Source organism: Mercenaria mercenaria, unplaced genomic scaffold, assembly GCF_021730395.1.
Source record: "Mercenaria mercenaria strain notata unplaced genomic scaffold, MADL_Memer_1 contig_5030, whole genome shotgun sequence".
In the NCBI taxonomy this organism is placed as follows: Eukaryota; Metazoa; Mollusca; class Bivalvia; order Venerida; family Veneridae; genus Mercenaria; species Mercenaria mercenaria.
Window position 1 is genome coordinate 1 of NW_026463311.1, and position 65,510 is coordinate 65,510.

General features: G+C 37.4%; 1 protein-coding gene across 1 annotated transcript; it reads left to right on the forward strand.

The window, feature by feature from the left end:
- The first annotated feature begins 24,656 nt into the window (after positions 1-24,656).
- LOC128554418 (uncharacterized) lies at positions 24,657-51,032 on the forward strand. Its single transcript, XM_053535702.1, has 2 exons — positions 24,657-24,885; positions 50,456-51,032. Exons 1-2 carry the CDS (start codon positions 24,853-24,855, stop codon positions 50,765-50,767), a joined length of 345 nt encoding a protein of 114 aa, XP_053391677.1. The 5' UTR covers positions 24,657-24,852; the 3' UTR covers positions 50,768-51,032.
- The last annotated feature ends 14,478 nt before the right edge of the window (positions 51,033-65,510 follow it).

Consider the following 65,510-nt stretch of genomic DNA (forward strand, 5'->3'; position numbering starts at 1 on the left):
TGCATGAAAATTGGTCAGAATGTTCATCTTGATGATATCTAGGTCAAGTTCGAAACTGGGTCACGTGCGGTCTAAAACTAGGTCAGTAGCTCAAATAATAGAAAAACTTTGTGACCTCTGTAGAGGCCATATTTTTCATGGGATCTGCATGAAAATTGGTCAGAATTTTTATCTTGATGATATCTAGGTCAAGTTTGAAACTGGGTCACATGCGGTCAAAAACTAGGTCAGTAGGTCAAATAATAGAAAAACCTTGTGACCTCTCTAGAGGCTATTTTTTTATGGGATCTGTATGAAAGTTGGTCTGCATGTTCATCTTGATAATATCTAGGTCAAATTTGAAACTGGGTCAACTGTGGTCAAAAACTAGGTCACTATTTCTAAACATAGAAAAACCTATTGACCTCTCTAGAGGCCATATTTTTCAATGGATCTTCATGAAAATTGGTGAGAATGTTCAACTTGATGATATCTAGGTCAAGTTCGAAACTGGATCACGTGCGGTCAAAAACTAGGTCAGTAGATCTAAAAATAGAAAAACCTTGTGACCTCTCTGTAGGCCATATTTTTCATGAGATCTTCATGAAAATTGGTCAGAATGTTCACCTTGATGATATCTAGTCAAGTACAAAACTGAGTCACATGCCTTCAAAAACTAGGTCATTATGTCAAATAATAGAATAACATTGTGACCTCTCTAGAGGCCATATTTTTCAATGGATCTTCATGAAAATTGGTCAGAATTTTTATCTTGATGATATCTAGGTCAAGTTTAGAACTACGTCACACGAGCTCAAAAACAAGGTCACTATGTCAAATAATAGAAAAAACGACGTCATACTCGGTTCATGTGGAGACAGGTGAGCGATTCAGGACCATCATGGTCCTCCTGTTCAATGAATCTTCATGAATTTTGGTCAGAATGATAACCTTGATGAAATCTAGGCCGAGTTCGGAAGTGGGTCATCTAGGATCAAAAACTAGGTCACTAGGTCAAATCAAAGAAAAACCTTGTGTATGCGATAGAGGCTGTACTTTCAGTTAATCTTCATGAATTTGGGTCAGAATGATTACCTTGATGAAATCTAGGTCAAGTTTGAATATGGGTCATCTCGGTTCAAAAACTAGGTCACTAGGTCAAATCAAAGAGAAACCTTGTGTATGCAATAGAGGTTGTAATTTTCAATTGATCTTCATGCATTTTGGTCAGAATGATTGCCTTGATAAAATCTAGGTCAGATTAGAATATGGGTTATCTGGGGTCAAAACCAAGGTCACTAGGTCAAATCAAAGGAAAAGCTTGTATATGCGATAAAGGCTGTATTTTTCAATTGATTTTCCTGAAATTAAGTCAAAATGATAAACTTAATGAAATATAGGCTGAATTTGAAAATGGGTCATCTTGGGTCAAAAAGTTGGTCACTAGGTCAAATCAAAGAAAAACCTTGTGTTTGCGATAGAGGCTGTATTGCTGTATTTTTCAATTGATCTTCGTGAAATTTTGTCAGAATGATTGCATTGATGGAATCTAGGTCAAGTTTGAATATGGGTCATCTGGGAACAAAATTTAGGTCACTAGGTCAAATCAAAGAAAAACTTTGTGTATGCTATAGAGGTTATATTTTTCAGTTGATCTTCTGAAATTAAGTCAGAATGGTTGCCTTGATGAAATCTAGGTCGAGTTTGAATATGGGTCATCTTGGGTCAAAAAGTAGGTCACTAGGTCAAATCAAGGAAAACCCTTGTGTATGCGGTAACGGCTGTATTTTTCAATTGGTCTTCATGAAATTTGGTCAGAATGATAGCCTTGATAAAATCTAGGTCAAGTTCGAATATGGATCATCTGGGGTCAAAAACTAGGTCACTAGGTCAAATCAAAGAAAATACTTACTTATTCTCAAGATTTTTGCTCCAATTTTAATGATTATTGATCTGGATATTTTTTTTTCCATGAAATCACTAGGTCAAACATGTTTACACTGTTTAATATGTTGTGTTATGGTGTGTATCTCAGGTGAGCGACCTAGGGCCATCTTGGCCCTCTTGTTTGACCCTAGATGACTCGTATTCAAACTTAACCTTAATTTCATCAAAACAAATACTCTGATCAAATATCATGAAGATCCGGTGTAAAATGCAGCCCCTACTACATACACAATGTTTTTCTTTGATTTGACCTAGTGACCTAGTTTTTGACCCAAGATGACCCACATTTGAAGTTGACCTAGATTTCATCAAGGAACTCATTCTGACCAAAATTCATGAAGTTCAATTGAAAAATACAGCCTTTATGGCATACACAAGGGTTTTCTTTGATTTGACCTAGTGACCTAGCTTTTGATCGCAAATGACCCATATGGATAATCCTCCTGGATTTCATCAAGGCAATCATTCTGACTAAATTTTATAAATATCCAGTGTAATATGCAGCCTCTATTGCCTATATAAGGTTTTTCTTCAATTTGACTGGGTTACCTAGTTTTTGACCCAGATGACCCATATTCAAACTTGACCTAGATTTCATTAAGACAAATATTCTGATCAAATTTCATGAAGATTCGGTGTAAAATTCAGTCTCTATTGCATACACAACCTTTTTCTTTGACATGACCTAGTGACCTAGTTTTTGACCCAATATGCCCCATATTCATTCTTGACCTAAATTTTATCAAGGCAATTATTCTGACCAAAATTCATGAAGATCAATAGAAAAATACAGCCTTTATCGCATACACAAGGTTTTCCTTTAAATTTGACCTAGTGACCTAGTTTTTGACCACAGATGACCCATTTTGAAACTTGGCCTAGATTTCATCAAGGTTATCATTCTGACAAAATTGTGACAGAACTGTAGGGACCGTCGTTTATATGACTGAAAAATTGTTGAAAAAGACGTTAAACCCGAACACACACACATATTTGTTGGAATATTCGAATTTTTACAGTTTTTTCTCATGAACTTTTTTATAAAGCCTTACAACTCTTTATTTTGTAAACATGTATAAATATAGAACGAGATGCGATAGTACTTTTAGATGCTTTCATCACATGGGCAGCGAACCAAAAGTGCGCATGTAGTTTGTTGGGTCAATTGATATATCGTCTGCCGATTAGGAAGTCAGCTTTATTTACTTTGCCTTATTTAGGGAAGAACCACTGACTCATACCGAATAACACTACCTAAATAATTGATCGTTTCATTATTAAAAGTGCACAAACATCGCTCACCGCAAAACCAATTTATAGGTAGCACACAGTATTATGGCGTTTAAGTAGAACCAATACAATTACATAATACAAGTTAAGGCATAGCAAAAATTCCTTCAAGGGCACATCTATATAAATATATAATGATCATCTTGTAAAATTTTGGTTTTATACTGCCAAAAATGTCAAGTAAGTATTTACGCTAGTTATTTAACATGAATTGTTAAATACATCAACAAATTAAATCTGTTACCACTTTGAGTTGAGTAAATACGGCAATAAGACATGGACCCGGTCAATCTATTACGATTCGATGCGTGAATTTGTTGCACATAATTAGATGGGCATTGTGGTTTGTTTTCACGTATTAACCATGCATTTGAAGGTAACAATAATATTTAGCTGTTTACATGTAATATGTAATCCACGGAACGCGTTCAGTCAGATAGTCGCCTCAATTAGGAAAGAATAGTTCAACGTCAGAGGTTATTTCTAAGGTCACAGAGTTTGATTGGCCAGCTTGTATTGACAATAGCTTTCGATATCAGTAGCTCAGTGTGACTTACCGAATTAAAATGTTCCTTCTGACGAGAAGGAACAATGGATGGATCCGATCTGTCAATCAAACCAATGATATTGGCCAATAAGATAAGGCGTTATCCGTCGATCCGTAGACTTTGTTGCTAAGGCGCCATTGTGTCTCACAAGCTCACCGTAACTAAGTATCTACAGACTGCAAAGTTCTAAATAAAAAGAGTACTCTTTTACGTTCTCTTCACGGTCATGTGTGGAAAAACAGATGCTTTACATATAAAATGTAAATATGACATCTAGAAATAAGAAAAGAAGTGACCACATGTAATAAAAACCAATGTAGAATGTTCATTTATCAAGTGTATCATTTTAGGAAATTACAGCTATTTTTGAATTGGTTTTCAGACAGATGTCACAGGATTTTCATTCAATGCTGCACTCGAGAAAAACGCAATTCTCTAAGGCAACTAAAACATATACATGTGAACGGCGATCTCCAAATTTCGGCCACACTAAGAATTTTGATGCTAAATATTGGTGAACTGTTTTTTTTCTTTTCTCCTAAAAATGTCAGAAGTAATGTCGGATGCAAATTATAATTTTTAGTTTCAGACACACCCAACAGACTTTGTGTAAGAATTTAAATGCTAGATATTCCGTGAATTGATTTTTTTCTCATTACGGATATCAGAAGTAATTTTGGATGCGCGCCTCGCGTTATACATGTTTCTTGCCTTATTTAATGTTGCAGATGGTGCGTGAACCAACTGAAACAAAGACAGATTGTTATGAAAATGATTTTGGTTTGGTTACCACATTTAGAAAAAAAACAATTGTAGCCAGTAAGAAGAGGAGCCATAGAACAATAACGTCTGATTAACATAAGTTGCGGTTCTGGTTCTGATACATAAATTAATTATTGTTATTGATATAAATATGTATTTTTTTCATCGGAATCAGCGTGCATTCGGAAGAGGGTGTTTCTGCATCTTTTTTCCAACTTGTTACGTATATATTTCGGAATAATGTCTGTGAGTGCGTGTGTGCGAGTGCATGAGTGTTTTAATATAGCTATTAGCAGAAAATTCCGTAACAATGTAGGCATATATTTCTTAACTTTCTTGTTTTCAAAATTCAAATCTCATTGAATATAGAATTAATATGCGTTAATGATCGTATGGCTTCTATATCTAATAACCACTTAGATGTCTATAAACATCATTGTGTACATCTTGAAGAATTACTTCAATTTGTAGCATTGACTGATCAAATAATAAGATTTAATTAATGACATAAATAAATGTGTCGCATATTGAAAAACGTTAACACCTGCAGATTTGTTACTCTTTCTTTTCAATAAAAACATGTATTATCAATTACAACTTATAATAGGCACCCTCTACTTGTGATTAACAACGATGTGACAATCGGTCTGTTTCCTTTTGCCGTTCGCAGCGGGCGATAACCGTGGTACTTACTGCCAAAATTTAACTTTTTCAAACCGCGGGACATTCCTTCTGAAGGTATACATAAATATTGCAGAATTTCCACACCTAACGATGTTGTAGCTACCAGTATCGGTCGAGTCTCCAGAAGAATACAACATATTAAATAAAATACAATGAATTTAATTCACATTTAAATATAATGCTGGAACTTATTCGCAAATATAGAAATGAATGAAATTTTGAATCAATATATATCGGTTGCGTAAAAGCAAACATAATCATGCACGAACATATAGACTTTACAACGTGCAGGTGTTATTCAGTGAAATCAACAGATTAAACTTTAATTCCTTCATAGACATCTTCCTTGTATCGCGATTTCTCTTTATTATATGTATCATACTTTATACAAATAGTCTGTGAACATTTTGTGCGGTCCCAAAATAAACAAATTTATCAAATTCTACGACTATCATATTTATGAAGACCTTATTAGCACCGACATTTGACGGCTACATTTTATCACTTTTCTTCATGGAGTTGATATAACCTTAAGTATAATTCTTAAATGATTCATTTAGCGCGTGATCCGACAGGTTTTTGATAATTTTACAGTAATGAGTAGAAGATTTAGATACTTTATAAAAGAGAATCCGTCATAGCGGTATAATGTATATCCGCCATTTTGGAGAATGCTTGTGAGACATAGCAACAATATCCAAGGGGGGCGTTCCTTATCAGAAAAATCGGATCTATGCATTAAGTCAATGCACTAAGTTTACGATTTAGTCAGTGATTCCTCGATGGCCGAGCAGTTACGGTATTTGTACTATACCTTTTCGTTGGGAGTTCAATCCCCATTTTTACTTTGTGTAAGTTTGTTTTTCTCTGGTTTCTAATTTATTGTTTAGTTTCTTATTTTCATATAAAATGGTAGTATCTGTAAATCGGTCAATCCTAAAATTATGGCCGTGCAATGCTTTTTATGAAAGTGAAGTGTAAGAATGTTATAAAACCTATAAAACTAACCATACAGGTTTAAAATATCACAGGAAAGCTTAAAATCATTAGATCATATTAAAGATGGAGTGTATTTAGACGTAATTACGTGTCAATTGTGACATATATTTTTCGTGAACATGTTAGAACTAGATTTACTGACTTGTTTTGTCTTCATTGAATTGTTGTGAAGAAAAACTTAAAGCCAAATTTTACAGATCTGGTAATCAAACTCACGCCAAAAAGTAAAATACTTATACTGTAACTGCACTAGGCCAACGAGAAATCACTGACTGCATCATAAACATACGAAAGACCCGTGATACATTTCTTTTTCAACTTTATTATTTCACGCTTTCTGCGTTTTGGTTTCACGATTTCCACTTCATGAATTCGCGAACTCGCAATTTCTGCTTCCTGATCTCATGATTTCCACATCACGAATTCACGATATCACAATTAAACTTCCCCGCCCGCTTAGCTCAGTAGGGAGAGCGTTGGTCTACGGATCGCGGTGTCGCGAGTTCGATCCTCGGGCGTGGCGTATGTTCTCCACGATGATTTGATAAAAGACATTGTGTCTGAAATCATTCGTCCTCCACCTCTGATAATTCATGTGGGGATGTTGGCAGTTACTTGCGGAGAACAGGTTTGTACTGGTACAGAATTCAGGAACACTGGTTAGGTTCACTGCCCGCCGTTACATGACTGAAATACTGTTGAAAAACGGCGTTAAACCCAAAACAAACTAACAAACAATTAAACTTCACGATGTCTTGATTTCACGATTTCCACTTAACGAATTCACAATTTCTTGATTTCACGATTTCCACTTCACGAATTCAAGATTAAACTTCATGATTTCACGATTTCCACTTAACACAAATTCACTATTTCAAATTGCAGAAAGGAGGGACATTTTCCGATGGGTGTCAGGCAGGGTGCAGAACATGTTCAGATGTGGAAAAGAAGCAGAATTATAATCAGTGTGGCTTAATACTAGAGCTACCTTGATTTTTAGCTCACCTGTCACAAAGTGACAAAGCCACCTTTTGTGATCGCGCTGCGTCCGTCGTCCGTCCGTGCGTGCGTGCGTCCGTAAACTTTTGCTTGTGACCACTCTAGAAGTCACATTTTTAATGGGATCTTTATGAAAGTTGGTTCACCTTGATGATATCTAGGTCAAATTCGAAACTGGGTCACGTGCCATCAAAAACTATGTCAGTAGGTCTAAAAATAGAAAAACATTGTGACCTCTCTAGAGGCCATATTTTTCACAAGATCTTCATGAATGTTGGTCTGAATGTTCACCTTGATGATATCTACGTCAAGTTCGAAACTGGGTCACGTGCCGTCAAAAACTAGGTCAGTAGGTCAAATAATAGAAAATCCTTGTGACCTCTCTGGAGGTCATATTTTTCATGGGATCTGCACGAAAATTGGTCAGAATGTTCATCTTGATGATATCTAGGTCAAGTTCGAAACTGGGTCATGTCCGGTCCAAAACTAGGTCAGAAGGTCAAATAATAGAAAAACCTTGTGACCTCTGTAGAGGCCGTATTTTTCATTGGATCTGCATGAAAATTGACCAGATTGTTCATCTTGATGATATCTAGGCCAATTTTGAAACCGGGTCAACTGCAGTCAAAAACTAGGTCAGTAGGTCAAATAATAGAAAATCCTTGCGACCTCTGTAGAGGCCATATGTTTCATGGGATCTGCATGAAAATTGGTCAGAATGCTCACCTTGATGATATCTAAGTCAAGTTTGAAACTGGGTCACGTGCGGTCCAAAACTAGGTCATTAGGTCAAATAATTGAAAAACCTTGTGACCTCTGTAGAGGCCATATTTTTCATGGGATCTGCATAAAAATTGGTCAGAATGTTCACCTTGATGATATCTAAGTCAAGTTCGAAACTGGGTCACGTGCCTCAAAAACTAGGTCAGTAGGTCAAATAATAGAAAATCCTTATGACCTCTCTGGAGGTCATATTTTTCATGGGATCTGCATGAAAATTGGTCAGAATGTTCACCTTGATGATATCTAGATCAAGTTCGAAACTGGGTCATGTCCTGTCCAAAACTAGGTCAGTAGGTCAAATAATAGAAAAACCTTGTGACCTCTGTAGAGTCCGTATTTTTCATGGGATCTGCATGAAAATTGACCAGATTGTTCATCTTGATGATATCTAGGCCAAGTTTGAAACCGGGTCAACTGCAGTCAAAAATTAGGTCAGTAGGTCAAATAATAGAAAATCCTTGTGACCTCTCTAGAGGTCATATTTTTTCATGGGATCTGCATGAAAATTGGTCAGAATGTTCACATTGGTGATATTTAGGTCAAGTTCGAAACTGGGTCACGTCCGATCCAAAGCTAGGTCAGTAGGTCAAATAATAGAAAAACCTTGTGACCTCTGTAGAGGCTATATTTTTCATGGGATCTGCATGAAAATTGGTCAGAATGCTCACCTTGATGATATCTAAGTCAAGTTTGAAACTGGGTCACGTGCGGTCCAAAACTAGGTCATTAGGTCAGATAATAGAAAAACCTTGTGACCTCTGTAGAGGCCATATTTTTCATGGGATGTGCATGAAAATTGGTCAGAATGTTCACCTTGATGATATCTAAGTCAAGTTTAAAACTGGGTCACGTGCAGTCCAAAACTAGGTCAATAGGTCAAATAATAGAAAATGCTTGTGACCTCTAGAGGCCATATTTTTCAACGGATCTTCATGAAAATTGGTCAGAATTTTTATCTTGATGATATCTAGGTCCAGTTCAAAACTGGGTCAAATGAGCTCAAAACTAGGTCACTGTCAAATAATAGAAAAAAACGACATCATACTCAAAACTGTGTCATGTGGGAACAGGTGAGCGATTCAGGACCATCATGGTCCTCTTGTTTAGTCTTTTGTGATTGCCCTTCGTCCGTCGTCCGTTCACAATTTCTTGTAAACACGATGGATTCCACAGTTTGCAATCAATTTTAATTAAACTTGCACACAACTTGTATTGGCATAATATCTCGGTTCCCTTCAAAAAACTGGCCAGATCCCTTCATGAGTTCCAGAGTTAAGGCCCCTTAAAGGGCAAACATTTACTATTTTTGGCTTGTGAACACGATAGAGACCACATTTTGCAATCAGCCTTAAACTTGCACACAAGTTGTATTGGCATAATATCTCGGTATCTTTAGAAAAATGGCTAGATCTCGTCACGGGTTCCGGAGTTATGGCCCCTTAAATGGCCAAAATCGGCCTTTTTATGCCCCAGGCACCTACTGATGTGGGAGGCATATAGTGATTGTCCTGTCCGTTCGTCCGTTTATTCGTTCGTCCGTACGAGGTTAACCAAATGGGACCGTTTTGTCTAGCATCAATACCCATTACTAGAATGACTTGATACTAATGCAGATGTAACCTGTGACCATTCCTCAACTTCAGACATCACCTGACCTCAGTTTAACCTTGATCTTGACCTCATTTTGGACTTAGGTTGCTTTATATGGGCCATCTCTTGGTTAACCAAATGGGACCGTTTCGTCTAGCATCAATACCGCTTACAAGAATGAATTGATACCAATGCAGATGTAACCTGTGACCATTCCTCATCTTCAAACATCACCTGACCTCAGTTTGATCTTGACCTTGACCTTGACCTCGTTTTGGACTTAGGTTGCATTGTATCGACAAGGATGCCACCGGGGGCATCAAGTGTTTATTGAACGCAGCTCCTTGTTTGGCTTGTGATCATGATAGAGACCACATGTTGCAATCAACGTTAATAAAACTTGCACACAACTTGTATTGGCATAATATCTTGGTTCCTTTCAAACACTGGCCAGATCCCATCATGGGTTCAAGAGTTATGGCCCCTTAAAAGGCCAAAATTTGCTATTTTTGGCTTGTGAACACGATACAGACAACATTTTGCAATCAACCTTAATCAAACTTGCACACAAGTTGTATTAGCATATATATCTCGTTTTTTTTTTCGGAAACTGGCCAGATCCCACAATCGTTTCCAGAGTTATGACCCCTTAAAGGTCCAAAATTTGCTATTTTGGCTTTTGCAGCCATATAGAGACTTAACATTTATGGTTTGATTTGATACAAACTTGCAAAATATCTTCAACAATAATAAATCTTGGATTCCATGAATAATCTGTCAGATTCAGTTATAGGTTCTGGAGTTATTTTATATCTGATTACCCCCCCCCCCCCCCTCTGATTTTGAGCAAAATGGATTTATATCAGTAAGTACTTATAGGACTCATTTGAAATTTCAATATTGTCATAATTTGGACTGAGACAATCAGGGTAGATAACTATGGACTGATTTTATGTCAAATTACCTCCCTTTATTTCAAATTAAAATGGGTATATCTCCGTAAGTAATGAAGATACTGATCTGAAATTTCATTTATGTCATCAGATGGACTTGGACAGTCAGTGAAGATACATATTGACTGAATGTATGACAAATTACCTCTCCTTTTTTTGTTATATAAATGAATATACCTAGCTTCTAATGAGATCGGTTTGAAACGTTATATATGTCTTCCATGGTAAGAAATGTCTACTTTACATACTTTCCTAATATATTGTAGTAAAGGCTTGTACTCTGTATGTTCTACACGCATATAACAATGCAAGATTACCTCCCTTGATTTTAATAAAAATGGATTTATCTCAGTAAGTACTTATAGGACTCATTTGAAATTTCATTATTGTCATTAGTTTGACTGAGACAATCGGGGTAGATAACTGTGGAGTGATTTTATGTCAAATTACCTCAATTTATTTCAAATCAAAATTGGTATATCTCTGTAACTAATGAAGATACTGATCTGAAATTTCATTTATGCCATCACATGGATTTAGACAATCAGTTAGATACATATTGACTGAATTTATGACAAATAACCTTCCTTTATTTTTGATGTAAATGAATATACGTTAGCAGCTTCTAATGAGATCGGTTTTAAAACAGGGCTCGACACTAACAGTGTCCCGGGATCAATCCCAAGGATCCCAAATTCTATCATTGGACACCCATTGTTTAAAGTTGGGCTGGGTGTTCCTTCAGGATACCTATTTTCAACAACGACAGTGTAACAGCCACATTTTATTACCGAGTTACATTCTAAGATTTCTTAATTCTAACAGAATATTCAACCAAAAAAATATTCAGCCAATGTTGTTTTCATCTCACAATAACTACTAAATCTTAAATTGTAGTAATTTTTTTCATGCTTCAATTAAAATTCAGCAACATCCTATATCAGTTGATACAAAATAAAACATATAGGTCAAAAGGGACTGTTACAAGAAAATATTTATCCTGATGATATTTAATGTGTATGCCTATGTGATCTATGTCAAAACTTGATCTTATCATTAAGAGCAATGGTACTCCGGTGAGAGATATAGGGCCATCATGGCCCTCTTGTTGTAAATTTTGAAGTTGTTAGGTTATGAATATTATTAAAGTCGGCCGGGAAGTAAAGCTTTAAACATTTTCACACCATCTTTCGTTTTGTTATTAAACTCTCAAGCATGGCACGCTGGTGCAGTAGGAATGCCTTGGACTAGCAGTCTGGTGACTAATCACGCCCGTGCCAGATATTTCTGGGATGCTTTTCAGAGTAGCCTTGATCCCCAAGGATCCGATGAACTCACAAATATATAATTAAGATGTTGACACTTTGAAAAAAATCAAGTCTTTTAATGTCTACAAACAAGGCCTTATTGTTAAAGTTTTCTAGATCAGCTATATGTAATTAGGGCTAAAACGAGTACAGACTTTGTACACGGGCTATGGTACCCGGGCTAATACTGAAAATACGACATGTGCCTTTTAATCATTGATTGTCATCCTTATTTATATGCGGATATTTGAAGCAGACAACCATGTTTGGGAGAAGTTTATATTTTGTACAAATAAACAACATAAAAATGTCAATTTAGATGGCATAAAATTATCCTGTACAGGAGGCAGCAGGATGCAGACCTCGTCCATGTAAATTAATCAGCCATAACAACGAACATATTTTCATGTTTGCTATTCAGTTGCATTATTTTGTATACAATAATAACAAATGTATACATCGGGTAACGGGTGATGAATATGTACCCGTGTACTGACAATTTTCTACCCTACCCACGGGTACTCGTTTCAGCCCAACATGTAATAACAAAAACTGTGAAATCATGAAGTTTAATGGTGAAATCCTGAATTCGTGAAATCGTGAATAGGTGAAGTGGAAGTCATGAAATCGTGAAGTAGAAATCGCGAAATCAATAAATCGTGAAGTTTAATCGTGAATTCGTGAAGTGGAAATCATGAAATCAGGAAGCAGAATTCGTGACTTAATGAAGTGGAAATCGTGAAATCATAAGGCAGAAAGCGTGAAATAATGAAGTTGAAATGTCACCACGGGTCTCTCGTATAAACGCACTAAGTGTACTGACTTTTATTGTATTATTTTGTATTTGGTTTTATTTCAAAATGTCATAATAGTGTGCAATACCTATACGTGTGCGCTGTATTGATAATCACGTGATGTTTGCTCCCGGGAATTCCGATTTTTAGCTCACCTGAGCAATGCTGCTCATTCGTCTGTCTGTCAACATTTAGCTTGTGTATGCGATAGAGGCTGTATTTTTCAACTGATCTTCATGAATATTGGTCAGAATGATTATCTTAATGAAATCTAGGGTGGGTTCGAAAATGGGTCATCTCGGATGAAAAACTAGGTCACTAGGTCAAATCAAAGAAAAACCTTATGTATGCGATAGAGGCTGTATTTTTCAATTAATCTTCATGAATATTGGTCAGAAAGATAGCCTTGAGGAAATCTAGGCCGAGTTCGAAAATGGGTCATCTCGGGTCAAAAACTAGGTCAAATCAAAGAAAAACCTTGAGTATTCGATAGAGGCTGTATTTCTCAATTAATCTTCATGAATATTGGTCAGATTGATAACCTTGATGAAATCAATGCCGAGTTCGAAAATGGGTCATCTCGGGTCAAAAACTAGGTCACTAGGTCAAATCAAAGAAAAACCTTGTGTATGCGATAGAGGCCGTATTTTTCAATTAATCTTCATGACATTTGGTCAGGATGGTTGCCGTGATGAAATATAGGTCAAGTTTGAATATGGGTCATCTGGGGTCAAAAAGTAGGTCACTAGATCAAATCAAAGAAAAACCTTGTGTATGCGATAGAGGCTGTATTTTTCAATTGGTCTTCATGAATATCGGTCAGAATGATTGCCTTGATGAAATATAGGCCGAGTTCGAAAATGGGTCATCTCGGGTCAAAAAGTAGGTCACTAGGCCAAATCAAAGAAAAACCTTGTGTATGCGATAGAGGGTGTATTTTTCCATTGATCCTCATGACATTTGGTCAGAATGATTGCATTGATGAAATATAGGTCAAGTTTGATTGTGGGTCATCTCGGGTCAAAAAGTAGGTCACTAGGTCAAGTCTAAGAAAAAAATTGTGTATACGATAGAGGCTATATTTTTCAATTGATCTTACTGAAATTAAGTGAGAATGATTGCCTTGATGAAATCTAGGTCGAGTTTGAATATGGGTCATCTGAGGTCAAAAACTAGGTCACTAGGTCAAATTAAAGAAAAACATTATGTATGCGATAGAGGCTGTATTTTTCAATTGATATTCATGAAATTTCATCAGAATGATTGCCTTGATAAAATCTACGTTGAGTTCGATTATGGGTCATTGGACTCAAAAAGTAGGTCACTAGGTCAAATCAAAGAAAACCCTTCTGTATGCGATAGAGGCAGTATTTTTCAATTAATCTTCATGAAATTTGGTCAGAATGATTGCCTTGATGTAGTCTAGGTCAAATATGAAAATGGGTCATCTCGGGTCAAAAAGTAGGTCACTTGGTTAAATCAAAGAGAAACCTTGTGTATGCGATAGAGGCTGTATTTTTCAACTCAACTTCATGAAATTTTGTCAGAATGATAGCCTTGATGAAATCTAGGTCAAGTTCGAATATGGGTCATCTGGGTTAAAAACAACTAGGTCATTAAGTCAAATCAAGGAAAAACCTTATGTATGCAATAGGGACTGCAATTTACACTGGATTTCATAAAATTTGGTCAGAATGGTTGCCTTGATGAAATCTAGGTCAGGGTTGAATATGGGAAGTCTGGGGTCAAAAAGTAGGTCACTAGGTCAAATCAAAGAAAATACTTATTTATACTCAAGATTTTTTGCTCCAATTTTAATGATAATTGGTTAGAATATTTTTTTCCATGAAATCATTAGGTCAAACATGTTTACACTGTTATGGTGTGTTATGGTGTGTTTCTCAGGTGAGCGACCTAGGGCCATCTTGGTCCTCTTGTTTTATAAAACGGGAAACCCTGATCAGAAATTGTAGACGAATATTTTTATCTGAAATTGACCAAGAAAACAACAATTTTCAACAGAATTTGATGAAAAATACATCGAAAGAACATCGAATATGCAGCATATAATATATTATGTGAATATAGCAAAAGTTGGATTTTTTATGCCCCCGAAGGGAAGCATATAGTTTTTGAACCGTCTGTCTGTCTGTCAGTCTGTCGGTCTGTTGGTCTGTCCGCAATTTTCGTGTCCGGTCCATATCTTTGTCATCGATGGATGGATTTTCAAATAACTTGGCATGAATGTGTACCACAGTAAGACGACGTGTCGCGCGCAAGACCCAGGTCCGTAGCTCAAAGGTCAAGGTCACACTTAGACATTAAAGGATAGTGCATTGATGGGCGTGTCCGGTCCATATCTTTGTCATCGATGGATGGATTTTCAAATAACTTGGCATAAATGTGTACCACAGTTAGACGACGTGTCGCGCGCAAGACCCAGGTCCGTAGCTCAAAGGTCAAGGTCACACTTAGACGTTAAAGGATAGTGCATTGATGGGCGTGTCCGGCCCATATCTTTGTCATCGATGGATGGATTGTCAAATAACTTGGCATGAATGTGTACCACAGTAAGATGGCGTGTCGCGCGCAAGACCCAAATTCGTAGCTCAAAGGTCAAGGTCACACTTAGACGTTAAAGGATAGTGCATTGATGGGCGTGTCCGGTCCATATCTTTGTCATCGATGGATGGATTTTCAAATAACTTGGCATGAATGTGTACCACAGTAAGACGACATTTCACACGCAAGACCCAGGTCCGTAGCTCAAAGGTCAAGGTCACACTTAGACGTTAAAGGTCATTTTTCATGATAGTGCATTGATGGGCATGTCCGGTCCATATCTTTGTTATTCATGCATGGATTTTTAAATAACTATGCATGAATGTGTGACACAGTAAGACGACGTGTCGCGCGCAAGACCCAACTTCGTAGGTCAAAGGTCCTTAACTCTAACATCGGCCATAACTATTCATTCAAAGTGCCATCGGGGGCATGTGTCATCCTATGGAGACAGGTCTTGTTTTAAGTCTGACACCGTGATGTGTGGGTTATCGCTTTAACTCTTGATAACCGCCTCGGTAGCCTAGTGGTAGAGCATCCGCTTCGAATGCGGGAGGTCGTGGGTTCGATCCCCGGCCGCGTCATACCAAAGACGTAAAAAATGGTACTGGTAGCTTCCTCGTTTGGCGCTCAGCATTAAGGGGATAGTGCTAGGACTGGTCAGCCCGGTGTCAGTATAATGTGACTGGGTGGGGTATCATACCACGTGTCTACGGGTGATATTCCAGTTTGGCAGCACTATAAAGTTGGGCATTGTGCTCACCATTAATATGGTAGATTCCATCAATTGTGTGGTGACTTCTTTACTAGTATTCTAATGAGCAAATCTGAATTTCAGTGAATTGTACAGTTGTGAATTTTTAAAACCTGAACTCAAAGGACATTGGCCTTGTAAATAAGTTACTATTCAAATTATCCTATCATTTGATCATTTAAAAAAATGAACATGGGTGACTATAATTATGTCTCCCCCCTTCCCCCCCCCCCCCCCCCCCTCTGGGGGAGACATACTGTTTTTGCCCTGTCCGTCCGTCCGTACGTCACACTTCATTGCCGAGCAATAGCTGGAGAACCATTTGACTTAGAACCTTCAAACTTCATAGGGTTGTAGGGCTGCTGGAGAAGACGACCCCTATTGTTTTTGGGGGTCACTCCGTCAAAGGTCAAAGTCACAGGGGCCTGAACATTGAAAAACATTTCCGATCAATAACTAGTGAACAACTTGACCCAGAAAATTGAAACTTCATAGGATGATTGGTCATGAAAAGTAGATGACCCCTATTGATTTTGGGGTCACTTCGTCAAAGGTCAAGGTCACAGGGGCCTGAACATTGAAAACCATTTCCGATCAATAAATAGAGAACCACTTGACCCAGAATGTTGAAACTTCATAGGATGATTGTACATGCAAAGTAGATGACCCCTATTCATTTTGGGGTCATTCCGATAAAGGTCAAGGTCACAGGGGCCTGAAAATTGAAAACCATTTCCGATCAATAACTTGAGTACCACTTGACCTAGAATGTTGAAACTTCATAGGATGATTGTTCATGCAAGGTAGATGACCCCTATCGATTTTGGTGTCACTCCGTTAAAGGTCAGGGTCACAGGGGCCTAAACATTGAAAACCATTTCCGGTCAATAACTTTGAGTACCACTTGACCTAGAATGTTGAAACTGCATAGGATAATTGTACATGCAAGGTAGATGCCCCCTATAGATTTTGGGGTCACTCCGTTCAAGGTCAAGGTCATAGGGGCCTGAACATTGAAAACCATTTCCGGTCAGTAACTTAAGAACCATTTGACCCAGAATGTTGAAACTTAATAGGATGATTGGTCATGCAAAGTAGGTGTCACTCTGTTAAAGGTCAAGGTCACAGGGGCCTGAACATGGAAAACCGTTTCCAATCAATAACTTGAGAAGCCCTCGACCCAGAATGTTGAAACTTCATAGGATGATTGCTCATGCAAAGTAAATGACCCCTATAGTTTTTGGGGTCACTCCGTTAAAGGTCAATGTGACAGGGGCCTGAACATTGATAACCATTTCCGATCAATAACTGGAGAACGTCTTGATCCAGTATGTTGAAACTTCATAGGATGATTGTACATGCAGAGTAGATGACCCCTATCCATTTTGGGGTCACTCTGTTAAAGGTTAGGGTCTCAGGAGTCTGAACATGGAAAACAATTCCCGATCAATAACTTGAGAACCACTTGACCCAAAATGTTGAAACTTCATAGGATGATTGAACATGCAGAGTAGATGACCCCTATTGATTTTGGGGTCAGTCTATTAAAGGTCAAGGTCACAGGGGCCTGGTCATGTAAAATCATTTCTGGAAAATAACTTGAGAAAAACTTGACCTAGAATGTTGAAACTTAATAGGATGATTGGACATGTAGAGTAGATGACCCATATTTATTTTGAGGTCATTTGATCAAAGGTCAGGGTCACATGAGCCTGAACAGTGACTTGAAAACCACTAGGCCAAGAGTGTTGAAGTTTAACGGGATGACTGGACATGCCAAGTAGATTATCCCTATTGCAGCCAACCATCAGTGTCTCTTTGACTTTCGCTCCTGACCCCTATTGACTTCTTGCCTATAGGACTTTGCATTGGGGGAGACATACGCTTTTTTACAAACGCAATTTCTAGTTGTATATTGCTTAATGTGCTACAAAATTTAAACTAAGATATTACTATTTTTTAAGGATGGAAAATATTGGATGTCATTTACATTTTATGTAATGCTTTGTTTCCTTCTTAAAGCGCTGTAAATAGTCATGCATTCCATAGCAGGAAAGACCCTGATTGGTCTTCAAGTGTTTTTTTACAGTTTGTTTTTCTCTTAATTTATAATGGTCTTACACTAGTTGTTTCCCCTCTCAGGCCCTATGATATCGGTTTGGTAGGTATGTAGGTACATGTTGGGAAATATTTTTTCACCAACTTTCTGTCTGTTTTATCCAATTTTTATTAACAAAATGTTCAAAATGTGCCAGGTGTATTATAATTTTTGCTTCAAGTCTTTATTTCCAGCATATCAATATCAACTGCACTTTTACAGGACAGGAAAATACTTGGGAAATATAATTGAGACCAAAACTCTATGCTTAAGATAAAGTTATAGCCCAAAATCAATTTGTATAATCCCTTCGTATCAATCCATTAGTGTTAATAAGGCGAGAATTCAATGACAGTACAGTCATTTGCTGGTAGGGATTAGTGACGGTATCGTATACACATCGCATCTTTGTTCATTATGTATAAATACAGTATGAAACTATGTATTGAAAATAAAAGTAGAAAGTTTAAAGTAAAATGAAACAGTATATCAGTTAGGATTTGACAAATGACATTCAGCCCTAACATTTACTCAGGCATGCTTTATACATGTAGTGAAATTCAAATACAGTTTTAGTTCTTAAACCATTTCATCGTTTGATAGTGAGCATGCAACCTAAATGTATTGCATAAATGATATTTTATATTAAGACTGAGATGATAGTTGAACGGACTATGTGAAATTTAGTCTATTCCTCAATAGTGAACTAATATATGCTAAGCATGCTAAGTATGTGTACAGTATGTCCCATAAACATGACATTGTGTGCATTCAAATATTAATTATTTCTCAGTTAATGTTTGACGTTTCCTCATATTAAACAGTGATATCTTTTTGCTTGGTGGCATTTCAACAGTTTTTCTATTTTCCTTTTTAGCTCACCTGTCACGAAGTGACAAGGTCAGCTATTGTGACCGCTTGATGTCTGTCGTACATCGTCAGTCTTGCGTTGTCCGTCAACAATTACTAAAAAAAATATTTTTCTTGAAAACAACTTGACAGAATTACACCAAACTTCACAGGACTGATCCTTGGGTGGCCCCATTTTAAAATTGTTCAAAGAATTGAATTCCATGCAGAACTCTGGTTGCCATGGCAACCAAAAGGAAAAACTTTAAAAAATCTTCTTGTCCAAAACTACCAGAATTGTTCAAGTTATCCCTCGAGGGTGAAATATGGCCACGCCCCCGGGGGTCACATGGTTTATATAGACTTATATAGGGAAAACTGAAAATCTTCTTGTACAAAACCACATGGTCTAGGGCTTTGATATTTGGTATGTAGTATCATCTAGTGGTCCTCTACCAGGTTTTACATAGACTTATATAGGAAAAAAGGGTTAAAAATCTTCTTGTCTGAATCTTGTGCATTTTGAGTAAATAATGCCCCCTTTAGGACTTAGAAAATCCTGGTTAAAGTTTAACATGCAAGTTACTATCTCCAAAACTAATCCAGATCTTGAATTGAAGCTTCACGTGTGTCTTCAGGGTTATAAAACTAGTTGATAGCATCAAGTCCCATAACTCTGACCTGCATTTTAGCCAAATTATGCCCCCTTTTGAACTTTGGAAATCCTGGTTAAAGATATGGTGCTAGTACATACAGCTATTACTAAAAGACATATAGATTTGAAACTTATTTTTTCTTTTTCTAGATCAATTACTAACCTCACTGGGTCAAGTCCCATAACTCTGACATGTATTTTGGGCAAATTAGGCCCCCTTTTGGACTTAAAAAAATTCTGGTTAAAATTTTGCATGCAAGTTACTATCTCCAAAACTAATGCAAATATTGAATTGAAACTTCCCATGTGTCTCCGGAATTATAAAATTAGTTGATAGCATCAAGTTCCATAACTCTGACCTGCATTTTGGTCAAATTATGCCCCCTTTGGACTTGGAAAATCCTGGTTTAAGTTTTGCATGCAAGTACATACAGCTTTTGCCTAAAGGCATATAGATTTGAAACTATTTTTTCATTTTCTAGATCAGTTACCAACCTCAATGGGTCAAGTCCCATAACTCTGACATGTATTTTGGGCAAATTAGGCCCCTTTTGGATTTAGAAAATTCTGGTTAAAGTTTTACATGCAGGTTACTATCTCCAAAACTAATGCAGATATTAAATTGAAACTTCCAATGTGTCTCCGGAGTTATAATATCAGTAGATAGCACCAAGTCCTATAACTCTGACCTGCATTTTGGCTACATTATGCCCCCTTTGGACTTGGAAAATCCTGGTTAAAATCCTGGCTACTTAAAGGCATATAGATTTGAAACTTATTTTTTCATTTTTAGCTCATCGGATTTTTTGAGAGAAAAAATGAGTTATTGTCATCACTTGAGCGGTGTCGGGGTCGGCGTCTGCGTCGGCGTTGCCTGGTTAAGTTTTATGTTTAGGTCAGCTTTTCTCCTAAACTATCAAAGCTATTGCTCTGAAACTTGGAACACTTGTTCACAATCATAAGTTGACCCGGTATAGCAAGAACTATAACTCCATCCTGCTTTTTACAAGATTTATGGCCCCTTTTGTACTTAGAAAATATCAGATTTCTTGGTTAAGTTTTATGTTTAGGTCAACTTTTCTCCTAAACTATCACAGCTATTGCTTTGAAACTTGCATCACTTGTTTACCATCATAAGCTGACCCTGTACATCAAGAAACATAACTCTGTCCTGCTTTTTGCAAGAATTATTGCCCCTTTTTGACTTAGAAAATCAGTTTTCTTGGTAAAGTTTTATGTTTAAGTCAACTTTTTCTCTTAAACTGTTAAAGCTATTGCTTTGAAACTTGCAACACTTGTTCACCATCATAAGCTGACCCTGTACAGCAAGCAACATAGCTCTATCCTGCTTTGTGCAATAATTATTGCCCCTTTTGGATCATTTTCTTGGTTGGTATCATGTTTAAGTCAACTTTTCTCATAAACTGGCAACGCTATTGCTTTAAAACTTGCAACAGTTTTTCACCATCATAAGCTGACGCTGTACATCAAGAAACATAACTTTATCCTGCTTTTTGCAAGAATGATGGTCCTTTTTAGACTTAGAAAATCATGGGTAGGACAATATTTCTATTATACAAAAATATCAGATGAGCGTCAGCACCCGCAAGGCAATGCTCTTGTCTAGATCAGTTACCAACCTCACTGGGTCAGATCCCATAACTCTGACATGTAATTTGGGCAAATTATGTCCCCTTTTGAACTTAAAACTCTTTTGATATTTTAACATTTTGGGTAATATTTCCCTGCCTCTGGGACAATATTTTGAATAGTCGAGCTTGGCTGTCTTACGGACAGTTTTTGTTTGACATATAATTTGTCTGTTTTCTCAAATATTCAACTTGTCCATATTTATGGTTATATTTTAAAATGTGGTGAACTTCTGTTTGTCCCTATTGGCTCTGGGTAAAGCTGCGCAAGTCAAGACATTTGATTTTGCCACACCTGCTCTGGCTAATACCGGCCAACTCTGAAAAGAAATTAGATTCTTATACATCCTGAAAAAATCACATTGCTCACTGTTAACAAAGTATTTGATAACAATGGGGCAGTTTTTAGCTCACCTGTCACAAAGTGACAAGGTGAGCTTTTGTGATCGCGCAGCGTCCGTCGTCCGTCCGTGCGTCCGTCCGTCCGTCCGTGCGTGCGTAAACTTTTGCTTGTGACCACTCTTGAGGTCACATTTTTCATGGGATCTTTATGAAAATTGGTAGGAATGTTCACCTTGATGATATCTAGGTCAAGCACGAAACTGGGTCACGTGAGGTTAAAAACTAGGTCAGTAGGTCTTAAAATAGAAAAACCTTGTGACCTCCCTAGAGGCCATATATTTCACAAGATCTTCATGAAAATTGGTCAGAATGTTCACCTTGATGATATCTAGGTCAAGTTCGAAACTGGGTCACGTGCCATCAAAAACTAGGTCAGTAGGTCAAATAAAAAACCTTGTGACCTCTCTAGAGGTCATATTTTTCATGGGATCTGCATGAAAATTGGTCACAAAGTGACAAGGTGAGCTTTTGTGATCGCGCAGCGTACGTCGTCCGTCCGTGCGTGCGTGCGTCCGTCCGTGCGTGCATAAACTTTGGCTTGTGACCACTCTAGAGGTCACATTTTTCAAGGGATCTTTATGAAAATTGGTAGGAATGTTCACCTTGATGATATCTAGGTCAGGTTCGAAACTGGGTCACGTCCGGTTCAAAACTAGGTCAGTAGGTCAAATAATAGAAAAACCTTGTGACCTCTGTAGAGGCGATATTTTTCATGGGATCTGCATGAAGATTGGTCAGAATGTTTATCTTGATGATATCTAGGTCAAGTTCGAAATTGGTTCATGTGCGGTCTAAAACTAGGTCAGTAGGTATAAAAATAGAAAATCCTTGTGACCTCTCTAGAGGTCATATTTTTCATGGGATGTGCATGAAAATTGGTGAGAATGTTCATCTTGATGATATCTAGATCAAATATGAAATTGAGTCACGTGCGGTCCAAAACTAGGTCAGTAGGTCAAATAATAGAAAAAACCTTGTGACCGCTGTAGAGCCATATTTTTCATGGGATCTGCATGAAAATTGGTCGGAATGTTCATCTTGATGATATCTAGGTCAAGATTGAAACTGGGTCACATGCGGTCAAAAACTAGGTCAGAAGGTCAAATAATAGAAAAACCTTGTGACCTCTCTAGAGGCCATCTGTTTCATGGGATATGTATGATAGTTGGTCTGAATGTTCATCTTGATGATATCTAGGTCAGGTTTAAAACCGGGTCAATTGCGGTTAAAATCTAGGTCATTAGGCATAAACATAGAAAAACCTTTTGACCTCTCTAGAGGCCATATTTTTCAATGGATCTTCATGAAAAACGGTGAGAATGTTTACCTTGATGAATTCTAGGTCAAGTTCGAAACTAGGTCACGTGCAGTCAAAAACTAGGTCAGTGGGTCTAAAAATAGAAAAACCTTGTGACCTCTCTGGAGGCCATATTTTTCATGAGATCTTCACGAAAATTGGTGAGTATGTTCACCTTGATGATATCTAGGTCAAGTACAAAACTGGGGCACATGCCTTCAAAAACTAGGTCATTATGTCAGATAATAGAAAAACGTTGTGACCTCTCTAGAGGCCATATTTTTCAATGGCTCTCCATGAAAGTTGGTCAGAATTTTTATCTTGATGATATTAAGGTCAAGTTCAGAACTACGTCACATGAGCTCAAAAACTAGGTCACTATGTCAAATAATAGGAAAAAACGACGTCATCCTAAGTTCATGTGGGGACAGGTGAGCGATTCAGGACCATCATGGTCCTTTTGTTGTATTCAGGTTATGGGAGTAGTCAAAATAATTCGATGGTCAGATTATTGTGCCCCCATGAGTGGTGGGGACATATAGATTTGGTCTTGTCCGTCCGTCCGTCCGTGCGTCCGTCCGTCCGTCCGTCCGAAGTTCGTGACGCCCCTAGCTCGAAAAGTATTTGATACAAATTGATGAAACCTTGCATGAATGTTTATCATGATATGAACTTGCGTACCTCCTATTTTTCGTCTGGCTCCACCCCCTATTTTCAGAGTTATGGCCCCTGAAATAGTCAAAAATGCACATTTTCACCTTGTGACACGCCTAGCTCAAAAAGTATTCGATATAAATTAATGAAACCTTGCATGAGTCTTAATCATGATATGAACTTGCGCACCTCCTATTTTTGATCTGGCTTCGCCCCCTAATTTTAGAGTTACGGCCCCTGAAATAGTCAAAAATGCACATTTTCACCTTGTGACATGCCTAGCTCAAAAGTTATTGATATAGATACATGAAACCTTGCATGAGTCTTGATTATGATCTGAACTTGCGCACCTCCTATTTTTCACCTGGCTTTGCCCCCTATTTTCAGAGTTATGGCCCCTGAAATAGTAAAAAATGCGCATTTTCACCTTGTGATACGCCTAGCTCAAAAAGCGTTTGATATAAATTCATGAAACCTTGCATGAGTCTTAATCATGATATGAACTTGCGCACCTCCTATTTTTCATTTGGGTCGGCTCCATATTTTCAGAGTTACGGCCCCTGAAATAGTCAAAAATGCACATTTTCACCTTGTGACATGCCTAGCTCAAAAAGTATTTGATATAGATTCATGAAAAACTTGCATGAGTCTTAATCATGATATGAACTTGCGCACCTCCTATTTTTCATTTGGGTCCACCCCCTATTTTTAGAGTTATGGCCCCTGAAATAGTCAAAAATACACATTTTCACCTTGTGATGCACCTAGCTCAAAAAGTATTTAATATAAATGGTTGAAAACTTGCATAAGTCTTTATCATGATATTAACTTGCACACCTCTAATTTTTTGGCTGGCTCCACCCCTTATTTATAAAGTTATGGCCCCTGAAATAGTAAAAAGATGCACTTTTTCACCTAATTATGTGCGTAGCTCAAAAAGTATTAGATGTAAATTCAGGAAACCTTGCTAGAGTCTTTATCGTGATGTTGCACAATTGGCATTCTGTTATGGCCCTTGAAATAGCCAAAATAGTGGATATATTATTTGTGATACTCATAGCTCAAAAGTATAGGGCCTAGAATAATAAATCCTTTTCATAAAATTTTGTTGCGGCTATACCCCATTAAGACTGCAGACATTTGAATTATTGCCCCTTATTTGTGACAAATGTACCAGTGGGGGCACACCCTGTCTCCTACAGACACATTCTAGTTGTTATTATTGTCATAGGGTATAAAAGGAAAACCTAGACTGAGCTCAAAACATGAGAGGATACTTAAAGATGCAAGGCGGCAGATGTGGGATGCTTCTGTGGATATTGTCAAGCAGGTAAAATTCTTTTTGTTACATACATTGTTATTATGTCATGCAAAGAGTGCAGGCATAGCCGTTCAAATAGCTGTTAGGTGTATCTGGATTTTTTGTGCGGACAATAACTATGAAATGCATAGAACAATCATGTTTATATTTGGCATGAATGTATACCTCATTGAGATGGAGTGTCATTCGCAAACCCTAAGTCTTTATCTTAAAGATCAAGGTCACACTTGGAGGTCAAAAATCATGTCGGATCTTGTCCGTGCGGTGAGTTTGAACTACATCAAAGAATCTTGTTTATATTTGGCACGAATATTAACCTTCATGAGATGGAGTCTGGCAAGCAAACTCTAGGTTCCTGCTTAAAAGGTCAGGTCCCTATCTCAAAGGTCAAGGTCACATTTACAAGATAAATGCCATTTTTTGCTCCACTATTCGGAGAATAGGGGGGCTATTCTACTCAACCCCGCGTCGGCGTCGGCGTGACATTTCTTGGTTAAAGATTTTCAGCAACATTTGTTTTTAGCCCACCATCATCAGATGGTGGGCTATTCAAATCACTCTGCGTCCGTGGTCCGTCGTGCTTCCGTCCGTCCTTCCGTCAGTCCTTCCGTCCGTTAACAATTTCTCGTTATCGCATCTCCTCAGAAACTACCAGGGGGATTTTGACCAAACTTTGTCAGAATGATGTATTGGTACCCTAGTTGTGTCCCTCTGAAAATCAGACTGGTTCAACAATTTTTTAGTGAGTTATGGCCCTTTGTTTATTTCTATAATTTACATATATTTATATAGGGAAAAACGTTGAAAATCTTCTTGCCCAAAACCACAGAGCCTAGGGCTTTGATATTTGATATGAAGCATCATCTAGTGGTACTCTACCAAGATGATACAAATTATTTCCCTGGGGTCTAATATGGCCCCACCCCGGGGTCACATGGTTTATATAGACTTATATAGGGAAAAACTTTGAAAAACCTCTTGTTCAAAACCACATGGCCTAGGGCTTTGATATTTTGTATGTGACATAATCTAGTGGTCTTCTACTAAGATTGTTCAAATTATCCCCCTAGGGTCAAATATGGCCCCGCTCCGGGGTTCACATGGTTTACATAGACTTATATAGGGAAAAACTTTGAAAATCTTCTTGTCCAAACCACAAAGCCTAGGGCTTTGGCATTTGTAATGTAGCATCATCTAGTGGTTCTCTACCAAGTTTGTTCAAATTATCCCCCTAGGGTCAAATATGGCCCCGCCCTGGGGGTCACATGGTTCATATAGACTTATATAGGGAAAAGCTTTTAAAATCTTCTTGTCAATAACCTACAACATTCAAATTTGGACCACATGTATGTTTTTGTGTGGCAAGATGAACCTTGACATGAGTTGACCTTGATTTTGACCTAGTGACCTACTTTCACATTTCTGTAGCTACAGCCTTTAAATTTGGACCGCATGCATAGTTTTTTTTGCACTGAAAAAAACTTTGATCTTGACATTGACTTACTTTCATATTTTTGAAGGTACAGGCTTCAAATTTTGACCGCATAGTTTCGTGTTCCGAAATGAAATTTGACCTTGATTTTGACCTAGTGACCTACTTTCACATTTCTCAAGCTACAGCCTTCAAATATGGACCACATGCATAGTTTTGTGTACCGAAACAAACTTTGACCTTTACATTGACCTAGTGACCTACTTTCACATATTTGAAGATACAGGCTTCAAATTTGGACCACATGCATAGTTCTTTGTTCCGAAATAAAATTTGACCTTGATTTTGACCTAGTGACCTACTTTCACATTTCTCGAGCTACAGCCTTCAAATTTGGACCACTTGCATAGTTTTGTGTACTGAAATGAACTTTGACCTTAATATTAACCTAGTGACCTACTTTCACATTTCTGTAGCTACAGGCTTCAAATTTAGACCACATGCATAGGATTGTGTACCGAAACAAACTTTGACCTTGACATTGACCTAGTGACCTACTTTCACATTTATGAAGGTACAGGCTTTAAATTTGGACCACATGCATAGATTTGTTTTCTGAAGTGTAATTTGACCTTGATTTTGACCTAGTGACCTACTTCTACATTTCTCAAGCTACAGCCTTCAAATTTGGACCACTTGCATAGTTTTGTGTACCGAAATAAACTTTGACCTTAAGATTGACCTAGTGACCTACTTTCAAATTTCTCAAATTACAGCCTTCAAACTTGATGCACATGCATAGTTTTGTGTACAAAGAACTTTGTCCTTGAAATTGATCTAGTGACCTACTTCCACGTTTCTCAAGCTACAGCTTTCGAATTTGAACCACATGCACAGTGTTGTGTACGGAAATGAAAAAATTGAGCTAGTCAATAAGTCTTGAAATTTGGAACACTCAAAAATAGCACATTGGTGGGCGCCAAGATCACTCTATGGTCTCTTGTTCTGTCATATCTTTGTTACTGTTGCTTATATCTTACTGTAACTTCACATAAACATTGTCCAGTATACAAACAAAGTATGTTTAGGGGTTGAGCCCATTATACCCAAGGTCAAGGTCACCGAGGTGTTGTACTTAGGTTATTTTTAAGAAAGTTTTTTGGCAACCTTTGTTTTTCTGTCATATCTTTGTTACTAATGCTTATATCTTACTGTAAATTCACATAAATATTGTCCAGTATGCAAACAAAGTATGTATAGGGGCTGAGCCCATTATACCCAAGGTCAAGGTAACCAAGGTGTTATACTTCGGTTATTTTTAAGGTTAAAGTTTTTCGGCAACCTTTGTTTTTCTGTCATATCTTTGTTACTATTGCTTATATCTTACTATAACTTCACATAAACGTTGTCCAGTATGTAAACAAAATATGTATAGGGGCTGAGCCCATTATACCCAAGGTCAAGGTCACCAAGGTGTTATGCTTTAGTTATTTTTAAGGTTAAGTTTTTGGCATTCTTTGTTTTTCTGTCATATCTTTGTTACTATTGCTTATATCGTTTTATAACTTCACATAAACATTGTCAAGTATACAAACAAAGTATGTGTAGGGGCTGAGCCCATTATACCCAAGGTCAAGGTCACCAAGTTGTTATTATGTCTCCCACCACACAGTGGTGTAGGAGACATATTGATTTACTCCAGTCTGTGTCTGTCTGTCTGTCTGTCTGTCTGTCTGTCACAAAGCTTGTCCGCACTCTGTCAAACACAAGTCAAACATTTCTCATCCGATTTTCAACAAACTTAAACAAAATGTGTTTAACCATTAGACCTTGGCCAAGTTTGATATCTAGCCAAATCGGTCCAGGCGTATTGGAGTTTTGGCTCTTGAATTACTAAAAAGCGGCCTTTTTACTCTTGTCCGCACTCTAAAGTTGAACATTCTTCCACCGATCTTCACCAAACTTAAACAAAATGTGTTTGACCATGAAACCTCGGCCGGGTTCGATAATTAGCCAAATCAATCGAGGCATTTTAGAGTTACAGACCTTGAATTACCGAAATATTGGCCTTTTTAGCTCATCTGATTTTTTGAGAAAAAAAAATGAGTTATTGTCATCACTTGAGCGGTGTCACGGGTGGTAAACGCGCAATCCAATTTCCACTGGGAATACGCTAAAAATGGGTTGCGCGACTTCCGGTGCTGGTGTTGCGCATCAATATATACAAAATCGAGATAGATGGGCTTTTGATTTTGATAATGACACATTTACGAGTGCTTTCGAAAAAAAGCAAAATGCTATTCGACACAGAAATGAATAAGGATCATATGTGTGAAATACCAACTTATAAGTTTAAGAATCAGCTCTGTTATCACGAAAACTCTGCTGGCTCGAGCTGTCAAAAAAGCATGGAATCATGAAAATTGCAAATTTTCTAACTCTTGTGTCTTCTTTCTGGAAATGTGACGCTTCGAATGATCAAACACGTGTAAAACAGTCATGGATATTACATACACTTGAATGAAATGTTGCTTTTGACGGAAAGATTGGCAAAAAATAATCGGGAATGGGGTTGCGCCCCGGGAATAGAGTTGTGCGTATACATTATATACATTATGATGTATACGAGCAACTCAATTCCCGGTGCGCAACCCCATTTCAGATGATTATTTTGTCAATTATGTCCCCGTAAGCAGGATTTGAAACAAATAATTTTGATATTCGTTACTTTATTATCCCCCGACGAAAGTCGGAGGGATATAGTTTTGGCGTTGTCCGTCCGTCCGTCCGTCCTTCCGTCCGTCTTTCCGTCCGTCCGTCCGTCCTGAGCCATATCTAGGAAATGGTTGGGAATATTTATTTAAAACTTCATATACATGTTCACCACAATGAGTTCTTGCGGCCCGTCAAGTTTCAGTCAGATTGCCCACACCAGAGTTATAGCCCTTAGAAATTTCTAGTGTTAACTATAAAGAGTACTATAAATATGGCAATTTATGCATCATAATTTTGATATATTTGACCTAGAACTATGAAACTTAAACAGAATTTAGATCACCATAATGTGGTTGTGTACACACAATTTCATTTGGATTTATTTGTAAATTAAGAGTTATTGCCCTTTAATTGTATAAAAATCCACATATTTGTACATAACAAACTTACCATTTGGTAGAATTTCATTAAATTTCTTTCATTCTTTTCCATGAACATCTATTGTAAACATGTGAAGTTGTGTACCCACACCTGGTCACCCCCTTACCTTGATCACACACCCCCCCCCCTATCCCCCGACCCCCCCCCCCCCCCCACACACACACACCAAAAAAAATTCATTCCTTATTTTAGATTTTTTTCAAACAAACTTCATATACATGCTCACCACTATGAGGTTATGGGGCCCATCAAGTTTCAGACAGATTGCCCAAGTAACACCAGAGTTATGGCCCTTAGAAGTTTCTAGTGTTAACTATATAGGGTACTATAGATCTATAGATATGCCAATTTCTGCATCATAACTTTTGATATATTTGACCTAGAACTATGAAACTTTAACAGAATTTAGAGCACTATAATGTGGTTGTGCACAGACAATTTTGTATGGATTTCTTTTTGTAACTTCAGAGTTATTGCCCTTTAATTGTCTAAAAATCCACCTATTTGTACATAACAAACTTACCTTTTGGCAGAATTTCATTAAATTTCTTTCATTCTTTTCTGTGAACATTTATTATAAACATGTGAAGTTGCGCACCCACGCCTGGTCACCCACTTGCCTTGGTCACACCCCCTCCCCCTCCCAGCCCCCCTCTCCCCCCTTCCCAAAAAAAAATTTTTTTTTTCCATTTCTTATTTTAGATTTTTTTTTACAACCTTCCAAGTTGTACCATTCCCCCACCTCACTTCTCCACCCAGTCATGCCCACCACTGATCATGCATCATCTGCCCCCACCCCTCCAACTTCACCCTTTTACCTTTTTTTTTTTTCATTTTTAATTTTCAATCAATATTTATAATCAACATGTGAAATTTTGTTTCCTCTCCCGTTCCCCTGCACCCCCACCCCCTAAAAAATAAATATATACATATATCTATATATAGATATATTATATTTCCATTCCTTTTTTTTTAAATGTTCACACCTTCAACATGTTAAGTTGTGACTGCACAAACCTTGCCCTAAGCCATGTTCAAAATATCTTGCCTGTGTTCTCTTAAGGACATCTGATCTTTGAAGTTCAAATGTACATGAACTTGTAAAACAGCAACACCTGGTGCCAAACCACTCAAACTGAAAGACAATATTTCATTCCAGTTAAACTTCAAGCTCACATTTCAATTAACTGCATTTAATTTTAAAGGCTAAGCTTATTACAGTAAGCATATCCCATTCAAAATAAATTCTTTAGTCAGGATCAAAGTCTCATACATTTATTATGTACTCTTTAATTAAACATTTGCTTTCTGTTAAATTGATTTTGACTAATGAAATTATTTGCTTCTTATTAACATCCTTAACTTCTTGCCGAATATATCTTTTTGCCATTCCTCACCACAAACCCTTTCGGCGGGGGATACCAATTCATCGAATTTGCTTGTTTCAGTTGAGTTATCATAAAAAGCATCAGATGTCCTCAGGTTAGGCATATGAGGTCAGAAACTTCCATTTTTGTTGATTTCATAGTTTTTTCACGTTTCGTGTCGCTAGAGTTTTTGTGATAATAGAGCCGAATCATAAATTACAAACCAGATATTTTACACATATGATGTATTATCATATCTGTGTCGAATAGCATTTTGCTTTTTTCGAGAAAATTTATTCTTGTCTCATACTAAGCAAAATCATAACGTCACATACCTCAATTTCGTCTTTTTTTTACGCGCAACACCAGCACCGGACGTTGCGCAACCGATTTTAAGCGTATTCCCGGCGGATATTGGATTGCGCGTTTACCACCCGTGGGTGTCGGCGTCTGCGTCGGCGTTGCCTGGTTAAGTTTTATGTTTAGGTCAACTTTTCTCCTAAACTATCAAAGCTATTGCTTTGAAACTTGGAATACTTGTCACCATCATAAGCTGACCCTGTACATCAAGAAACATAACTCCATCCTGCTTTTTGCAAGAATTATTACCCCTTTTGGACTGAGAAAATCAGTTTTCTTGGTTATGTTTTATGTTTAGGTCAGCTTTTCTCCTAAACTATCAAAGCTATTGCTTTAAAACTTGCAACACTTGTTCACCATCATAAGCTGACCCTGTACAGCAAGAAACATAACTCCATCCTGCCTTTTGCAAGATTTATGGCCCCTTTTGGACTTAGAAAATATCAGATTTCTTGGTTAAGTTTTATGTTTAGGTTAACTTTTTCTCTTAAAGAATCAAAGCTATTGCTTTAAAACTTGCAACACTTGTTCACCGTCATAAGCTGACCTAGTAAGACAAGCAACATAACTCCATCCTGCTTTTTGCAATAATTATTGCCCCTTTTGGACTTAGAAAATCATTTTCTTGGTTGAGTATTATGTTTAAGTCAACTTTTCTCATAAACTATCAAAGTTATTGCTTTAAATCTTGCAACAGTTTTCATCATCATAAGCGGACACTGTACATCAAGAAACATAACTCTATCCTGCTTTTTGCAAGAATGATAGCCCTTTTTAGACTTAGAAAATCATTAGTAGGACAATATTTCTATTACACAAAAAAAAATCAGATGAGCGTCACCACCCGCAAGGCGGTGCTCTTGTTACTCTTGTCCGCACTCTAACTCAAACATTTCTCATCCGATATTCACCAAACTTGAACAAAATGAGTTTGACCATGAGACCTAGGCCAAGTTTGAAAACTAGCCAAATCAGTCCAAGCATTTTGGAGTTACGGCCCTTATATTACCGAAAAAATCGACCTTTTTACTCTAGTCCGCTCTCTAAGTCGAACATTTCTAATCCGATCTTCACCAAACTTGACAAAATGTGTTTGACCATAAGACCTCATGCAAGTTCGATAACTAGCCAAATCCGCCCAGGTGCTTTTGAATTATGGCCCTTGAATTACTGATCGGATTCACTCGTCCAGACCATCTAATTGGATCCACTCGTCTAAACCATCTGGAGAAACTAGACATTTTTCATAGGGACAGTTGTGGGAGACATGCGCTTTTCTCAAAAGCATCTCTAGTACTTAGGTTATTTTCAAGGTTAAAGTTTTTCAGCAACCTTTATTTTTATGCTCCGAAAGGGAGGCATATTAGTTTTCAACTGTCCGTCTGTTCGTTAGTTCGTTCGTCACAATGTTTTTCAAACCTTTTGCATGAAGGCACTTTACTCGCGAACCACTGCACCCAGCACCTTCAGACTTCACATGCTGACAGTACTTATTTAGTACATGACCCCTATTGAATTTGGGGTCACCAGGTTAAAGGTCAAGGTCACCAGGTCAAAGGTCAAGGCGCTGCGGGGAGCATTTGTCACCATTAGTGACAGCTCTTGTTCTGTGATATCTTTGTTACTATTGCTTATATCTTACTGTTAGTTCACATAAACATTTTTCAGCATGCAAACAAAGTAGGGTGCAGGCTGGGCCCATTGTACCCAAGGTCAAGGTCACAAAGTTGTTATACTTGGAATTATTTTCATGTTAAATGTTTTCGAAAGCTTCATTTATAGTCATATCTTTAGTAGTGTACAAGATAATGACTTTAAATTAAAAATATTTCTTTATAATCATCATCTGCATGTGTGGTTACAAACCCCATAACTCCAATTGTATTTTAGACAGAACTATGCCCCTTTTCTTCTTAAAGTGTTTTTTTGCAATCTTCGCTTTCTGGATATAACTTTAATGCAATATAAGATAAAGACTTTTAACTTAAAATGTATCTTTATCATCATCATCATCATCATCATCATCATCATCATCTGTATGTGTGGTAACAATCCCCATAACTCTGATGTGTATTTTTGACCAAAATATGCCCCTTCAATACTTAAATTTTTTTACCAAACTTCATTTTGTGGACATATATATAACCTTGGTACTATATAGTCTGCCAATATAGTGAGAAAATATGACTTTTGATGGCATTTTTTTGTTAATGCTCGGATATTAGTATAAAAGTGTTCCTTAGGATCGAACATGAAATTTAAAAGGGGCTGTCGCCTTTTAGGGTTCCCAATTACAGTACAATGGGGTCAAAGGTCAAATAAAAGCATTTACAAATAAACTATGCCGTTATGCATTCGTTTTATTTTCATAAACCATCTAAATTGGTTTAAATATTGTGTCTAAACGCCCTTTAGTGTTTTGCAGATAAAACTGATGAAAATATATAAAAAATACATATATACTATATATAATATTATATAGAATAGTATATATCTGGGATAAGTGGCATACGATTGCAAAGTATGTTTTACATGTTTGCTAATCTTTATATGTGGATGAACTAGGGAAATATTTTTGGAACCGTCGTATCCAAGGGTTATTTCAATGTAATGTCAAGGTCACAGACATATCTAGGTCAAAACTGAACTTTTAAAAATGACTTCTATGTTATTAAAGGTAGCAAAATAGTGCGTATATTAATAATATACTCAATAACTTTTCTAACTCCACACTTGTCTTATTCCCTTCATCGCTAAATTTTGACAGATTTGAATGAATGTTTTACACAATGTTAAAATGATTATTTTATTATAATATAACATAAAAACGATCATAGCCTGATGTAAATTCATTTAACTGTAAGGGTAGAAATAAGGTAACCCTTAAATTAAAAGTCACATAATTAGTAAATTCCAAATCAAAGTAGTACACTTTGATCCTATCAATTCAATTCAATTCAAATTATTATATTCTGAATGTTCAACTCTGTTAAGTTGTAATGGAACATCCGTCTACATTTTCAATATGAACATGTTAATTTTTTTATCAGGTTTGTGACGTCATGAATGACACCACATTAATGACAACATTGATTAATCCAGCAGATAGCAGTACTTACCGCATACAGACCAGCACCACGTTGCATTCGTTCTGTGACATTTATTTAGGAGAGGTGGGGGGGTACCTTATTTGAACGAATGTACGCACAATTGATATCGTCTATTTAACTGAACCGGTCATTAAACAATGTGTTCAATTTTCATTCAAATCTGTCAAAATTTGGAAGGGATAAAAACAAAAGTCAGGTGTTGAGTTAGAAAAATTGTTGAGCAAATGATTATAAAATGACACTGCAAAAGCATTTCTTGCATTTCAGGCAGCAATAAAATTTGAATTTAAGCTTTGAATTGACTATAAAAAAATATTTACATACTGTGCACCTTTTGAGAAAGAGAAAATATGATAGGTTTTGAGGAAGAAGACTATAGCGGAACATGAATATATATGTATAAAATTCTCATGTAAATAGTTAAAATCACTTTACTGTCATGTATATACAAACAAGTATTTTTAGCTAAATCAGTAGGGCGCAGATCTAAGGATCGCGGGGTCGTGAGTTGGCAGTTACTGGCGGGAGGAAATGCTACTACTTTTAGCGACTCCAGAACAGTGATTAGGTTAATTGATCGCCGTTAAATGACTGAAATACTGTTGAAAGTAACATATGTAATATTATATGGAATCCTCCTCCAGCCGCTAAAGAAATGATTTCAAATCTGGTGATGATTCATTACATTTTATATATTTATGTTAATTTGTCCAACGCGGTGATGGTTAAATAGGACCATTTTAGAAGAATAACTGACATACTGGTCACAACATAGGTGTACACAGTACGTGTACGGTATAATGGCGGTATAATGGCGGTATTAAAATAAACAGAACAGTCTGTAGGATTTTAACTAGTTAATATATACACTATTTCCTTGATTTGCTGTAATATAGTTCTATTTTTAGCTCACCTGAGCACAAAGTGCTCAGGGTCAGATATTGTGATCGCTCACCGTCCGGCCGTCCGTCCGTTGTACGTCCGTCCGTCGTCCGTCCACACTTTCCTTTAAACAACATCTCCTCCTAAACCAACAGGCCAATTTTTATGAAACTTCACAGGGATATTCCTGGGATGGCCTTCTTTAACTTTTTTTCAAAGAATTGAATTCCATGCAGAACTCTGGTTGCCATGGCAATCGAAAGGAAGAACTTTAAAAATCTTCTTCTCAAAAACCAGGAGCCCTAAAGCTTAGATATTTGGTGTGGAGCATTGCCTAGTGGACCTCTACAAAATTTGTTCAAATCATGACCCCGGGGTCAAAATTGACCCCGCCCATGGGGTCACTTGATTTTACATAGAAAAATCTTTAAAAATCTTCTTCTCGAAAACCAGAAGCCCTAGACCTTAGATATTTGACATGTAGCATTGCCTAGTGGACCTCTACTAAAATTGTTCAAATCATGACCCCCGGGTCAAAATTGACCCCGCCCCAGGGGTCACTTGATTTTACATATGAAAATCTTCAAAAAATTTCTAAAAATAAACCAGAAGGCCTAGAGCTTAGATATTTCACATGTAGCATTGCCTAGTAGACCTCTACAAAAAATTTTCAAATCATGACCCCCGGGGTCAAAATTGACCCCGCCCCAGGGGTCACTTGATTTTACATAGGAAAATCTTAAAAATCTTCTTCACAAAAAGCAGAAGCCCTAGAGCTTAGATATTTGACATGTAGCATTGCCTAGTGGATTTCTACTAAAATTGTTCAAATCATGAGTCCGGGGTCAAAATTGACCCCGCCCTGGGGGTCACTTGATTTTACATATGAAAATCTTCAAAAATTTTCTTAAAATAAACCAGAAGGCCTAGAACTTAGATATTTCACATGTAGCATTGCCTAGTAGACCTCTACAACATTTGTTCAAATCATGACCCCCAGGGTCAAAATTGACCCCGCCCCAGGGGTCACTTGATTTTACATAGGAAAATCTTCAAAAAATTTCTAAAAATAAACCAAAAGGCCTAGATCTTAGATATTTGACATGTAGCATTACCTAGTAGACTCTACAAAATTTCTTCAAATCATGACCCCCCCGGGGTCAAATTGACCCCGCCACATGGCGTTACTTGATTGTACATAGAAATATCTTCAAAATTTTCTAAAAATAAACAAGAAGGCCTAGAGCTTAGATATTTCACATAAAGCATTGCCTAGTGGACCTCTACAAAATTTGTTCAAATCTTGACCCCCCCCCCCCCCCCCCCCCCCCCCCCCCCCCCCCCCCCCCGGGTCAAATTGACCCAGCCCCAGGGGTTACTTGATTGTACATAGGGAAATCTTCATAAATTTGCTTAAAATAAACCAGAAAGCCTAGATCTTAGATATTCAATATGTAACATTGCCTATTTGACTTCTACAAACTTTGTTCAAATCATGACCCCCGGGGTAAAATTGGCCCCGCCCCAGGGGTTACTTGATTGTACATCGGAAAATTTTCCAAAAAATTTCTAAAAATCATCAGTTTGACATTTGAAACATGTAGCTCATATTACTCTGGTGAGCGATCCAGGGTCATCATAACCCTCTTGTATACTATCGGTCAGGCATTTATCACCATATGTTTTGTATTTGCCATTAATTAGCACATTTCAAGAACTAGATTTTCTCTCATCGAAGCTCTTAATGAGATATTTGCATCATTTTATTCTGAAAATTCAGCACGCTATTTCTGTTTCGATTCTTTTTATCTTTGGCTTTGCTTCTACACTCTTACTTCCTGTTCAAAACAAAAGTTAAAAACAAATCAGAACGTAACAATTTACAGATCTGACACTTGGTTTCAGACAGGATGTCCTTGATAACACTGTGAAAACAAAGCTTGTGTCTTGACATTGAAACATTAGTCATTCAGATGTTTTACAAATAAAAGTGTATAAATAAAGGTATAAAACATCAGAAGGTTGATTTAGAATATTTTATAATAGTAACATTGAGGCTCATTCAGTGGAATATTGAAGTTATGCCCTCCGATATTTTCATGATTACTGACAGATGATGGTTCAGCTAATCAAAGTGATGAAATATGGTGGTTCGATAGTTACAAAGAGATATACAATGCGTAAAAATAACTTCCTGCAGAATGAGAAGAGCATGAAGAAGAGATTTGAAATTCAAAACGATGGGTTTATGATAAACAAATAAGGCCGATTGAATATGTCAGGCTTAGACGTATAGCTTGCGAAGTGTTATGGGGTTTATTCATTTTTTATGTAAGGGTAAGAGGTTATTTCTATATAAGGGTAGTTAAGGGTAGTTCATTTTAGCATTCCGCACACGTCTGAATCTAATTGACAATGTATTTATTTTTACATGCTTAAGGCTAGCTACAATAGCGTAAGCTCACATTTGTTTATTTTATAACATCAGTAAATTCCTTTGTGATACATTGGTAAGTTTGCTCTACTCGGTTCTATCACCAACCAATCACTCGGAAATCTAAAGGTGTTGTAACAGGAAAACAAACATGCTTTGCTCCTATATTCCCATGTGTCAAAAAAAATTTGTACTAATAACTTCGATATACTGTCAAATTCACTGACAGTTATCAAGCCTTTTTGAGGTTATGACATCTACAGAATCAACATAAACAAATAGTTACAAAATTGTAGATATTGGAAATACTTTAAGAGCGGTTACCAGTTCTTATAAAAGCATAATGTTAATATGCAAAGAAATATTTTTTTACCTGATTCAAAAATATGAAAAGTACCATTTTCATGCTAATGGAATAAAAATAAAATATAAAAGATTAAACACACAAAAAACATAACATTTGCGGTTATCTAATATTTATATTTACACTTTGATACATAGGTAGTATTTGTAAACACCCACACATTCATGAAATTGATACAGCACAAGCGTAAACCACTGGAATAGAGTTTTGATTGATAGCATAGATCATTTGAGATAATGTTTGCGAAAATTTGAATATCTCACTAAAAGACGTTCAAACCGAGTTTGCTATTTTTACGTCCTTGAGTTCTATGCTTCCGAAGGAAACTTTAGATCTGTCAACAGTTAGTACAGTCAAAATATGTTTGAAAGAGCTCGACGGGACAAGCAAAATGTGTTCGAGATATCAGTAGTACAAGCAAACGTGAAATATACATTATATAGACCTGACGCTGAGTTCGAGCCAAAAGTAGTAATTGGATAATCCGAATTCGAGCAAACGAAGTTTGACCGTACTAGTCTTTATAAAATACGCGCCATAGATTTCTTTCTACCTGTACTGTTATTACAGACAATCATACAGGTAAACAACCAGCCTTTATGGAAATTGTTAGCCTGAAAACGGAAGTTTTAGAAACACGAGAAAGATAACTTCCATAAATGAACAAAATGTCAGAACGTACGAAAAGTTAAGCTTATTCTATAGAAATAACCTTAGTCGTTTTGAATTTTGCCAGTCTCAAATGCAATAAATCTATTTGAAGTAATTTATTTTACTTCTCAGATTCATAAATATCACCAAAAAATTACAAGTTTGTATTAGAATGTAGCAAAAATGGCGAAAATCTGAAGTTGCACTTATTGACCTTTGACCTTGTACTGTGACCTTATTATGACCCATAGAAGGCGACAGCCCCACTGAAAAGTTTCCAATTTTTATAAAGTTAACAATGAATATGGCTGTCGGGCATTAACAAAAAATGCCATCAATGGAAATTTCTAGGCCTCTTTTTTGGATATATAGGCAGACTAATATAAGATAATGAATATTTCTTTATAATCATGATCTGCATGTGTGGTAACAATCACAATAACTCTAATTTGTGTTCTTGACAGAATTATGCCCCCTTGGTGTATCTTCCTTTTAATGTAGAAGTCTCTTATTGAGACATATTTTCATTTTACTGTCAAATCGCCGAATAGTGGAGTGCGCTGTCTTACGGACATCTCTTGTAGAGTGTTTCCAGCCTGTAGCTTTGCCTTGCATAGAGCAATCTTTTTATTTGGCATACATGTTTGCCTCAATGCGACGGAGTGTTCTGGAAAACTTCCAGACCACTACATAAAAGTTTAAGGTGGCTTTTAGGGGTCATTAACCAGGTTTTCAACGAAAACCTGAGTTATTAGATTGGGGTAGATGTCGGTCGGGCGGGCGGGCGGCGGCGGCGGCGTCAAACTGGTGTTTCCGGTCAATAACTTTTGTTTCGGTAAAGATATTTGAATAAAACTTGGTATGTATGTAGCTTATATCAAGACAAAGGCTGGGATTGATTTTGGGGTTTCTGGGGTCAAGGTCAAGGTCACTGTTACCTAAAATAGAAAAAGGGTTTCCGGTCAATAACTTTTGTTTCGGTAAAGATATTTGAATAAAACTTGGTATGTATGTAGCTTATATCAAGACAAAGGCTGGGATTGATTTTGGGGTTTCTGGGGTCAAGCTCAAGGTCACTGTTACTTAAAATAGAAAAAGGGTTTCTGGTCAATAAAAATTTAGGAATGAGCTATCATGATGAAACTTGGTGTATAGAAAACTTATATAAAGTTGTAGCTTGGGATTGATTTTGGGGTTTCTGGGATCAAGGTCAAGGTCATTGTTACTAAAAATAGGGTTAGGGTTAGGTTAGGGTTAGGGTTAGCATCTCTTCTACATGCATGGAGGGATTTTGATGAAAGTTGGCACAATTGTTCACCATCATGAGACGGAGTGTCATGCACAAGAACCAGGTCCCTAGGTCTAAGGTCAAGGTCACACTTAGAGGTCAAAGGATACAATAATGAAAACTTTGTCCGGAGCATATCTTCTTCATGCATAGAGGGATTTTGATGTAACTTGGCACAATTATACACAATCATGAGACGAAGTGTCTTGCGCAGTTCCCTTCTTTAGAATTACTTCCCTTTGTTGTTACTATAAATAGCTTATATTGTAACTTTTTCATTACTAGACGTAGGGAAAAATCGAGACCACTTTTCTGTAGTACAACATGCATGTTACATCCAATTTTGAGGTGTATTTTGACCAATCTCTACCTGGTAAGGATTTCTGTACAATTTTTTTTTTTTTTTAAGATTAACTTCCCTTAGTTGTTACTATAAATAACTTATATTGTAACTTTTTTTATAATTTACCGTAGGGAAAAACCAATACCACTTTTCTGTGGTACAACATAGTTGCTACTTTCTAATTTTAGGTGTATTTTAAGGTATCTCTACCTGGCAAGGAGTTTTTTTGTGGACTTAGAAAAACAAAAGAATTACAATGATTACTAAACAACCAAAAAATTAAAATTACATCTGCAAATACAGGTGCTAGAGTAAAGACATTTGCTGTGACGGGCGTATATTGTGACATTCTAGCACTCTTGTTTATTCTTGTGAAAAGTGTTGAAAACCTGGTTTCGTGGCATTGCCGCGTTTCTTGTTTGATAGCGTTTCCTAGCCATTACCTTTTGACAAGCATTGAACAAGCTTATTTTTATTTGCCATAAATATTTGCCGCAATGAAACGGAGAGTCACGTGAAAACGTCAGGCTCAATCTCAAATTTCAAGGTCACATTTAGGTGTCAAAAGTCATAAAAAGATTTTAAGCCATATTTGTGACAACATGCATTCATTAATCTTTTTAGCTCACCTGAGCCAAAGGCTCGTGATGACCTTTTGTGACCGCTCAGTGTCCGTCTTACGTCGTCTGTCGTGTGTTCAACTATTCCTTGAAAACCACTGGGCAGAATTACACCAAACTTCACAGGAATGATCATTGGATGGTTCCCTTTCAAAATTGTTCAAAGAATTGAATTCCAAGCAGAACTCTGGTTGCCATGGCAACCAAAAGGAAATACTTAAAAGTCTTCTTGTCCAAAAGCACTGGGCCTAGGGCTTTGATATTTGATATGTAGCATCATATAGTAGTTCTCTACCAAGATTGTTCAAATTAATCCTCTAGGGTCAAATATGGTTTTGTTTCTATACTATATACATGTGCGCACCATCTCCCCTCATTCCCTTGACACAAATTTATGAAACTTCACACAAGTAACAACAGTAGTTGTGCATGGGGTATGTTAGGTTCTTTAAAAAAAATGCGTTATGGCACTTTGTTTTTTGTTAGCATATTATGTACATACAGTCTGCATTTGTTGTGCATGGTGCATGTTACGTCTTTTAGATAAATAATCTGCAGAGTTATGGGATTTTGTGTCTTGTTAACATACTATGACATACAGTCTGCATATGCAGTCTTGTGCGCGCCTAATCTTCCGAACCCTTGCATACAATTTAATGAAACTTCACACAAGTGATCAGTACCAACCCTAGTTGTGCATGGTGCATGTTACGTTCTTTTAGATAAATATTCTGCATAGTTATGGATTTTTTTTTGTTATTATACTGTATACATACAGTCTGTATACACACAGTCCACATGATTATGCAATCCTATGCGTCAAATTGCAATGAACTGTGTCAGTGCATGCGGGGGTACATTCATCATCTTTAGTCCTAGTTAACTCTGACCTACTGACCTACTTCCTTGTTTTTGACGCTACAGAGAGATTTGGACCACCTGTATAATTTTTAACAGATTTCAATACTTTTCTTGAAGAATCTTTACCATGATCTTCTCACCTGATTAGCTCACCTGAGCCAAAGGCTCTTGGTGAGCTTTTGTGACCACTTAATGTCCGTCGTGCGTCGTACGTCCTTCAACATTTCCTAAAAAACTCTTTTTCTTAAAAACCACCAAGCAGAATTACACCAAACTTCACAGGAATGATCCTTGGGTGGCCCCCTTTCAAATTTATTCAAAGAATTTAATTCCATGCAGAACTATGGTTGCTATGGCAACCGAAAGGAAAAACTTTAAAAATCTTCTTGTCCAAAACCACAGGGCCTAGAGCTTTGATATTTGGTGTGTAGCATCATCTAGTGGTCCTCTACCAAAATTGTTCAAATTATCCCCTTAGGGTGAAATATGGGTCCGCCCCGGGGGTCACATGGTTTATATAAACTTATATACGGAAAACTTTGATAATCTTCTTGTACAAAACCACATGACCTAGGGCTTTGATATTTGGTATGTAGCATCATCTAGTGGTCCTCTACCATAATTGTTCAAATTATCTCCCTAGGGTCAAATATGGCCTAGCCCCGGGGATCACATGGTTTATATAGACTTATATAGGGAAAACTTTGAAAATCTTCTTGTACAAAACCACATGGCCTAGGGCTTTGATATTTGGTATGTAGCATTATCTAGTGGTCCTCTACCAAGAGTGTTCAAATTATCCCCCCTAGGATCAAATACGGCCCCGCCCCGGGGATCCCAAGTTTTATATAGACTTATATAGGAAAAAAAGTTTTAAAAACGTCTTGTCTGAAACCACAACACTTAGACCTTTGATATTTAGTTTGTAGCATTGCTTTTATATAGACTTATATAGAAATGGCTTTAAAAATTTTCTTGTCTGCAACCATACGACCTAGGCTTTGGAATGATGAATTGTCTAGTACAAAAACAATTGTTCAATTCATGCCACAGGGGTTAAAAGAGGCCCCTCCCTAGGGCCACTTAGTTATTATGTGAGTTGTAAAGTAAAAAATACTTGAAATTCATCTGATCCTATTTCCAAGACTGTTTAATTATAATTACGTGTTGACCCCAAGTAATATGATGTCACTTGACTGTGACCTTGACCTACCGACCTACTTTCTTGTTTTTTAAGATACAGCCTTGAAATTTTGATGACATACACAGTTTTGCACACAATTTGTAAAACTGAATTTCATTGACCATGAATGTGACCTACTGACTTTCTTAATATTTTATCATCAGTTTGCCATTTGAAACATGTAGCTCATATTACTCAGGTGAGCGATCCAGAGTCATCATGACCCTTTTGTTTTTTTTGTGTTTTTTTTTAGCTTTAGCAAAGAAATCTTTTCAAGCAAGCAGTTAAACTCAGCTGAGCGATATAGGGCCATAATGGCCCTCTTGTGTTATTAGCTCACCTATCATGTAGTGACAGGGTGAGCTTTTGTGATCGCCCTTTGTCCGTCCATCTGTCGTCCGTCCACAATTTCTTGTGAACACGATAGAGGTCATATTTTGCAATCAGTTTTAATTAAACTTTAACGCAACTTGTATTGGCATAATATCTCGGTTCCTTCCGAAAACTGGCTAGATCCCATCAACAATGGCCACTTTAAAGGCGAAAATTTGCTATTTTTGGCTTGTGAACACGATAGAGACCACATTTTTGCAATCAACTTTTATCAGACTAGCACACGACTTGTATTGGCATAATATCCAGGTTCCTTTTGAAAACTGGCCAAATCCCATTATTGGTTCTAGAGTTATGGCCCCTTAAAAGGCCAGAATTTGCTATATTGGCTTTTGCAGCCATATAGAGACTTCATTCATGGTTTAAAAAAAAAAATGCGTCCGCCCGCATAGCTCAGTAGGTAGAGCGTCGGTCTACGGATCGCGGGGTCGTGAGTTCGATCCTCGGGCGGGGCGTATGTTCTCCGTGACTATTTGATAAACGACATTGTGTCTGAAATCATTAGTCCTCCACCTCTGATTCATGTGGGGAAGTTGGCAGTTACTTGCGGAGAACAGGTTTGTACTGGTACAGAATCCAGGAACACTGGTTAGGTTACCTGCTCGCCGTTATATGACTGAAATACTGTTGAAAAACGGCGTTAAGCCCAAAACAAACAAACAAAAGCAAAAAAAAATTTTTTTTACCTTGTGAACACGATAGAAGTGACATTTTATATTTGATTTTAACCACAGTTACACACAAATTAAGTCACAATTAGATCTCTGTTCCTTTCGAAAACCGGCTAGATTCCATCATGAGTTTTAGCGTTACTGCCCCTGAAAGGAGCAAAATTTATGCTTGGATTTGGTACAGACTTGCACAGAATGATTATGATGATCACTAGGCCTGGACTTAAAACTGGGTCAAGAACTTGGTCATCAGGTCAGATCAAAGAAAAAGCTTGTTAATAACATAGAGGCCGCATTTATGACCCTATCTTATTGATACTTGATCAGAATGTTTATCTAGATGACTTTTAGGCCAGGTTTGAAACTGGATCATATAGGGTAAAAAACTAGGTTACACAGTCAAAACAAAGGATAAGCTTGTTAACGCCTTAGAGGCCACATTTCTGACCCTATCTTCATGAAACATAGTCCGAATGTTTATCTAGATGATTCCTAGGGCAAGTTCAATAGTGATTCATATAGGGTCAAAAACTAGGTCACCTGGTCAAATCAAAAGGAAAGATTGTTTACACTCCTTGTTCATTTGATGTGCATGAAACTTGGTCAGAATGTTTGTCTTGTCTGCATGAAATATCGAATGAATTTTTATCTGGGTCATTTGGGGTCAAGAATAGGTCATCAGAATGAGCTTGTTTACACCCAAGGGGGCACATTTTATAGTCTATCTGCATAAAACTTGGTCAGAATGTTTGTTAGCATGAAATCTTGGATTTGAAATCTGGGTCACGTAGGTCAAAAACTAGGTCCTAGGTCTAGGTCAAATCACAGGAAAAGCCTGTTTACACTCTAGATGCCACCTTTTTGTCAAGGTCACGTTGGCCAGAACAGATAAACGGTTTCTGATCTTCTCGTCCAAAACCATAGGGCCTAGGGCTTTGATATTTGGTATGTAGCAAAATCTAGTGGTTCTCTACCAAGATTGTTCAGATTATTCCCCTGGGGTCAGATATGGCCCCACCCAGGGGGTCACATGGTTTATATAGACTTATATAGGAAAAAAAATTGAAAAACCTCTTGTCCAAAACCGCAGGCCCTAGGCCTTAATATTTTGTATATGACATCATCTAGTAGTCCTCTACTAAGAATTTTCAAATTATTCTCCTAGGAACAAATATGGCTCCGCCCTGGGGGTCACATGGTTTACATAGACTTATATATGGAAAATCTTCGAAAATCTTCTTCTTCAAACCAAAAGACTATGGTTTTGATATTCTGTAATATAGCATCATCTAGTGGTTCTGTACCAAGTTTGTTAAAATTATCACTCTATGGTCCAATATGGCCCCGCCCCAGGCGTCACAAGGTTCATATAGACTTGTATAGGGAAAAACTTAAAATCTTCTTGTCCATATCTTACATCATTTAAATTCGGACCACATGTATAGTTTTGAGTGGCAAGATGAACCTTGACATGAGTTGACCTTGAGCGTGACCTTATGACCTATTTTCTCATTTCTGTAGCTACAGCCTTTAAACTTGAACCACATGCATAGGTTTGTGTACCGAAAAGAACTTTGACCTTGTTATTGACCTAGTGACTTACGTTCACATTTTTGAAGGTGCAGGCTTCAAATTTAGAGCACATGCATAGTTTTTTCTTCCAAAATAAAATTTGACCTTGATTTTGACCTAGTGACCTACTTTCACATTAATCAAGCTACAGCCTTCAGATTTGAACCACATGCATATTTTTGTGTACTGAAATGAACTTTGATCTTGAGATTGACCTAGTGACCTACTTCTACATTTCTGAAGGTACTGGCTTCAGATTTGGACCACTTGCATAGTTTTGTGTGCCGAAATAAAGTTTGACCTTGATTTTGACCTTGTGACCTACTTTCACATTTCTCAAGCTACAGCCTTCAAATTTGAGCCACATGAATAGTTTTGTGTACCGAAATGAACTTTGATCTTGAGATTGACCTAGTGACCTACTTTCACATTTCTGAAGCTACAGGCTTCAAATTCGGACCGCATGCATATTTTTGTGTTCTGAGTCGAACTTTGACATTGATTTTTACCTATTACCTACTTTCACATCTTTGAAGCTACAGCCTTCAAATTTGAAGCACATGCAGAAGTCTGTCTACCGAAATGAATTGTGACCTTGAAATTGATCTAGTGACCTACTTCCACATTTCTCAAACCACAGCTTTGAAATTTGGACCACATACAGATTGTTTTGTAGGGGCTCTATGGCCGAGTGGTTAAGGTCGCAGAGTTCAAATCACTTGCCCCTCATCGATGTGGGTTCGAGCCTCACTCGGGGCGTTGAATTCTTCATGTGAGGAAGCCATCAAGCTGGCTTACGGAAGGTCGGTGGTTCTACCCAGGTTCCCGCTCATGATGAAATAATGCACTGAGGGGTACCTGGGGTCTTCCTCCACCATTAAAGCTGGAAAGTCGCTTATGACCTATCATGTGTCGGTGCGGCATTAAATCCAACCCCCCCCCCCCCCCCCCCCCCCCCCCCAAAAAAAAAAAAACAAAAAAACATTGTTCTGTACCGAAATGAAAATTGACCTTGATTTTGACCTTGAGATTGAAATTTGGAACATTAAAAAATGGCTCAGTGGATGGCGCCAAGATCACTCTGTAATCTCTTGTTAGGTTAATAGGTTAAAGGTCAAGGTCAGATTAAACCAGAATGGTAGACCTTTACAGTGAGCATAAAAGTTCTGTTCCTTGTGCACTTACTGAATGCGTCAAGGGGGCATTTCATGTTTGACGAGCTCTTGTTACTAAATGGATTTTATTCAGACTCCACATAATATGACACAAGGTCCAACTTTTACATAGAAGTTCAGGTTACAGTTTTGATGTACTTTCACTCTGTCTCAGTTATTACTAAATGGATTTGATTCAAACTTAAAATAGTTGTTCAACATTATCACTCACATCATTTGACATAAGAGACATAACTCTTGCACCAATATTTCAGGAATTATGTCTCCCCACCCCTCTGGGGGAGACATATTGTTTTTGCCCTGTCCGTCCGTCCGTACGTCACACTTCATTTCCGAGCAGTAACTGGAGAACCATTTGACCTAGAACTTTCAAACTCCATAGGGTTGTAGGGCTGCTCGAGTAGACGACCCCTATTGTTTTTGGGGTCACTCCGTCAAAGGCCAAGGTCACAGGGGCCTGAACATTGAAAACCATTTCCTATCAATAACCAGTGAACCACTTGACCCAGAATGTTGAAACTTCATAGGATGATTAGCCATGAAGAGTAGATGAGCCATATTGATTTTGGGATCACTCCATCAAAGGTCAAGGTCACAGGGGCCTGACCATTGAAAACCATTTCCGATCAATAACTAGAGAACCACTTGACCCAGAATGTTGAAACTTCATAGGATGATTGTACATGCAAAATAGATTACCCCTATCGATTTTGGGGTCACTACGTTAAAGGTCAAGGTCACAGGGGCCTAAACATTGAAAACCATTTCCGGTCAATAACTTGAGTACCACTTGACCTAGAATGTTGAAATTTCATTGGATGATATTACATGCAAGGTAGATGACCCCTATCGATTTTGGGGTCACTACGTTAAAGGTCAAGGTCACAGGGGCCTGAACATTGAAAATTATTTCCGGTCAGTAACTTGAGAACCACTTGAGCCAGAATGTTGAAACTTAATAGGATGATTAGTCATGCAAAGTAGATGACACCTAACGATTTTGGGGTCCCTCTGTTAAAGATGAAGGTCACAGGGGCCTGAACATGGAAAACCGTTTCCAATCAATAATTTGAGAACCACTTGACCCAGAATGTTGAAACTTCATAGAATGATTGTTCATGCAAGGTAGATGACCCCTATCGGTTTTGGGGTCACTCCGTTAAAGGGTCAAGGTCACAGGGGCCTGAACATAGAAAACCATTTCCGGTCAATAACTTGAGTACCACTTGACCTAGAATGTTGAAACTTCATAGGATGATAGTACATGCAAGTTAGATGACCCCTATCGATTGTGGGGTCACTACGTTAAAGGTCAAGGTCACAGGGGCCTGAACATTGAAAACCATTTCCGGTCAGTAACTTGAGTACCACCTGACTCAGAATGTTGAAACTTAATAGGAGAACCACTTGACCCAGAATGTGGAAACTTCAATGAATGATTGGTCATGCAAAGTAGATGACCCCTAACGATTGTTGGGTCACTCTGTTAAAGGTGAAGGTCACAGGGGCCTGAACATGGAAAACCGTTAACAGTCAATAACTTAAGAATCTCTAGACCCAGAATGTTGAAACTTCGTAGAATGATTGTTCATGCAAGGTAGATGACCCTATCGATTTTGGGGTCACTCCGTTAATGGTCAAGGTCACAGGGGCCTGAACATTGAAAACCATTTCCGGTCAATAACTTGAGTACCACTTGACCTAGAATGTTGACATTTCATAGGATGATTGTACATGCAAGTTAGATGACCCCTATCGATTTTGGGGTCGCTACATTGAAGGTCAAGGTCACAGGGGCCTGAACATTGAAAACCATTTCCGGTCAGTAACTTAAGTACCCCCTGACTCAGAATGTTGAAACTTAATAGGATGATTGGTCATGCAAAGTAGATGACCCCTAGCGATTTTCGGGTCACTCTGTTAAAGGTCAAGGTCACAGGGGCCTGAACATGGAAAAACGTTTACAATCAATAACTTGAGAACCTCTCGACCCAGAATGTTGAAACTTCATAGGATGATTGTTCATGCAGAGTAAATGACCCCTATTGATTTTGGGGTCACTCCGTTAAAGGTCAAGGTGACAGGGGCCTGAACATTGAAAATCATTTCCGATCAATAACTTGAGAACCACTTGACCCAGAATGTTGAAACTTCATAGGATCATTGTACATGCAAAGTAGATTACCTCTATCTATTTTGGGATCACTCCGTAAAAGGTCAAGGTCACAGGGGCCTGAACATTGAAAACCATTTACGGTCAATAACTTGAGTACCACTTGACCTAGAATGTTGAAACTTCATAGGATGATTGTTCATGCAAGATAGATGACCCCTATCGATTTTGGGGTCACTACGTTAAAGGTCAAGGTCACAGGGGCCTGAACATTGAAAACCATTTCCGGTAAGTAACTTGAGAACCACTTGACCCAGAATGTTGAAACTTAATAGGATGATTGGTCATGCAAAGTAGATGACACCTAACGATTTTGAGGTCACTCTGTTAAAGGTGAAGCTCACAGGGGCCTGAACATGGAAAACCGTTTCCAATCAATAACTTGAGAACCTCTGGACCCAGAATGTTGAAACTTCATAGAATGATTGTTCATGCAGAGTAAATGCCCCCTTTTGATTTTGGGGTCACTCCGTTAAAGGTCAATGTGACAGGGGCCTGAACATTGATAACCATTTCCGATCAATAACTTGAGAACGTCTTGATCCAGAATATTGAAACTTCATAGGATGATTGAACATGCAGAGTAGATGATCCTGAGCCCGCCCGCTTAGCTCAGTAGGTAAGAGCGTTGGTCTATGGACCGCGGGGTCGCGAGTTCGATCCTCGGGCGGGGTGTATGTTCTCCGTGACTATTTGATAAACCACATTGTGTCTGAAATCATTAGTCCCCCACCTCTGATAATTCATGTGGGGAAGTTGGCAGTTACTTGCGCAGAACAGGTTTGTACTGGTACAGAATCCAGGAACACGGTTAGGTTAACTGCCCGCCGTTACATGACTGAAATACTGTTGAAAAACGGCGTTAAACCCAAAACAAACAAACAAACAAAAGATGACCCTGATCCATTTTGGGGGTCACACTTTAAAGGTCAATGTCTCAGGAGCCTGAACATGGAAAACAATTTCCGATCAATAACTTGAGATTCACTTAACCCAGAATGTTGAAACTTCATAGGATGATTGAACATGCAGAGTAGATGACCCCTATTGATTTTGGGGTCAGTCTATTAAAGGTCAAGGTCACAGGGACCTTGTGATGTAAAATCATTTCTGGAAAATAACTTGTGAAACACTTGACCTAGAATGTTGAAACTTAATAGGATGATTGGACATGCAGAGTAGATGACCCCTATTTATTTTGAGGTCACTTGATCAAAGATCAAGGTCACAGGAGCCTTAACAGTGACTGGAGAATCACTAGGCCAGAGTGTTGAAATTTTGCGGGGTTACTGGACATGCCAAGTAGATGATCCCTATTGCAGCCAACCATCAGTGTCTCTTTGACTTTCCCTCCTGACCCCTATTGACTTCTTGCCTATAGGACTTTGCATTGAGGGGAGACATACGCTTTTTTACAAAAGCAATTTCTAGTTATCTCCCTTTCCCTTTAGAATTTCAGGTTTAAGATTGTGTTCTAAGATTCCTTGGTTGTATTAAAAGTATATTTTTCTGTAATTTATTTCTTGACTTCATTTTTTCTATAGATGATCCTGGAGAAAATGAAAGAGTGGATAAAAAAAGAGGTTGGACCAAAGTCATTTGATGATACCAAAGAGTATATTGAAAAATGTGCAGAAACGTGTTGGCTTATGGTTATCCATGAACCGCCAATACACATGAAGATGGACACCAAACAAGGTGAAAAACTGGATGCAAATTTGTATACTCCATATTCAGTGTCAGGTGAAAAAATTGATTATTTAGTCTGGCCACCACTTTTCAATGGGAAAGGTGGTGGCCTCCTTTCGAAAGGAGTTGCTGAACCACAGAAAACTATCAAGAGAGATCAGAAATAGGAAAAGGTGAATAAGACAGCATTTGAACTAAGAATATTATATTCATTGAATAAATATATGGATTACGTTTACTATTACATTTATTTGATAGATAGACTTACATGTTTATTGCTTCAAAGTGTGAGCCAGAACACTAGGGTTTTATTCTGTACGAGTGTTACTATTATATAGTATTCAGGAATTCACAGTTTCATTTATTATATTTCTTTTGTGCAAAAGCCAGGTATGAAAAACTCATCATAATAAAAGTCTACAAATAGGATAATTGGACTTTGAATTTTTACTGCCTCTTTAATTTTCAGTTCATAGCCAAAGTGAAAAATTGATGTTGCAATTTTTTACCAATAAACACAATGAAATTTATAAAAAAAATGTAACTTTGCCTCTGAAAGGATTACTACTCAAATTAAGTTGATTTATTAGTTTCTAGCTCGACTATTCAAAGAAAAGTAGAGCTATTGGATTTGCCTGTGTGTCGAGGTCCGCGTCCCGATTTGGTTAAGTTTTTAGCTCACCTGAGCCAAAGGCTCATGGTAAGCTTTGTGACCACTCAATGTCCGGCGTGCGTCGTCCGTCCGTCAACATTTCCTAAAAAAATCTTTTTCTTGAAAACCAATAGGCAGAATTACACGAAACTTCACAGGAATGATCATTGTGTGGCCCCCTTTCAGAATTGTTCAAAGAATTAAATTCCATGCCATGCCATGGCAACCGAATGGAAAAGCTAAATCTTCTTGTACAAAACCACATGGCCTAGGGCTTTGATATTTGGTATGTAGCATCATCTAGTGGTCCTCTACCAAGATTGTTCAAATGTGGCCCCGCCCCGGGGGTCCCAAGTTTTACATAGACTTATATAGGAAAAAAGTATAAACATCTTCCTGTCTGAAACCACAACACTTAGATGTTTGATATTTGGCCTGTAGCATATTCTTATGGTCCTCAACCAAAATTGTTCAAATTGTACCCCTTGGGTGAAAAGAGGTCCTGCCCTGTGGGTCCCAAGTTTTATATAGACTTACATAGAAAAAGCTGTAAAAATCTTCTTGTCTGAAACCATACGACATAGGCTTTTGATATTTGGTATGATGCATTGTCTAGTAGTCCTCTACCAAAATTGTTCAAAATCTGCCCCTGGGGTTAAAAGAGGCCCCGTCCTGGGGTTACTTAGTTATTATGTGAGTTATATAGGAAAATCATCTTATCCTATATCCAAGACTGTTTAATTATAATTACCTGATGACCCCAAGTAATATGATGTCACTTGACTGTGACCTTGACCTACTGATCTACTTTCTTGTTTTTTAAGATACAGCCTTGAAATTTTGATGACATACACAGTTTTGCACACAAATTGTAAAACTGAATTTTATTGACCATGAATATGATCTACTGAATTTCTTAATATTTTATCATCAGTTCGACATTTGAAACATGTACCTCATACTACTAAGGTGAGCGATCCAGGGTCATCATGACCCTCTTGTTGTATGTAAGCTGGTATCTCAGTAACCACTTGTGTGAATGGATTGAAACTTCACACACTTATTCACTGTGATAAACTGACTTACATTGCACAGGTTCTATAACTCTGTCTTGCTTTTTTACAAAATTATGCCCCTTTTAGACTTAGAAAATCTTTGGTTTAGGTTTTGTATGTAAGCTGGTATCTAAATACTCACTGATGGGAATAGATTGAAACTTCACACACTTGTTCTTTGTCATGATCTGACATGCACTAAGCAGGTCCCATAACTCTACTTTGTTGGCGTTTTTTTTCTTCAAAATTACGGCCCTTTTTAGCCCACCATCATCAGCTGGTGGGCTATTCAAATCACTGCGTCCGTCATTCCGTCCGTCTGTTAACAATTTCTCGTTATCGCATCTCCTCAGAAACTACTGGGGGATTTTTACCAAACTTTGTCAGAATGATGTATTGTTACCCTAGTTGTGTTCAACAATTTTGAGTGAGTTATGGCCCTTTGTTTATTTTTATAATTTACATAGATTTATATAGGGAAAAATTTTGAAAATCTTCTTGTCCAAAACCACAGGGCCTAGGGCTTTGATATTTGATATGCAGCATCATCTTGTGGTCCTCTACCAGGATGATTCAAATTATATCCCTGGGGTCAAATATGGCCCCGCCTCGGAGTCACATGATTTATGTAGACTTATATAGGGAAAAACTTTGAAAAACCTCTTGTCCAAAACCACAGGGCCTAGGGCTTCATTTATGATTTGATTTTAATCAAACTTGCACACAACTTGTATCGAACCAAGATGTTGGTTCCTTTCTTGAAATGGTTAGATTCCTTTATGTGTTCCGGAGTTATAGGGCCAGAATTAGCTATTTTGACCTTGTCTGCACAATAGCAGCTTCGTTTTTAATTTGAATTTAATCAAACTTGCACAGAACTTGTGTCTTGGTTCCTTTCTTGAACCGGACAGATCCCCTAATGGGTTCCAGAGTTAGGCCCCTGAAATGGCCTAAATTAGCTATTTTGACCTTTTCGGCTTAATAGCAGCTTCATTTAATATTTGATTTTAACCAAACTTGCACACAACTTGTATCACCATAAGATCTTGATTTTTTTTTTATACGCCCGAAGGAACATATTATGTTATCGCCTCGGTGTCTGTCAGTCTGTATGTCTGTTGGTTAGCAATTTCCCTTCTGCTCTGTAACTGTTGAACCCGTTGAAGGATTTCAGAGAATCCTGACACAAATGTTCACCTCATCGAAACAATGTGCAGAGCGCATTTGGATGGCTCACTTCAAGGTCAAGGTCACACTTAGGGGTCAAAGGTCATATGACTTCTTTTATGTGTATATTGCTCTGCATGTGCTCTTGTTTATATTTAGCAGATCCTTCTTTTGTTGACCTACAATAAATTTTTTTCAGTTACTTCCCTTTTATGTTACTATAAATAGCTTATTAAGTAATTTTATTATTATGGGCCGTAGGTAAAAAACCGAGACCACTTTTCTGTGGTACAACATGGTTGGTACCTCCAATTTTTAGGTGTATTTTGACATATCTGTACCTTGTAAGAATTTTTCATTTCTTTTTGGTTAAATTTTGCCCTTTGTTGTTCCTGTCCTTTGGACTTAAATATTTTTTCTGAGGACTTAGATTTACTTTTAATTTCTTCCCTTTGTTGTTCCTGTCCTTTGGACTTAGATATTTTTTCTGAGGACTTAGATTTATTTTTAATTTCTTTCCTTTGTTGTTCCTGTCCTTTGGGCTTCATCAGTCAAAATTTTGTTCGATATAATCCTTTGGGCATAAAACTACTGGCCTGATTTGAAAATAATTTTATTTGAAGTAACTTTAAGAAAATTTCAACTATATTTTCTCATAATTCTTTAATTGATCTGGATTATTGATTCTTTGATCTTCTTGTCCTTAAGTGCAATGATAACAGGTGAGCGATATAGGGCCATTTTGGCCCTCTTGTTGAAGGAATAGGCTGCAAATTTGGACCACATGCATAGTTTTGTGTTCCAAAATGAAATTTGACCTTGATTTTGACCTAGTGACCTACTTTTACATTTCTCAAGCTACAGCCTTCAATTTGGACCACATGCATAGTTTTATGTACCAAAAAAAACTTTGACCTTGACATTGACCTAGTGACCTACTTTCACATTTTTGAAGGTAAAGGCTTCAAATTTGGACCAAATGCATAGTTTTGTGGTCCGAAATGAAATTTGACCTTGATTTTTACCTATTGACCTACTTTCACATTTCTCAAGCTACAGGCTTCAAATTTGGACCATATGCATAGTTTTGTGTTTCAAAATGAAATTTGACCTTGATTTTGACTTACTGACCTACTTTCACATTTTTCAAGCTACAGCCTTTAAAATTGGACCACATGCTTAGTTTTGTGTGACGAAAAAAATACTTTGACCTTGACATTGATCTAGCGACCTACTTTCACATTTCTCAAGCTACAGCCTGCAAATTTGGACCACATGCATAGTTTTGTGTACCAAAATAACTTTGACCTTGACATTGACCTAGTGACCTACTTTCACATTTTTGAAGGTACAAGCTTCAGATTTGGAACACATGCATAGTTTCGTGTTCCGAAATGAACTTTGATCTTGAGATTGACCTAGTGACCTACTTTCACATTTCTCAAGCTACAGGCTTAAAATTTGGACCACATGCATATTTTTGTGTTCTGAATTGAAATTTGACACTGATATTTATCTAGTACCAACTTCCACATTTCTCTAGCTGCAGCCTCCAAATTTGAAGCACATGCATAGTTTTGTATACCGAAATGAAATTTGTCCTTGAAGTTGATCTTGTGACCTACTTTCACATTTCTCAAGCTACAGCTTTCAAATTTGGACCACGTGCATGGACCACATGCACAGTGATGTGTACTGAAATGAAATTTGACCTTGATTTTGACCTTTAAGTAGTTATGAAATTTGGAACAATAAAAAATGGCTCAGTGGTGGGTGCCAAGATCACTCTGTGATCTCTTGTTCCACTTAGCATTTTTTGGTTAAGTTTTTGTATGTAAGCTCGTATCTCAGTATCCACTAATTGAAATGGATTGGAACTTCACATACTTGTTCACTGTCATGATATGACATGTAATGCACAGTCCCATAACTCTATTTTGCATGTTTACAAAATCATGCCCCTTTTTCAACATAGAATTTTGTAAGCTGGTATCTTAGTACTCACTAATGGGAATGGAGTGAAACTTCACACATTTGTCCATTGTCATTATCATTCATCGCTGCTAATTATAGAGTAAACACTTCAATACATAGTAAATATATTCTAATATTCCATGCTCTACTTATTTTTGAGCAGCATACCTATTATGAATGACAGCTCTATTTTTCGACCCCTTTACCGACCTGGACATTGTTTATAGCAAAGAATAGCCGGTGCCGGCGCAAAGAAACCGCCGATATGGATATGCACCGTGAACATGCTGCCACTTGGGGACCTAGCCATTTCACCTATATGTATGTCATAGGTACTTAAACATATTGTTAGAACATGTTTGCCTGTTTTATAAATGATTTCACACCAATTGTCCTTAGATGACCCTTTACCAAGAATGTTCAGTTTGTTATTATCAATGAACACGGATGCCATAAGTCATGGTCCCATTTCCTGATATATAGCGAAAAGTTTAAACTTCTTCTTGCAAGAAACTGCTAATTACTGATTTTAAGATAATTTTTCACAAAATTAATGTTCTTCTATTAAGAGTTGAAATTATTCAGGTGTTCTACGTAAGGCCAACATGACCATAAAAGCTTAATGTAGAAAAAAACGACATTTCCTTCTAAATGGCTTGGACAATGGATAGTTCAACACGGGAGTATTCCAATAATTCTGATAAATCAAAAGTAGGCTATTGTACTAGCCCAGGCGTCGGCTCGCCGTTAGTTAAAGTTTTTGATAAATTAAAATATCTCTGTTACTATCAAGTTATTGACATGAAACTTAAAATAGGTATTAACTAAGTCTTCACCAGTAGAAAGAATCCCCATAACTCTGATTTGAATTTGGAAAGAGTTAAGCCCCTTTTTAACTTAAAATATTTTTGTTAAGGTTTTGATACAGTCAAATATCTCTGTTACTTATAATCAAAGCTTTTGACATGAAAATTAATTTTGTTGTTTTCTATCAAAGTCCACACAAATCTGATTTGAATTTTGAAAGAGTTATGGTCCTTTTTTAACTTAGAATTTTGTTTTGTTAAAGTTTTTAGCTCATCTGAGCACAAAGTGCTCAATGTGAGCTTTTGTGATCGCCCTGTGTCCGTCGTCGGCGTCGTCGTCAACAATTTGACTGTTAACACTCTAGAGGTCACAATTTTGGCCCAATCTTAATGAAACTTGGTCAGAATGTTACCCTCAATATAATCTTGGACGAGTTTGATATTGGGTCATCAACTAGGTCAACAGGTCAGATAAAAGGAAAAGCTTGTTAACACTCTAGAGGTCACAACTTTGGCCCAATCTTAATTAAACTTGGTCAGAATGTTACCCGCAATAATATCTTGGATGATTTCGATATTGGGTCATCTGGGGTCAAAAACTAGGTCAACAGGTCAAAAGAAAGGAAAGGCTTGTTAACACTATAGAGGTCACAATTTAGGCCCAATCTTAATAAAACTTGGTCAGAATGTTACCCTCAATAAAGTCTTGGATGAGTATGATATTTGGTCATCCGGGGTTAAAAACTAGGTCACCAGGTCAAATCAAAGGAAAAGCTTGTTTACACTGTAGAGGCCACATTTATGACTGTATCTTCATGAAACTTGGTCAGAATGTTAATCTTGATGATCTATAGATACAGTTTGAATCTGGGTCATGTGGGGTAAAACACTAGGTCACTAGGTCATTTCTAAGGAAAGCTTGTTAACACTCTAGAGGCCACATTTATAACTGTATCTTCATGAAACTTAGTCAGAATGTTAATCTTGATGATCTCCAAGTTAGAAAATGGGTCATGTTGGGTCAAAAACTAGGTCACAGGGTCAAATCAAAGGAAAAGCTAGTTTACACTGTAGAGGCCACATTTATGACCGTATCTTAATGAAAATTGGTCAGAATGTTAAGCTTGATTATCTATAGGTCAAGTTCAAATCTAGGTTAGGTTGGGTCAAAAACTAGGTCACTAGGTCAATTCAAAGGAAAAGCTTGTTAACACTCTAGAGGCCACATTTATGACTTCATGAAACTAATCAGAATGTTAATCTCGGTGATCTTTATGTCAGGTTCGAATCTGGGTCATGTGGGGTCATAAACTAGGTCACAAGGTCAAATCAAAGGAATAGCTGTTTAACACTTTAGAGCCCACATTTATGACCATATGTTAATGAAACTTGGTCAGAATGTTAATCCTGATGATCTTTAGGTCAAATAGGTCAGGCGAGCGATTCAGGGCCTTCTTGGCCCTCTTGTTGATAAAGTCAAATATCTCTGTTACTATCAAAGCTTTTGATTTGAAACTTAGTATACTTCATTTACTTTCAAAGTTTACACCAGGAGAAACAATCCCTATAACTCTGATTTGAATTTGTGAAGAACTTAGAACTTTTTGTGCCCCCCCCCCCCCCCCCCCCCCCCCCCCATATACATGTAGGTTTGGTCTTGTCCGTGCATCCGTCCGAAGTTCGTGACAAGCCTAGCTCAGAAAGTATTTTATATAAATTGATGAAACCTTGCATGAGTTTTATCATGATATGAACTTGCGCACATCCTATTTTTCATCTGGCTCCCCCTCCTATTTTTAGCGTTATGGCCCCTGAAATAGTCAAACATGCACATTTTCAACTTGTGACGCGCCTAGCTCAATAAGAATTTGATATAGATTCATGAAACCTTGCATGTGTATTAATCATTATATGAACATGCGCACCTCCTTTTTTCATTTGGGTCTGTCCCTTATTTTCAGAGTTATGACCCGTGAAATAATCAAAAATGCACATTTTCACCTTGTGACGCGCCTAGCTCAAAAAGTACTTCATATAAATCAATTAAACCTTGCATGAGTCTTTATCTTGATATGAAATTGCCCCCCTTCTAGTTTTTGTTTGGCTTCACCCCCTATTTTCAGAGTTATAGTCCCTGAAATAGTCAAAAATGCTCATTTTCACCTTGTGACGCACCTAGCTCAAAACGTATGATATATTAATGGTTGAAAACTTGCATAAGTCTTTATCGTGATATAAACCTGCACACCACGCTTTTTGGGCTGACTCTACCACCTATTTTTAAAGTTATGGCCCCTGAAATAGTAAACAAATGCATATTTTCACCTAATTATGTGCCTAGCTCAAAAAGTATTCTCTTTAGCATGATGTGAGAATCTTAGTGCTTATTACAGAGTTATGGCCCTTGATATAGACAGAATAGTGGATTTTTTGTTTGTGATGCTCATAGCTAAAAAAGTAATATGACCTATAATAATGAATCCTTTTCATAAAATGTTTGTTGAGGCTTTACCCTATTAAGACTGCAAGCATTTGAATTATTGCCCCTTATTTGTGACAAATGTACAGTTGGGGGCACACCCTGTGTCCTACAGACACATTCTAGTTTTATAAAGTTTTTGATGGCAAAACCTCCAATTCATAGTCAAGCACTGAGAAAAGTCGATCGCGCTGTTGTCTTACGGAAAGTTCTTGTTAGAAACACAGAAACATATTTAGGATGACCCTACCAAAACTGTCACAGTCGTCTTATTTGTTAAAAAACATTGTCGCTGTGTAGGAGATGCTAGTTTTCCTGTTATTTTTAAAGTGACAAGGTGAGCTTTTGTGATCGCACGGTGTCCGTCGTCCGTGCGACCGTGCGTCCGTCCGTAAACTATTCCTTGTGACATCTCTAAAGGTCACATTTTTCATGGGATCTTTATGAAAATGGGTCAGAATGTTCATCTTGGTAAATTCTAGGTCAAGTTCGAAACTGGGTCACGTCCCGTCAAAAACTAGGTCAGTAGATCTAAAAACAGAAAAACCTTGTAACCTTTCTAGAGGCCATAATTTTCAATGGATCTTCATGGAAATTGGTCAGAATGTTCACCCTGATGATATCTAGGTCAAGTTCGAAACTGGGTCACGTGCGGTCAAAAACTAGGTCAGTAGGTCTAAAAATAGAAAAACCTTGTGACCTCTCTAGAGGCCATATATTTCATAAAATCTTCATGAAAATTGGTCAGAATGTTCACCTTGATGATATCTAGGTCAAGTTCGAAACTGGGTCATGTGCCGTCAAAAACTAGGTCAGGAGGTCAAAAAAATAGAAAAACCTTGTGACCTCTCTAGAGGCCATATATTTCACAAGATCTTCATGAAAATTGGTCAGAATGTTCAACTTGATGATATCTAGGTCAGGTTCGAAACTGGGTCATGTGCGTTTAAAAACTAGGTCAGTAGGTCTAAAAATAGAAAAACCTTGTGACCTTTCTAGAGGCCATATATTTCACAAGATCTTCATGAAAATTGGTCAGAATGTTCATCTTGATGATATCTAAGTCAAGTTCGAAAGTGGGTCACGTGCCGTCAAAAACTAGGTCAGTAGGAGGTTCTGACTTTTCAAAATGGTTGAAAAATGTAATGGAATACCCAGTTCATTAATCAAACAATAAAGCTGTATGTTTTTAACTGTTTCTTTTCCTTAAACCCAATGGTTATTGTGATTTATCTTAATTGAGATTATGAAACATTTGGCAACATTCTTATTAGAAAGAACTAGGTGTAATATCACACTTGTTAGGAAAAACAAACTGGCTTCCAAATTTCGATTAGCATTACAGCTCCAGATAATGTAATATGCAAGCTGAATAAAATCTGTAAAAAGATCCCTTAGAATCATAGAATGCAGCCAAAAAAGAATAATAGCAGACTCGGTTTGATTTAGTCTGTACATGAGAGGTAATACAATGTGCCACACCACTCTAGCAGAACTCTATTACACATCTATTGAATGGATACCATGATCCCAAATAACATTTAAAAAACAGTGACTGTAAAGGAGACTGCTTTTATGGAATGTGCTAAATATTTCGTGCAATTTCATGACCTTGGCTTTGAGATCTAATCGTTATTATTTCATTTTCGTAGGACAACAAATACCACACGGAAAATCTAACAATGCTGACATCTTTTATAAATGAGCTGCACCATGAGAAAACCATCATAGTGCATTTGCGACCAGCATTGATCCAGACCAGCCTGCGCATCTGAGCAGTCTGGTCAGGAGCCATGTTGTTTGCCAACGGTTTCTCTAATTACAATAGGCTGTAAAAGCGAACAGCATGGATCATGGTCAGACTGCGCGGATGCGAAGGCTAGTCGTGATTCATGCTGGTCGTAAATGCACTATGTTGGTTTTCTCATGGTGCGGCTCAAATATTGTAAATAATATTTGAAGTAAAGAAATAGAAATACAACCAACAAAGGTTGACCTGATACTATGAGATTTCAGCAGCGCAATAGAAAAAGTGAGCCATGAGAAAGTCGTGTTTAAAATGCATAACTACAGTATACGTGGTGAAACCCTATAATAGTTTAAGAAAACCAGCTTCAATCCGTAATTCTAAACGGTACAAGCTCAGAGCTCATACCTGTCTCTTCTGGAGTTTGCAGGCCCCTGCTCTTTCTTGCATATATAAATGACCTATAAAATATCCAGACGACACTACAATATACATGTCACTTCCTCTGTCAGACAATCAAATACCATCTGTATAACACCTGTGCTGCATGAACTCCATTGGCTTACTGTGCAGTGCAGGGTAGAATACAAAATTCTAACATACATTTATGCCCTCGATGATCACACACCAGGTAGGTAGGTAGGTGGGTAGGTAGGTAGGTAGGTTTATTTCTGCATACAATGTACAATTTCATGGCATCATATAAAACATACAAACAACAACGAACAAAATGTATGTTAAATACAACCATGTCATCAACATTATATAGCAAAGGATGACACAAAAAAGAGATAGAAGAATCCCTTATTTCTATTGTGGTCCTTGGCATATAATAGGGTATGACATAGAAAGACATATCACAGGCAAATAAGAAAGACTCGAACTTATCACAAAAATATTGAAAAACTGGGTAATATCGAGCAATCATTGCAAAAATGACAACTTGAGGATTTATATTAAGAATCTTCATGGTTAATATAACAATAAATTGGTAATAAAAATGTATCTACAAATGAGGTTGCAAATTAATCACCTAATGTCATAAAAATACATAAAAATGCCATGACTAAACCAAAATTGACTAGAATGAGATTTAAGACTAGCAGAACGCGCAGTGCTCCGCTAACCAAAGCAGGAAATAAACCTATCAAATAGTACACAATAGTTATACTGAAACTTAGAAATGATACTTCTACATTAAAAACTTAAAAAATAAAACAACTTTACATTACATTAAACATGTGCTCCCTTAGTTTTAGTTTGAAACTCGACAAAGATGTGCAGTCCCTCAAATACTGAGGCAAACTGTTCCACAACGTACAGCCAATGTATGCAAAAGAGTTTTTTTTCCAAAACCTTTAACTTTTTAAATTGCAAAACGCTTATTATCAAAAAATGGTATATCTCCATTAGTAATTGTATTTCTAGAGCTGGCATTAACTCTGAATCTGGTAGGATAATTGTGCATATGGTTAACTGGAATAAAATGTTCACCCATATAGGATGGAGCTTGTTTAACATTAATTTTAAAAACATGACATAAGATATTCTGATTGACTCTGCTAGACACTGGAAGCCAGTTAAGTTTTTTAAAAATGTACTTAAGGTTTAGCAGTATATCACAAAATAACAGATTGTTTTAGTAAATGAACAGCACCTTGACACACAACTTATCTGTCCAATACTTGGTTTACTGTTCTGTCCCACAGAGTTGGATACTTAAAATATTGTTAATGAGTTGTCCCCCTTTGAATAAGAATGTCATTTGTAAAGAAATAAATGTAAACAATTGTCAAAAACGATGTTTTACCTAGTTATGTAAAGTTTAAACACTCGCACGATGTTGCAAATGCATCAAAACGAAGATATGTAACAGCTTTTTCAAAATGGTGAATTTTTAAAGGCGCTGAACTGTCCAGAAGTGTGGCCCCTTCATTCAGTCCCTTCCCGGAATTCAATACATACATGGATAAATTGACAATGATTTTGTAGAATAATATAAATGTTTTATATGCTGTTAAATTTTCATGTAATACAATGATTTCTTTCTATGATTTGATGACGTTCGAACTTTTTTCTCCGAAATATGGACCTACACCTTAATCAATGTGTGACGTAGGATTAAGATTTAAAATAAATCTGACTAGTTTGTTTTGAGTAACCTGTAACTTGTGTTTTAGCTCTTCAGTTAAGCTATTAAACCAGGCAAAGGAGGCATAGTCAAAATGACACTGTATAAGGGACATAACCAGAAGTCGTTTTGTGTGCTGAGTGAGAAATTGTGCCATAGTGATGCCAAAATATCGGATAGTGCGATTTGGTGACGGGAGCTTTCACACAGCAGCTGCGAGGTTATGGAATGCCCTCCCATCAGGCATAAGAGACTGCAAGACCTTGCAAAGTTTCAAAAAAGCGCTAAGACGCATTCTTTTTCACAACCTGGTAAAATAATGCATATCTGGCCGGCAAATTTCCGGACTGTTTAGGTGGGGATTGACCCAATCATCCTGGACGGTTTGCATGCTGTGATGCATTTCACAGGCATTATACTGGTTAATTCTGCCTGTTGAAAATGTAGGATTTCTTTTGTTCTAATCTGTTCTAACCTGTAACTTTGATAGATCAGTTAATGTTTTATGTTATTGTATTTCGTTTCATGTTTTGATCGCATTTGTCTTTTCTTATGCAGTATATTATAAATTGTGATTCAATATTTTATACTTTGTGTATATTTAACTATTTTGTTGTTGTTGTGCCCCCCCCCCTCCCCCACCCACTATGAGTGATGTGGCATATACATTCTGTCTTGTCCGTGCATCCGTCCGTCCGAGCACACGTTTGGTACCTTAGAATATGTGGTCTAGGACAATAGAAATTCTTTGTATTCATTTTGTAACCACGTAATTATTTTTTTCCTTAAGTGGTCATTATAACCCCGCAAAAGTTTGGAGTGGGGGGATGAGGCTTATATAGGAGTGAGGCTGTCGGTCGGTCGGTCCGTTGGTTTTCATGGTTTCCGGACGATAACTTATGAAAGGCTTAAATAATTTTTGGTACACAGGTGTAACATCAAAAAATACAGGTCAAGTTCGACATGGGGGTCAGTAGGTCAAAGGTCAAGGTCACAGTGACCCTGAACAGTTAAACGGTTTCCGGATGATAACTTGAGAACGCTTGGGTCTATGATCATAATTTTTTGAACATAGGTGTAACATGATAAAATACAGGTCAAGTTCAACTTTGGGGTCAGTAGGTCAAAGGTCAAGGTCACAGTGACGCTGAACATTAAAACGGATTCCGGATGATAACTTGAAAACGCTTGGGCCTAGGATCATAATTTTTTGTACACAGGTGTAACATCATGAAATACAAGTCAAGTTTGACTTTCAGGTTACTAGGTCAAAGGTAAAGGTCACAGTGACTCGGAACAGTTATGCTGTTTCAGGTTGATAACTTGAGAACGCTTGGGTCTAGGATCATAATTTTTTGTACACAGGTGTAACATGATAAAATACAGGTTAACTTCGACTTTGAAGTTAGTAGGTCAAAGGTCAAGGTCACACTGACACAAAACAGTTGAACAGTTTCCAGATGGTAACTTGAGAACGCTTTGGACTAGGATCACGAAACTTCAAGTGAGGTTGGTCATGACCAGCCAATGAACCCTTTTAATTTTGAGTTCCAAAGGTCAAAGGTCAGAGTGACCCGGAACATTTAAACCTTTTCTGGACATTAACTTGAGAACGCTTGGGCCGAGGATCATGAAACGTCAAAGGGAGAGTGATCATGACCAGCAGATGACCTGTATTGATTTTGAGGTCAGTAGGTCAAAGGTCAAGCAAGTTCAGCTTTAACATTGGCTTAGTCCTGGGGGGTGGGGGGGGGTAATTAGTATTAATAATAAGGTTATAAGGCCAGTTTGACCTCTCTTGACCCCTCACCCCTATTCTAAAAAATCCAAAGCCGGCCAATTCAAATTTAAAAAATCCAAAGCCTACCAGTCTTAAAATACTAACTCGGTGCACTTGTACCCTGAAAATCTTTGATGGACGTAAGGTTGAAGGGTCAATCTGACCTTATTTAACCTTTAATCCTCAGTCTGGACTAACCAATACCGGACAATTTAAAACCCACACAGGTTTTAAACCCAGTAAAAAGTTTTAAATACATATGATATAGATGAGTATACAGAATAAAATATATTGTTTGAAAGAAAGAAGATTTACTGATAATATAAATCCCCATTATGTTACAGCAAAAAACGGGAGAAAAATGATAATGGCTACCTGTTCATCTTGTGGAAGAACGAAATCAAAGTTTGTTAAAAGTACTATCAAAGCAGGTAATTTAGATATCCATAAAGCAATGTTACCTTTATTACCTAAAAATGGGTTAACACTTCCAAGATATAACTATTGTGGGCCAGGAAATCCTTTAGATAACGGACCTCCTACCAACGAACTGGACGCAGTATGTAAGACCCACGACTTTTGCTATGACAGCGGTGTAAAAAAAGTACATGTGACAAACAAATGCTTTCCAACTTAAATAACACTAAATCAAAAACATTTGGAGAAAAGATTGCAAAACATTTAGTTGTAAAACCTACAATTAAAACGAAATATAAACTTAGTTTTTGACAAAAACGAAAGTCAAAAAAACGGGAAAAGGGGGTAGAGTACACCCCGAAATAACTGTACCAAGCTACCACTGGAGTGATGAATTAGCAGAAGAATTACACAAACCAATTAAACGAACATTTAGGAAACGAAGAGTGATTGTTAATGATATTGATGATACTTGGTCTGCTGATTTAGTTGATATGCAAGCTTTTTCAAAATATACTAAAGGAGTAAAGAACTTGTTAACCGTTATCGATATTTTTAGTAAATATGCTTGGTTTATTCCATTAAAGAATAAAACTGGAGAATCTGTAAATGAAGCATTTGAAAAAATAATTTCTGAAGGTAGAACACCAACAAATTTATGGGTAGATGAAGGAAAAGAATTTTATAATAAAAAGTTTGAAT

What these genes read in the sequence shown, in the direction of transcription:
- LOC128554418 (XM_053535702.1), top strand. Translation starts at nt 24,853, where the DNA reads ATGTGGGATGCTTCTGTGGATATTGTCAAGCAG. An exon ending in CTGTGGATATTGTCAAGCAG is followed by an intron (nt 24,886 to 50,455) that starts GTAAAATTCTTT and finishes TTTTTTCTATAG; the next exon opens with ATGATCCTGGAGAAAATGAA.